The following is a 72,089-nucleotide window of genomic DNA, read 5'->3' on the forward strand; positions in this document are numbered from 1 at the left end:
TTATCGGATGGGGGCTCCACTTTGCACGCAAGTCTGTTTCAACTAGGTTGTGGTGCGTGCAAAGTACTGTCACCATCAGATATCCTTTGCATGGTCGATCACGCATTATCCACCGTTTTTCCGTTAGTGATATGCACATCCACAAAAAAACATGCCCTTAGGTATGTTATATGAGCAAGTACTTATCGGATGGGTGTGCGTCTTTGAGAATATTTCAATACCACCTAGGTTAAGGCATAGGAGAAGTATTGTGGCCATCGGATATCCTTTGCATGGTCGATCGAGCATTAAATACCATTTTTGCTTGTGTCGTGCACATCTGTGAAAAAACACGCTCCTAGGTGTGTTATCCGATCAAGTACTTACGCGATGGGAATGCCACTTTGCATGTAAGTGAATTCAACCTAGTTGAAGGTGTGTGTAAAGAATTATGCCCATGGCATATGCTTTGCATTGTCAATTAAGCATAAAAGACCGTTTTTTCCTTAGTGTCATGCACAACCATAAAAAAACACGGTCCTAGGTGTGTTATTCAAACAAGTACTTATCGAATGGGGGCTCCACTTTGCACGCAAGTACTTTTCAACTAGGTTGAGGTGTGTGCAAAGTATTGTCACCATCAGGTATGCTTTGCATGGTCAATTACGCATTATACAACATTTTTCCTATAGTGATATGCACATCCGCAAAAAAACACGCCCTTAGGTATGTTATCTGACCACTTGTACTTATCGGATGGGTGTGCCTCTTTGAGAACATTTCAATACCACCAAGGTTCAGGCGTAGGAAAATTATTGTGCCTATCCGATATGCTTTGCATGGTCAATCGAGCATTAAATACAATTTTTTCCTGTGTCATGCACATCCGTAAAAAAACACGCTGTTAGGTGTGTTATCCGATCAAGTACTTATGCGATGGGAATGCCACTTTGCATGTAAGTCAATTGAACCTAGTTGAAGGTGTGTGAAAAGTATTGTGCCCATGGGATATGCTTTACATTGTCCATCAAGCAGAAAACACCGTTTTTGCCTGAGTGTCATGAACATCCGTAAAAAAACACGCTGCTAGGTATGTTATTCCATCAGGTACTTCTCAGATGCGTGCTCCACTTTGCACGAAAGTCCATTTCAACTAGGTTGAGGTGCACTCAAAGTATTGTGACCATCAGATATGCTTTGCATGGTCGATCACGCATTATCCACTATTTTTGCCGTAGTGATACGCACATCCGCAAAAAAACACGCCCTTAGGTATGTTATATAACCAAGTACTTATCGGATGGGTGTGCCTCTTTGAGAACATTTCAATACCACCTAGGTTGAGGTGTTGGAAAAGTGTTGTGCCCATCGGATATCCTTTGCATGGTCGATCAAGCATTAAATAGTATTTTTGCTATAGTGTCATGCACATTCGTAAAACAACACGCTGCTAGGTATGTTATCCGATCAAGTACTTATGGGATGGGTGTGCCAGTTTGCATGTAAGTCAATTCCACCTAGTTGAAGTTGTGTGCAAAGTATTGTGCCCATCGGATATGCTTTGCATTGTCGATCAAGCATAAAACACTGTTTTTGCCTTAGTGTCATGCACAACCATAAAAAAACATGGTCCTAGATATGTTATTCAAACAAGTACTTATCGGATGGGGGATCCACTTTGCACGCAAGTCCGTTTCAACTAGGTTGAGGTTCATGCAAAGTATTGTCACCATCAGATATGCTTTGCATGGTCGATCACTCAATCTACAATGTTTTCTCGGTAGTGATATGCACATCCACCTAGGTAAAGGTGTAGGAAAAGTATTGTGCCCATCGGATATGCTTTGCATGGTCGATCGAGCATTAAATACCATATTTGCCTTAGTGTCATGCACATCCTTAAAAAAACACGCTACTAGGTGTATTATCCGATCAAGTACTTATGCGATGGGAATGCCACTTTGCATGTAAGTCAATTCCACCTAGTTGAAGGTATGTGCAAAGTATTGTGCCCATCGGATATGCTTTTCATTGTTGATCAAGCATAAAATACCATTTTCTGCCTTAGTGTCATGCACAACCATAAAAAAACACAGTCCTAGGTGTGTTATTCAAACAAGTACTTATCGGATGGGGGCTCCACTTCGCATGCAATTATTGAGGTGCGTGCAAAGTGTTGTCACCATCGAATATGCTTTGCGTGGTCGATTATGCATTATACAACGTTTCTCCTATAGTGATATGCACATCTGCAAAAAAACCTCGGGGGGGTCACTCATCATATGTAATCCTATCACGTGAGTTAAACAGAAGGATATTTTTTATTTCTAAAATTTACAGAAATAAATATACATAAGGGACTATTTAAATTAGTTTTGGAAAAAATTTACAGATTTGTATAGAAAAGGGGTACATTTTATTACATGAAAAATTTACAGATAAGGGATTTTAGAAATAGGCCTTGAACACACGTGATATAGAGGGTTTATACATAGTGACCCCCCCGAGAAAAAAACACGCCCTTAGTTATGTTATCTGATCAAGTACTTATGCGATGGGGATGCCATTTTGCATGTAAGTCAATTCCACCTAGTTGAAGGTGTGTGCAAAGTATTGTGCCCATCGGATATGCTTTGCATTCTCGATCAAGCATAAAACACCATTTTTGCCTTAGTGTCATGCACAACCATAAAGAAACACAGTCCTAGCAAGCACTTATCGGATGGGGGCTCCACTTTGCACGCAAGTCTGTTTCAACTAGCTTGAGGTGTGTGCAAAGTATTGTCACCATCAAATATGCTTTGTATGGTCGATCATGCATCATCCACCCTTTTTCTAGTAGTGATATGCACATCCACAAAGAAACATGCCCTTAGGTATGTTATCTGACCAAGTACTTATTGGACGGGTGTGCCTCTTTGAGAACATTTCAATACCACCTAGGTTAAGGTATAGGAAGAGTATTGTGCCCATCGAATATCCTTTACATGGTCGATCGAGCATTAAATACCATTTTTGCCTTAGTGTCATGCTCATCCGTAAAAAAACACACTACTAGGTGTGTTATCTGATCAAGTACTTATGCGATAGGAATGCCACTTTGAATGTAAGTCAATTCCACCTAGTTGAAGGTGTGTGCAAAGTATTGTGCCCATCGGATATGCTTTGCATTGTCGATCAAGCATAAAACACCATTTTTGCCTTAGTGTCATGCACAACCATAAAAAAACACAATCCTAGTTGTGTTATTCAAACAAAGTACTTATCGGATGGGAGCTCCACTTTGCACGCAAGCTTTTTTCAACTAGGTTGAGGTGCGTGCAAAGTATTGTCACCATCAGATATGGTTTGCATGGTCGATCACGGATTATACAACGTTTCTCTAGTAGTGATATGCACATCCATAAAAAAACACGCCCTTAGGTATGTTATCTGACCAAGTACTTATCGGATGGGTGTGCCTCTTTGAGAACATTTCAATACCACCTAGGTTAAGGTGTAGGAAAAGTATTGTGCCCATCGGATATGCTTTGCATGGTCGATCGAGCATTAAACACCATTTTTGCCTTAGTGTCATGCACATCCGTAAAAAAGCACACTGCTAGGTGTGTTATATGATCAAGTACTTATGCGATGGGAATGGCAATTTGAATGTAAGTCAATTCCACCTAGTTGAAGGTGTGTGCAAATTATTGTGCCCATCGGATATGCTTTGCATTGTCGATCAAGCATAAAACACCGTTTTTGCCTTAGTGTCATGGACAACCATAAAAAATAGGGTCCTAGGTGTGCTTTGCATATTGGATATGCTTTGCATGGTCGATCACGCATTATACAATGTTTTTCCTGTAGTGATATGCACATCCGCAAAAAAACACGCCCTTCAATGTGTTATCCGATCAAGTACTTATGCGATGGGAATGCCACTTTGCATGTAAGTCACTTACACCTAGTTGAAGGTGTGTTCAAAGTATTGTGCCCATCACATATGCCTTTCATTGTTGATCAAGCATAAAACTCCGTTTTTGCCTTAGTGTCATGCACAACCATAAAAGAACACGGTCCTAGGTGTGTTATTCAAACAAGTACTTATCAGATGGGGGCTCCACTTTGCACACAAGTCCTTTTCAACTAGGTTGAGTTGCATGCAAAGTATTGTCAGCATCGGATATGCTTTGCATGGTTGATCATGCATCATCCACCGTTTTTCCGGTAGTGATATGCACATCCGCAAAAAAACATGCCCTTAGGTATGTTATTTGACCAAATACTTATCGGATGGGTGTGCCTCTTTGAGAAAATTTCAATACCACCTAGGTTAATGTGTAGGAAAAGTATTATGCCCATCGGATATCCTTTCCATGGTCGATCGAGCATGAAATACCATTTTTGCCTTAGTGTCATGCACATCCATAAAAAAACATGCTGCTAGGTGTGTTATCCAATCAAGTACTTATGCGATGGGAATGCCACTTTGCATGTAAGTCAATTCCACCTATTCTTGTGCCCATCAGATATGCTTTGCATTGTCGATCAAGCATAAAACACCGTTTTTGCCTTAGTGTCATGCACAACCATAAAAAAACACGGTGCTAGGTGTGTTATTCAAACAAGTACTCATCCGATGGGGGCACCACTATGCACACAAGTCCATTTCAACTAGGTTGAGGTGCGTGCAAAGTATTGTCACCATCGGATATGGTTTGCATGGTCGATCACACATTATACAATGTTTTTCCAGTAGTGATATGCACATCCGCAAAAAAACACACCCTTAGGTATGTTATCTGACCAAGTACTTATTGGATGGGTGTGCCTCTTTGAGAACATTTCAATACCACCTAGGTTAAGGAATAGAAAAGGTATTGTGCCCATTGGATATGCTTTGCATGGTCGATCGAGAATTAAATACCAGTTTTGCCTTAGTGTCATGCACATCCATAAAAGAACATGCTGCTAGGTGTGTTATCCAATCAAGTACTTATGCGATGGGAATGCCACTTTGCATGTAAGTCAATTCCACCTAGTTGAAGGTGTGTACAAAGTATTGTGCCCATCGGATATGCTTTGCATTCTGGATCAAGCATAAAACACCGTTTTTGTCTTAGTGTCATGCACAACCATAAACAAACAGGGTCCTAGGTGTGTTATTCAAACAAGTACTTATTGGATGGGGGCTCCACTTTGCATGAAAGTTTGTTTCAACTAGGTTGAGGTGCATGAAAAGTATTGTCACCATCAAATATGCTTTGCATAGTCAATCACACATTATAAAAAATGTAGGGAGTATGGAATCTCTTCGAATCCTCTAAAATGCCAATTCTTGGTCACACGTGAAGTAAGTCTTGGGGGACACAATCTCTCGACATGGGATTGCAACTGGCATCAACAAAATAAAGATCATCATGGAACTTCCCCCCCTTGCTAAATGCCAAGGGAATTCAAGTCTTCGCGGGACATGCTAGATACTATAGAAGATTCATACTAAGTTATGCCATGATTGCAAGGCCCCTATATAATCTCCTAGTCAGCTTCACCTGGATAGAAGAATGTGAACAAGCATTCGAAACCCTCAAGTGGAGATTTTGATCACAGCCCCTATTCTAATGGCACCAAATTGGGACATAGACTTTCATGTACATACTGACGGTTCCAATTATGCAGTAGGGAGTGTGTTATGTCAACCCAGAAAACACAACAAAGACTACCCAATATACTTTGCAAGTAGAGAGCTAAATGATGCAGAGGTGAATTACACCACAACAAAAAGAGAAGCCTTTGCAATGATCTACAGCGTGAAGAAATTTTGACACTATCTATTGGCTACTGACTTTATCTTCTACAAAGACCATCAAGCCTTATTATATCTTGTGAATCGGCCATGTACCACTAGCCAGGATCACTTGATGGCATCTACTACTACAAGAATTCAATTTCAAAATCATGGTAAGAAAAGGAGCTCAACATTTCATTGCCGATCACATGTCACGATTGAGGATAGGAGAAGATGACCTACCAAATGCCCCATTAATTCAAATAGACGATGTGCCTGATTGGTGTACAGACATCATTGGGTACTTAATTGAGCAGAAAGACCATCTCTTGAAATAAAAGCAGTGGATTCTAGGAAACTAATTCTAAAAGTTGCACCCTATTTAAGGAGATGTGTGATGCCACATGAGATCATGCTAATCCTCAGTGAAGCACATCAAGGCATTGCAAGTGGACATTTCCAAGGGGAAGCAAGGACAAGAAAAGTCCTTCTCATAGGATACTAGTGGCCAACACTTTAGTCAAATGCCTATGAATATGTCAAAAGCTGTGATGTATGCCAACGAACTACTAAACCACAATACAAAGACTTCAATCCCCTAACAAAAGTCATTGCACAAAAACCCTTTGAAAAATAGGGGATTGATTTTGTGGGTCCCATCCATCCAGTAGCAAAAGGAACACAGGCACGCTACATCATTGTGATCACTGATTACTTTACCAAATGGGCCGAAGCTAAAGCCATTAGAAAGACAGATGCTAGAAGCACAGCAAGGTTCTTGTATGAGAATGTGATCACCCGATTTGGATGTCCCATTGAAATTGTGTGAGATAGAGGCACACATTTTGTCAATGAGGTCATCCACTCTTGTCTGGCTTTATGGTGATCCATAGAAAGAACACACCATACTACCTCCAAGGGAATGGACAAGCTGAATCCACCAACAAAATTTTATGTATTGTCCTCACCAAGGTAGTAGAACCAAACCATTTTGATTGGGCAGAGAAACTAAATGCAGCCTTATGGGCATACAGAACCACACTGAAGGTCAGTACAAGAAATACACCTTTTCAATTGGTGTATGGCCTTGAAGCTATGGTCCCACTAGAATTTGCAATACCTAGTCTATGCATAGCAATACAAGAACGTATGGGAGATCGTGCATCATTGAAAGAAAGACTCTACCAATTAGAGAAGCATACAAAGACCAGATTAGTTGCTTACCATGCCATGACAACAAAAAAACAAAGAAAGAAGGCATGGTTTGATAGAAACCTCAAAGACAAACACTACAAGGCATAGGCCCTTTTTCGATGAAAATACCGACGTTTTTTACACTATATATATTTTTTTGACGGGTGCAAAGGTCGTTATTTATGTCGCTATAAGCGGGAGGTAGCAAGCTAAGGGTGTCCACTTTCGGACCACTTGCGGGTGAGTGTAACACCCCCTCGAGTGAAAATACAAAGGTTTTGCTTCGGTGTGAAATACCTCAATCGAGGTATTGTCTCCAATGAAATACGCACACGAGGACAACCAAACCAAGCCAATACCTCGATCGAGGTCGTAGTCTTACTTTCATCGAACCGAGCCTATACCTCGATCGAGGTATTGTGGCAAGCCACCTATACCTCGATCGAGGTATCGTGGACAGATGACATCGCTCGTGTCACATACCACGATCAAGGTATAGGTCATCCGGCATGGCAGATGACAATGTACCTCGATCAAGGTAGCGTGGCAAGTCCAATAACCTTCGATCGTGGTGTGCTAGACCAATGACTTGGCCACATGTCAAATACCACGATCGAGGTATATGGCATCCGACATGACAGCTGACATACCTCGATCGAGGTATCGTGGCAGCTGATATACCTCGATCGAGGCATGCTGGCAGTTGACATACCTCGATCGAGGTATGTTGGACCGATGTGTATGTGGCATGTCAAATACCACGATCGAGGTATTTGGCATCCGACATCGTAGCTGAAATACCTCGATCGAGGTATCGTGGCATGTCTATACCTCGATCGAGGTATGATGGAGCGATGTGTATGTGGCATGTGAAATACCACGATCGAGGTATATGGTTTCATAGCTATTATGCTGGACTGATGGATGATGTCATGTCCAATACCTCGATCGAGGTACGTGGTATCTCGATACCTCGATCGTGGTATTGAAACCCTAAATTTTCGTACATAAAGAGAGGGACCCCCCTCATTCTCCATACCTCGATCGAGCTCCTCCTCATCGAAATTGACGGAATTGCAAGAGCGACGGACAAGGACCGATGCACAACGACGGAGCGATGGAGATGGACGGAGCGAGAGATTCCAGGTAAGTTTTTTTATGTACCTTTTTTTTTTGCAATAATTTATTTAAATTTTAGTTTATATGAATTGTATTTTAGTTATAAAATATTTCAAAATTTAAAATGCATTTTAAACATTTTTTTAATTAAATTTTTAATTACGTAAGTGTTTATTTAAAATGTCAAAATGTATATATTTTATTTTTTAAAATTATCATTTTAAAAAAAGAGATTAAAGTAGTTTTTATGTTAATTTTCAAATTAGTGCTTTTTTTATTTAAATAAAAAAATGTTAATTTTTTTTAAAAAAAATCATCTTTAAGAAAGAAAGAAAATAAGAGTTTAAGGTAGGTTTTATATTATTTAAGTTAGTGAAGTTTTTATTTAAATGTAAAAAATGCATAAATTTTGTTTTTTAAATTCATCTATTTAAAAAAAAGAGATTAAAGTAGTTTTTATGTTAGCTTTTTTTATTTAAATAAAAAAACGTTGAAATTTTATTTTTAAAAATCATCTTTAAGAAAAAAAGAAAATAAGAGTTTAAGGTAGCTTTTATATTATTTAAGTTAGTGAAGTATTTAATTAAATGTAAAAAACGCATAAATTTTATTTTTTAAATTCATCTATTAAAAAAAAAAGAGATTAAAGTAGTTTTTATGTTAGCTTTTTTTATTTAAATAAAAAATGTTTAAATTTTATTTTTAAAAGTCATCTTTAAGAAAAAAAGAAAAAAAGAGTTTAAGGTAGGTTTTATATTATTTAAGTTAATGAAGTTTTTATTTAAATGTAAAAACCGTATTTACCTTGTTTTTTAAAATCATCTATTAAAAAAAAGAGATAAAGTAGTTTTTATGTTATTCTTCAAATTAGTCCTTTTTTTATTTAAATAAAAAAACGTTTAAATTTAATTTTTAAAAATCATCTTTAAGAAAAAATGAAAATAAGACTTTAAGGTAGGTTTTATATTATTTAAGTTAGTGAAGTTTTTATTCAAATGTAAAAAACGTATTTACCTTGTTTTTTAAAATCATCTATTTAAAAAAAAAGAGATTAAAGTAGTTTTTATGTTAGCGCATTTTTTTTTTAACGTTTAAATTTTATTTTTAAAAATCATCTTTAAGAAAAAAAGAAAATAAGGGTTTAAGGTGAAGTTTTTATTTAAGTATAAAAAATGTATATATTTTGTTTTTTAAAATCATCTATTAAAAAAAAAGAGATAAAGTAGTTTTTATGTTATTTTTCAAATTAGTCTTTTTTTTGTTTAAATAAAAAACGTTTAAATTTTATTTTTAAAAATCATCTTTAAGAAAAAAAGAAAAAAGAGTTTAAGGTAGCTTTTATATTATTTAAGTTAGTGAAGTTTTTATTTAAATGTCAAAAACTTATATATTTTGTTTTTTGAAATTGAATCTATTTAAAAAAAAAGAGACTAGGGTAGTTTTTACGTTATATTTCAAATTAGTGCTTTTTATATTTAAATAAAAAAACGTTTAAATTTTATTTTTAAAAATCATCTTTAAAAAAAAAAAAAGAAGAGTTTAAGGTAGCTTTTATATTATTTAAGTTAGTGTATTTTTTATTTAAATGTAAAAAACGTATATATTTTGTTTTTAAAAATCATCTATTGAAAAAAAAAGAGATTAAAGTAGTTTTTATGTTAGCTTTTAAATTACTGAAGTTTTGAATTAAATATAAAAACGTTTAAATTTTGTTTTCAGAAATCATCTATAAAAAAAAAGAGAATAAGAGTTGAAAGTAGCTTTTATATTATTTTTCAAGGAGTACGTGACTTAGTGTAATCAATCAAACAAATAGGATGATTTGAACAACACATTCACGTACACATCATTTTCAAATCATATGGTGCGAGAGGTTGATGCAAGGAGAGGGTAGATCATGTGGCTAGCAATCCCTTTAGGTGGCACGTGAAACTATAGAAATAGGAAACTAGGGAATCCCTTGTCATGAACTTTTGCAAAAATTCAATCAAAATTGGCCAGCTAAAAGTTTTCATTACACAGATAGATTATTAAGTCCCATTGAATAGAATATTAATTTTCATTACCCAAATAGAATATTAATTTCCATGTGTTTTTTTGTGCATGCGCCAGCCGCCGCGTAGGTTTTGGCACCACTGTTCATATGCAGATAGCGATTTTGAGAGCTGAGATGAGGGCACTGCAGGATGCTAGGGCACCCCCTCACTTGGTTGCAAAATCATTGATGCTCTAGGTCGATTAGACACAGTTGAGGACGTTTTGGATACCTTTCAGGCACAGGCTAAGGCAGAGATCGGTGGTCATGGCTTGGATTGGAGAGCCATTCGAGAGTTGTTTAAGTATGAGTCACCGCACAGGCAGGCCTTAGAGGATATGTTTTGGGATGGTCACACTGAGGCGATGCGACCACGATCAGGGCAGCCCTTTTATATTTTACGTTGTAGGCACCCCATCATAGTAGCACACATTTATCTGAGATATCTCGCTGCGAATGGTGGTTGATTGCCTCACAACCGCCAGATAGCGAGGAGGGGAGGCTACCTTAGTACTCATCTAGGATCAGGAGCGGGACATGGTAGGATGGGGCATCAGGAGCATTAGACTGCAGGTGTTCGGCGTCGACGTGAGGCACCAGAGCTGCACACTATCCGTGCACTGGCATTGTGAGCTGTTGGAGGACGGATTATGGGGGATGTTCATTCAGTGGCCTCATCCTTGCACGACATGGTCTCTGCCCTATCAAGATCACTTTCGATTCCACCTCCCACATCTATGGAGCCTCCCACATGTACACCACCTCCCACATCTACACTGCCTTAGCATGAGTTGGAGACTTGACACGCACGGATTGCAGAGTTGGAGGCATTGTTGGCCGAGTCTAGGGATGAGGTTAGTTATTCTGATTATTTTAGTTTATTTTTTTGTTGCGTGTTTTGAATTGAAGTTTTTTGGTTAATTCTCACCATGTATGCGACATGTTTGCATTGAAGGCTATTGCATCAGGATATGAAGTCTCGTGTATGACTGTTGGAGGCAGATTTAGAGGAGCAGAGGATTCGGACACGCATAGCCTACCATCGAGCGGAGCACTATATTTTGCAGTTGAGACATATTAGTCGTGATCCATCTCGCCATAGGATCGACCCCAGTGTGCGACCCCAGTGTGGTCTTGTGCCCCGCTCCTCTTGTAGCTGTGCCGACTAGGACACCCATAGATGCACCAGTCATAGCTAGGCTTCCTACCGCCACTTGTGTCCTTTGCCACGAGGAATTTGACACCGTAGGGTGGTTTGGACTAGGGTGCAGCCACATCGCACATCTCCATTGCATGACCCGCCACATGGTGGCATGATCAGTGTGCCCTGTATGCTTTGTTGACATTGATGTGGCCACATACAGAGGACTAGGCATGGATGATCTATATCCTGGTCATCGCCAGGCCATTGATCCATTTGCCCACATGGTCTTGACAATGCACTACAGGGAGGAGGCACAGAGAGATTTGTTGCAGCAGGAGGGTGCTGATACGTCAGTGGTTGCAACTTGTGTTCCATGATGCTTCTCATATGGTGATTTCATGCCAGGTGATGGGGCATGAGCAGAGGAGGCACGCTGTATTGAGCGAGAGGTAGAGCTTCAGATATCATTGCAATAGTGGGTGGAGCAGCAGCTTGGGTGCGGGCCCGAGACCAGTGTCTTCTACATGTAGAGACGATTACTTGCGCTGGATTTGAGGCACGAGTATTCGCTGATGCACGACTTTGGGAGCTGAGGCGCACATACATAGAGGAGGCGAGGGAGGCAGAGATGGCAATGGTGGCTCGTGCAGCATGCCCTCCTCTTCATCAGGATGAGGCTGGCCCATCTGATGCAGGAGATGAGGCTAGCCCATCTGATCCGGCTTTGCCTGAGGGCACACAGCGGACGGTTGGGCAACGGGTCATACAGGAGCCACGTCAAAGGATGACTAGAGGATCATATGTGGAGTTATCAGATTTTGATTCAGGATTATTGTTTAGGCTTCACACATATTGTTTAGGGATGCACTTCTGCACGATGATGATGATGATGTACACATTCATTTTGGTACTTTCATGATATTGTTCTTACTTTTATGATGTATGAGCATTTTGGTACTTTCATGATGTTCTTCTTACTTTGTTTATCTCAGTTTATAGTTTGTTCAAATATAACATAAATATTTAAAATTAAGAGTATGATTTTGAATTTTAGATATCTCAATTCACACATCTAATACATAAGGTATTTTAAAAACAATGCCATGTGAAGTAATTGTAAACATTAAGCATTGAAAAGTTGTTCCAATATAAGCTCTCTCTCTCTCTCTCTCTCTCTCGTGCTATGAACTTTATCGTTTTGAATATCATTGAATTTTGTATATATCAATGCTTGCAATTATTACACTAAACCTAAGAGCCATGTGAAGTTTCATCCCCATGTGCATATTTAAAATTAGGAGTATGATTTTGAACTTCAGATATCTCAATTCACACATCTAATACATAAGGTATTTTAAAAATAATGCCATGTGAAGTAATTGTAAACATTAAGCATTGAAAAGGTGTTCAAGTACAAGATCTCTCTCTCTCTCTCTCTCTCTCTCTCTCTCTCTCTCTCTCTCTCTCTCTCTCTTGTGCTATGAACTTTATCATATGTCCACGTGCATATTAGATATCAATGCTCCACTCTTGTGTAACTATGCGAGAACCATCTAACTCTACTTGTAAGCCCCCCATATGAGGAGAAGGCATTTGAGTAGCTCGGTTATCTGGTAGGTCCTAGTTTGGACACCAAATGGGGGCCATGTGTGGCCTGATGGCTAGACAGCTTCAGATGGAGTTGGCACACTGCCAACTAGGCTACATGCAAGTGTGAGAAGGCAGACTGCACTGAGGGTAGACGGAGCATTTCCTGAGGCAGCCCACTCTCGAGTTGCAGGGCCCGTTTGGAGCCTCAGATGATCGCGGATGGCTGTGGGCCGAACGGTAACCGTAGGTGAGTTGCTCTATTTTGCGCACCAGTTCTATCGTATGGTTGGTGGTTTATTTCAGGACCGTGACCCCCAGTCAACTATTTTGGGTGGACTGGGTCGGTCATCCAATTGAGCCTAACCAACTACGACTGGTGGCTATAAAAGAGCAAGCCCATGAAGCCCATTTCATCATTGGCTACAGCAACATTGATTCCTTAGCATTCAGCCTCCGTCTTCTACTGTTTCCAACACACCATCGAAGCTTCTTTTATAGGAGTGCACGGCTGGGAGGTAGCGCCATCTATTGTATTAGTTCTACAGTAATCAAATTTTTTATTCTCCATACTATCTTGTTTTCTCTCTTGCGTACGAGATCCTGTTATCTGTTGAGCATAGACGTCGTATTATTTTCTTACATGGTATTAGAGCTTGGACTCTAGCAAGAAGATTTGGTAGTGTGTTTTTGTTTGCGAGTAGATTGTGAGAGATGGCCCAGCCCACAAGACTGTGAATCCCACCGTTCGGCAAAAGCAAAAAGTTGGACGGATCTAACTATCCTCTCTGGAAGTTCAAGATGAAGACCATCCTAAGCGCATATGAGCTTTGGGACACTGCTACTGGGTGGATGTGAGGCCGGTTCCGAGACCGGATCCAGCCAATGCAGGACAACAGATAGTACCAACTACGGATGAGATTCTCACGTGGACAAGAAGAAATGCAGATGCGCTATGTTTTATTGTCTGCAGTGTTAGTGATTCCATCATGGCGTTCATTCAACATGTCACCACAACATTCTTGAAAAATTAGTACGAGACCACGAATCAGATGGGGATTCAGAATCTGGAGACTCAAATCACGAATGAAAAATTGTCTAAGTCTGAAGCGGCAGAGAAGCTCATCACCAGGGTGAAGAATCTGCGCGATCAGATGACTGCAATTAGCATCACCATCACCAGCGAGAATCTAGCACGAAGGTGCATATAGATTCTCCCACCAAAGTACGATAGTCTTGTTATGGCGTTGAATATGCAGAATAGAAATTCACCCCTCAACTTTGAGGATTTCAGCGTGATGCTTCTGGAGGAGGAGATGCGTCAAAAGATGAGGACTAGAGAAGATTCAGCTTTCTGGACCGGATCAAAGAAAGGTAAGGGTAAGGACTCTGGTAACCCATCTTCTTCTGATGATAAAAAGAGAAAGAAGAAGATCAAGTGCTTCTATTGCAACAAGGCAGGGCACAAGTAGAATGAGTGCCGAAAGAAGATTGCAGATGAGAAGAACGAAGTAAAGAAAGAGTCCAGCAACAGCACGCAGGCAGTAACAATAGAGCTGTTCGTCACAATTGAGGAGATTTGCACAGAGGTGTTTCATGTACCTGTGGATGAACCTTGGATCATTGACAGTGGTGCATCACTCCACATGACCAGTCGGAATGATTGGTATACCTCTCTATAGCCGGTAGGGAATGACATCATGGTAGCAGTCGGCAATGATGCAAAATGTCCAGCAAAAGGAAAAGGTATGATTGCTCTCAAGTCAAATGGAGTTGTAAAACATTTGTCCGATGTTCTTTATCTGCCAGATATCAAGAGGAACTTGTCCATTTCTGCGATCATGGATCGGGACCTCAAAGTTCAATTCGATAAGAATGGTGCACAGATCCTGGATCTTCAAGGAAAGGTCATTGGTAAAGGTACACAATGCAACAACATTTACGAATTCTCAGCTTTCAGTGCTCCAGTGGATGTGAAGAACACTAAGCTGTGGCATGAGAGGTTTGGTCATCTAAACCTTAGTTGTTTGAAGGAGATGCATAAAAGTGGAATGATTGCAGACCTACCAAAACAAAATTTTAGTATTCATATTTAAAATTGAATTAAAGTTAAAGACATGTGGCTCAATGAGAGGAGAGAGTTTCATGTTGTCCCACAGTGCTACCTGCCTAATAATCAAATCAAGGAAAGTTAAAACATCTTACCATTGTAGGTATGAAAATATGTCACCAATAGTTTGCATAAATTATATTCTTAAGCTCAAAGAAAATCAAGCACTCAATACTCTTATGTGAAGCTTGCATGATGGGCAAGTAGCATCGGCAGGCATTTCCTAAAGAGGCCAGCAGGGCAAAGGCTCCTCTAGAGCTCATTCACACGGATCTTTGCGGAAAGATGGAGACGGAAGCTTTGGGTGGTTCCTTCTACTTCATGATGCTGATCGACGACTAAGTAGAAGGATATGGATATACTTCCTGAAGACGAAAGACGAGGCTTTCAGTAGGTTCAAGAAATGGCATGTAATGGTCAAGAAAGAATCGGGGAGAAAGGTGAAGAAGCTAAGATCAGACAGAGGGGGAGAGTTCACATCGACTGAATTCGAAAGTTACTGCAAAAGTCACAGAATCAAGAGGCAGAAACCCCCGCCACATACATCACAGCAAAATGGAGTAGCAGAACGCAAGATGCGCGTCATCTGTGAAATGGGCTGGAGTATGATGAAAGGGAAAGATTTGCCAAAGACTTTCTGGGCTGAAGCATGTAACACTACAGTTTACATCCTCAATCGTAGCTATACGAAGGCTGTGAATGGGATGACTCCACTGCAAGCTTTTTCTGGTAAGAAACCTTTAGTTGCACATTTCAAAGTTTTTGGATGTGACTGTTTTGTGCATGTCCCTGATGCTACCAGAACCAAATGGGAACTGAAGAGCCGAAAGTGTATATTCTTGGGCTACAGTGAAGAGGCAAAGGGTTACCATCTCTATAACCCTGTTATTAAGAAGGTAATTGTAAGTTGCGATGTGATCTTCTCAGAACGGCCGCATCAATTGGAGAAGGATGCTTCCTTCCCAGACAACCAAGACTAGGATATCCATCCAGTATCGCCACCAACAGCAAACCGAACTCCCCCAACGGTGCTTGGGAGGATTCAAGACAAAGAAGATGAAGAAGAGCCTACAGAACCACAATGACAACGGCCATTCTTGAAGTGGGTAAAGCAGCTTTTGGATGGCAGAGAACCTCTAGCCATTAAGGAGGAACCATCCGAGCACCACCGGTCCAAGAGATTAGAGGAGCAAAGAAGAGCACAGGAACACCTGGTCAACTATGCTTTGATGACAGAAGTGATCCGTGCTGATGAACCCAAGTGTCTTGAAGAGGCACAGGGTGATGATAGGTGGATGGAGGCTATGTAATCGGAGTATGGCTCCATAATGAAGAACAACACTTGGGACCTTGTGGATCGACCACCAAAACACAAGGTAATCGGAACCAAGTGGGTGTACAAGACCAAGTACAAGTTCGACGGCACGTTGGATAAGTACAAAGCTTGGCTCATGGCAAAAGAATTTGCACAGGTACATGGTTTTGATTATCAAGATACTTTTGCTCCCACAGCTCGACTAACCACGATTCACAGTGTTTTGGCCTTAGCTGCCCAGGGAAGTTGGCCATGTTTCAGATGGATGTGAAATTCGCCTTTCTAAATGGAGATCTCAAGGAGGAGGTATACGTGGAACAACCTCCAGGTTTTGAGATCCCCAGTTCAGAAGGTAAAGTCTGCAAACTAAAGAAGGCACTTTATGGGCTGAAACAGGCCCCACGAGCGTGGAACCAGTGAATTGATGCCTACTTTCTACAAAACAGGTTCAGAAGGAGCCCATCTGATGCAAATTTGTATATCTTCAGAGAAGGAGGCAGGTGTATGATCGTGGTCCTTTATGTGGATGACCTTGTCATAATAGGGAACCATGAAGAGGAGATCTCAGAGATGAAGCATTTGCTAGGAAGAGAGTTTGAAATGATAGCTGATGCATTTTTGTTTGGGGATTGAAATTTGGCAGGAGCCGAAATAGATCTTCATTTCATAGCTGAAGTATGCTGGAGAGATACTGAAGGCATTTGGCATGGCTAAGTGCAAGATAGTTGGTACCCCTATGGACATTGACACGAAGCTCTCAAACGAGGATTCATCACCACTGGTGGATGAAGCGAAGTACAGAAGGCTTGTGGGTAGCTTGATCTACTTGTGCAACACACGGTCGGACATCAGCTTTGCGGCTGGTGTACTAAGCAGGTTTTCCAATAAGTCCCGAGAGAACCATTGGAGGGCAGGGATGTGGGTGCTAAAATAGATCAAAGGCACACTTGATTATGGCATCACCTATACCAAGGGCAACATCCGGATTCTATCACTCGGATTGGGCAGGAGATGTGGACAGCAGGAGATCAGTGACAGGGCACTATTTTTCACTTGGATCTAGAGTTGTGTCATGGGTCAGCAAGAAGCAACCCACAATTGCTCTTGCTTCTATCGAGGCCGAGTATGAATCTGCATGCTTTGCTTCTTGTGAGGTAGTGTGGTTGAGGAGGATTTTGGGAGACATGGGTGCAGTGTAGAACAAGCCTACGCCGTTATCATGTGACAATTAGAGTTGCATGGCAATTGCAAAGAACCCGGTGTTCCACGCTCGCACAAAACACATTGAGATTCAATATCACTTTGTACGCGAGCTGATCATGGATGGAGAGGTTGACTTGGTGTACTGTCCGACTACAGAGCATGCTGCGAACATCTTCACGAAGGCTCTTGGAAGAGACTTGCTGGAGAGGCATATTCATCGACTTGGCATTGGGCCGAAAAAGTAAGTTCACTTGCGGGTGGACATTGAGGGGGGGTGTTAGATATCAATGCTCCACTCTTGTGTAACTACGTGGAACCAACTAAGTCTACTTGTAAGCCCCCCATATGAGGAGAAGGCATTTGAGTAGCTCGGTTATCCGGTAGGTCTGGACACTAGATGGGGGCCATGTGTGGCCTGATGGCTAGATGGCTTCAGATAGAGTTGGCACACCGCCAACTAGGCTACATGCAAGTGCGGGAAGGCATCCCTTGACTGACCGCACTGAGGGTAGACGAAGCATTTCCCAGGGCAGCCCACTCTCGAGTTGTAGGGCACGTTTGGAGCCTCAGATGATCCCGGATGGCTATGGGCCGAATGGATACCGTAGGTGAGTTGCTCTGTTTTGCACACTAGTTCTATCATATGGTCGGTGGCCTATTTTGGGACTGACCCCCAGTCGACCGTTTTGGGCGGACTGGGTCGGTCACCCAATTGAGCCTAACCGAGTATGACTGATGGCTATAAAAGAGCAAGCCCGTGAAGCCCATTTCATCACTGGCTACAGCAACCTTGATTCCTTAGCATTCAGACTCTGTCTTCTACTGTTTCCAGCATGCCATCGAAGCTTCTTTCACAGGAGCGCATGGCTGGGAGGCAGTGCCATCTATTGTATCAATTCTACAGTAATCAATTTTTTGATTCTCCATACTATCTTGCTTTCTCTCTTGCATACAAGATCCTGTTATCTATTGAGCACAGATGTTGCATTATTTTCTTACACATATGATAAGTCCACATGCAAATTTGGTTAGTACGTGCGCCATTTTTCATGCGTAGTCACTAGTAGGAATGTAAAAATGTATTCATTATACCTTCTGTGTGGCACATACCAAATCTTGCGTGGATGTACATCTAGGGTAGCTTGAGAGCCGTGCGAAGTTTCATCCCCAATAGATAAGTCCACGTGCATATTTGGTTAGTACGTGTGCGCCATTTTTCATGCATAGTCACTAGTAGGAATGTAAAAATGTATGCATTATACCTTCCACGTGGCACATGCCAAATCAGTTGGAGACCAAATCTTGCATGGATCTAGGTCTAGGGTAGCCTAAGAGCTGTGCGAAGTTTCATCCCTAACAGATAAGTCCACGTGTGTATTTGGTTAGTACGTGTGCCATTTTTCATGCGTAATCACTAGTAGGAATGTAAAAATGTATGCATTATACCTTCCACGTGGCACATACCAAATCAGTTGGAGACCAAATCTTGTGTGGATGTACCTCTAGGGTAGCGTGAGAGCCATGCAAAGTTTCATCCCCAACAGATAAGTCCACATACATATTTGATTAGTACGTGTGCACCATTTTTCATGGGTAGTCACTAGTAGGAATGTAAAAATGTATGCATTATACCTTCCATGTGGCACATACCAAATCAGTTGGAGACCAAATCTTGCATGGATCTAGGTCTAGGGTAGCCTAAGAGCTGTGCGAAGTTTCATCCCCAATAGATAAGTCCACGTGCATATTTGGTTAGTACGTGCACCATTTTTCATGCGTAGTCACTAGTAGGGACTGTAAAAATGTACGCATTATACCTTCCACGTGGCACATACCAAATTAGTTGGAGACCAAATCTTGCATGGATGTAGGTCTAGGGTAGCCTAAGAACCGTGCAGAGTTTCATCCCCAACAGATAAGTCCACATGTGTATTTGTTTAGTATGTGCGCCATTTTTCATACGTAGTCACTAGTAGGGAGTGCTTGCAAAAACCTCGCAAAAACGTACGCATTATACCTTCCATGTGGCACATACCAAATTAGTTGGAGACCAAATCTTGCATGGATGTACGTCTAGGGTAGCCTGAGAGCCATGCAAAGTTTCATCCCCAACAGATAAGTCAACGTGCGTATTTGGTTAGTACTTGTGCGCCATTTTCATGCGTAGTCAATAGTAGGAATGTAAAAATGTATGCATTATACCTTCCACGTGGCACATACCAAATCATTTGGAGACCAAATCTTGCATGGATGTACATCTAGGGTAGCCTGAGAGCCGTGCAAAGTTTCATCCCCAATAGATATGTCCACGTGTGTATTTGGTTAGTACGTGCATCATTTTTCATGCGTAGTCACTAGAAGGCATTGTAAAAATGTACACATTATGCCTTCCACGTGGCACATACCAAATCAGTTGGAGACCAAATCTTGCATGGATGTAGGTCTAGGGTAGCCTAAGAGTCATGCGAAATTTCATCCCCAAGAGATAAGTCCACATGCATATTTGGTTAGTATGTGTGTGAATTTTCATACGTAGTCACTAGTAGGGAGTGCTTGCAAAAATGTACGCATTATACCTTCCACGTGGTACATACAAAACCAGTTGAAGACCAAATCTTGCATGGATGTACGTTTAGGTTAGCCTAAGAGCCGTGCGTATTTGGTTAGTATGTATGCCATTTTTCATGCGTAGTCACTAGTAGGGATTATAAAAATGCACGCATTATACTTTCCATGTGGCACATACCAAATCAGTTGGAGACCAAATCTTGTGTGGATGTAGGTCTAGGGTAGCCTAAAAGCAGTGCAAAGTTTCATACCCAACAAATAAGTCCACGTGCATATTTGGTTAGTACGTGCACCATTTTTCATACGTAGTCACTAGTAGCAGGGATTGCAAAAATGTATGCATTATACCTTCCACATGGCACATACCAAATCCATTGGAGACCAAATCTTGCATGGATGTAGGTCTAGGGTAGCCTAAGAGTTGTGCAGAGTTTCATCCCCAATAGATAAGTCCACCTACGTATTTGGTTAGTACGTGTGCCATTTTTCATGCATAGTCACTAGTAGGGATTATAAAAATGTATGCATTATACCTTCCACGTGGCACATACCAAATTAATTGGAGACCAAATCTTGAGTGGATGTAGGTCTAGGCTAGCCTAATGGCCGTGTGAAGTTTCATCCCCAACAGATAAGTCCACGTGCATATTTGGTTAGTACGTGCGCCATTTTTCATACGTAGTCACTAGTAGGGATTGTAAAAATGTACGCATTATACCTTCCACGTGGCACATACCAAATCAGTTGGAGACCAAATCTTGCATGGATGTAGGTCTAGGGTAGCCTAAGGGCTATGCAGAGTTTCATCCCCAAGAAATAAGTCCACATGTGTATTTGGTTAGTACGTGCACCATTTTTCATATGTAGTCACTAGTAGGGAGTGCTTGCAAAAATGTACGCATTATACCTTCCACTGGCACATACCAAATCAGTTGGAGACCAAATCTTGCATGGATGTAGGTCTAGGGTAGCCTAAGAGCCTAGAAGTTTCATCCCCAATAGATAAGTCCACATGCGTATTTGGTTAGTACGTGTGCGAATTTTCTTAGTCACATTTTTAATTTAATGTCATAAAGCACAAAACACAATTACAACATTACTACTAATAAACAATTTTTTGTTTTAGAAAAACAACAAATCCCATTGAGAAGACAACAGACATCATGTATAAAATAGAATCTAATACAATGATGTGTATGAACGTGTATAAAACCATCATAGTGAAATACAAAATATGAGTCCATGAAAATTACAATGGTATGGTCACACAGTGAGCCTATACATATCGAATACAAAAATATGTAATCAACCAGTGATACCCAAAAAAATCTATCTGATCAACTGATGATCCCAAAACTATGATGTGTAATGTGCTACTCCTCAGGATCGGCTCTCATGCCAATAGTTGCAAGTATGCTCTCGTGATCCTCCACTGCAAGACACTAATCATCATGTACCTCCTCCCAAGGTTGGAAGGGAGAAAGCACTCACCGTGCCCATGGATCGGCCCATGGTACACGGCCACAGCAAGCCCTATTTTGCCCCACGTTTTTTATTTAGTAATTACAAAAAAAGGTTTTTTATTACAAAATTTTTCTTGTGGAAAGGGTGATACAAAATCGCTCAAATGAACCGATCGAGCAACAGAAGCATATATATGTCAAAGATATACAACATTGTTTGTTACAAAATTACCCTTTCAAAAAGGGTGATACAAAATCGCTCAAATGAGCCGATAAACAAAAGCATATACATGGCGAAGTATATGCAAAGTACTACTACTACTATTGCTCATCTGAATCATTGTCATCCTCCTCATCCTCACCTTGTTGGCGTGATCCTTGGCCCTCGTGAGCTGTGCCTGATCCTTGGCCCTCGTGAGCTACACCTAATCCTTGGCCCTCGTTGAAGTTGTGTAAGCCTAATCCCTCATCATCACTGCTCATCTCCACTAATGGGATGCTCGAGCTTTGATTCTAAGAGTGAAACCATATTAATTGGAAATTAGATTGGAACTTAAATAATAAAATAGTTTAAAAAGTGAGATTACAAGTAGGAGTAGACTTATACTGTGTGAGTAGCCACCTCAGCCCAATCGACTGTCGCTCCCATTGCCTCCTGCTCAATAAACCATGGCTTTGTTCCTATGCGAAATGCGTGTCTCGTCTCTGTGTTTGTAGGAAGGCAACCCATCATAGCTTGCTGTGGGGCCAATTTATGAGAGTTAGATAACGTGCATGCAATATGTAGTAAAACAAATAGAACAATACATTAAATGAGAAGAGTAGACTTACCACGGTTGCCTCGAACACCAACCGTCTGCCTGCACCAAAGTGCAAATTACCTACGGCATCCAATCGTCTCCTCGCAGCCCTCCTCTGACCCTTGAACATTTCAGGATGGTCCCTATTCTGCTTCTTGAAAAACTTCCAATTAGCTTTGTCTGCCCAGTTGGGTTTAGCCCTCCCCTTTGCAATGGAAGTACGCAAGGTTGACCTACGATGCTTCAAGACAAAACCCATGTGCTCTCACATGTAATTCTCATTGAACTCCCAATTTGGGGGGTTAGGGTATTTTGCTCTCAATTCATCGATGACCACCTACTTCTTTTGGTTATCTTGATACTGCCAGTCAGTAGCTATGCCACTCTTGAAGTGGTGGCTCATCAACTGCCTCATGGTGGCCATCACTGCTGCACCCTTTTTATCTTCTAATATCTCTCCCAGCAGCCATGATTTGATAGGATAGGTCCTTGACTGGGTAAGGAGGACTCATGGTAGTAGCAGAGTTAGAGCAAGTGGCATTTGTACGAGCGCTTCCAGAGCGAGGAGTAGCAGTGGGAGTAGGAGAGGGTAATGGACCTAACTGGTACTGGGTCTCAGGACTAAGTGGAGACCTGTAGGGTTGTGAGTGTGCTAACTCGTCTACATCTCCCGAGTCAGCACAACATAACAACCCCTCCTAGTCTTCCTTCCCTTATGATGGGCATGCCTAGGTGATGACCCCTCAATTGAAGGGGTTGGGCAGTAGGTCTAGCCATCGGTGTAGGCGAGGGAATTGTTGAGGTCCTCTGGGATAGTAGAGAGAAGAATCTTGCTTCCTCCTCATCGGTCATCTATGCCACAAACTCGTTGAGACTCCCAACAAAGCCATGGATTGCTAGCAAAGGAGTTCCCTGAGGGGTAGTCACAGTGCTACGTCCGAGAGGAGTCGGGCTAGGGGTAGTCGCACGGGTAGAGGCCCCTGCGGTGTCACCTGAGGGGAATCAAAGTCCTCGAGAATAGAGATCATGATGTCTCCTCCTACAAGGGTTTTTGTACTCATTAGATGTTCGATGTGATCCCATGTCTAACGTAGACACAAACACGAAAACAAAAAACAAAAAACAAGAGCAGGGAAGAAAGGGAAAGCATATGAGGGAAAGCGAACAAAAGCAAAAGAGAAGGAGAAGCATAATAGAAGGAGAGGGGAAAAGAAGAGAAATAAATGGGAAAAAGAGATTGAAAGAGAGGAAAATAACCAAATATGCATAAGAGAATACATTGAGAAAGCATATGCTTATGCTTATGCATAAGCATATGAGCATAGGCATAGGCATAGGCATATGAGCATAGGCATAGGCATGGGCATATGCTTATGAAAAGAAGAGAAAAAGAGAGGGAAAAAGAGGAGAATGAAAGGAGAAGGAGAAGGAGACATATGCTCATGCATAAGCATAAGCATAAGAGACGGAAGAGGGAAAAAGAGCATAAGCATAAGAAAAAAGGAAAGAAAGCATATGCTTATGCTTATGCATGAGCATATGAGCATCAAAGAAAAAGAGAGAAAGCTTAAGCATAGGCAAATACATATGCTTATGAAAAGAGATTGAAACAGGAAAAAGAGGGGGGGAAAGAGAGAGGAAAAGAGGAGAAGGAGAAGGAGAAGGAGACATATGCTCATGCATAAGCATAAGCATAAGAGAAGGAAGAGGGAAAAGAGCATAAGCATAAGAGAAAAGGAAAGAAAGGATATGCTTATGCTTATGCATGAGCATATGAGCATAAAAGAAAAAGAGAGAAAGCATAAGCTTGTTCTTATGCATTCCTCTCTCTTTCCCCCCCTCTTTCCCCTCTTTCAATCTCTTTTCATAAGCATATGTATTTGCCTTTGCCTATATGCTCATATGAAAAGAGATTGAAAGAGGGGAAAGAGGGGGGGAAAGAGAGAGGAAAAGAGATTGAAAGAGGGGAAAAGAAGAGGGGAAAAGAGCATAAACATAAAAGAAGGAAGATGGGAAAAGACATTGAAAGAGGGGAAAAGTAAGAGAAGGAAAGGTGGGAAAAAGAGATTGAAAGAGGGGGAAAAAGAAGAGGGGAAAAGAGATTGAAAGAGGTGAAAAAGAAGAGAAGGAAAGGAGGGAAAAAGAGATTGAAAGAGGGGGAAAAAGAAGAGGGAAAAAGAGATTGAAAGAGGAGAAAAAGAAGAGGAAAAAAGAAGAGAAGAAAGAGGGGAAAAGAGGGAAAGAAGAAAGAAAAAGAAGAGAAGGAAGAGGGGAAAAGAGGGAAAGAAGAGGGAATAAGGGAAGAGAGCGGAAGAGAGGGTTTCTACACCCATCACTACAACTAGCACTTAAGGCGCTAGCTACAGGCCAATGCAAATAACAAAAATAACAAAAGGAAAAAAGAGGAAGCACTTTCTTACCTAGAATAGTCCCGCTTGGTCTTTTGTGGACTGGCCTTACGAAAGAGAGGAAACATACCATTTTTCAAATAACTAGTTAGAGAAAGGAGGAGTTTAGAGAAGCAACTTCTCAAAGGGATTGGATTGAGGAGACAAGCATAAGCCTACAAACAAGGAGAAAGCATAAGCCTACAAACAAGGAGAAAGAGGAGGAAGAGAAATACCAAAAAGAGAAGAGGTGAGTCTTCTTTCTTTCACCAAATCTCGTTTTTTGTCCTTAACCTCTAAAAGTCAAGCTGAAAACTAGCACATAGCCTCAGCAATACAAGGAGAAACATGCTTCAACACTCACAAAATGAAATCTCATAAAAAATGAACCTACATTGATTAAAGAGACTCGCCTTCTTGAAAAACTTCTTTTCACACAAGCAAAGAGGGAGAAGGGTGGAGAGGGAGCATAAGTGTTAGTAGAGGGGTTGGGTAGGGGTGAGGAGTGGAGAATAGAGAGGAGGAAAGCGAGGTCATTGGCTTTTCTCGCAATAGGGATGTCAAACATAGCATCGCACAGGGTTTTGGGTTTAAGTCCCCGGCGTCGCTATATAGCGACACTTATATCCAAAAAGCATCACTATATAGCGATAGAACAGGGCAAAGCATCACTATATAGCGACGGAACAAGGCAAAGCATCACTATATAGCGACAGTTCAAGGCACTTATTGTTAAAAGAGAGAAAAGAAGCTCATGGGTGGCTATTTTTTGGATCTTAATAGACTTCCTTGCAGCTCATGTCGTGATTTTGGAAGTGTGCAGATGGAAGGGACAAGTGGAAGCTCGTTAGATGATGCACCAACACCCGAGAGCACAAAGTGGCTTATGAAGAGGTTTTATTGTCATTGCACTCATTGCAAGCGAGAAGTACGACATCAACGTCATATTATCATGTGCCTCTTGCGGATGTGTGGGGAGGAGCCCGAACCAGTACCCACCATTGGTGTTGCACATGGTGATGGATCATCCGTAAGTCAATGCTATTTGAGTGGATGGTTAATATTAGATACCATTATGACACGAAACCTTGAGACAAGATCTTATATTTACATGAAATCTTGAAACAGGATGAGGAGTGTGGTGAGGGTGTGCATATACCTTCACACTTTGAGTAAGACTATAGTCTCCCGAATGATGATGAGGGTATGGTGGACATGATGGATTCTATTTTTAGGGGCACTACATCACATGTACACGCGATGTCAGAGTATGAGGTCAAAATGCGAGAGTTGCAATCAACACAATTGTACGAGGGTGCTGAGATGTCTAAACTACAGGCTTGTCTCTCAATCTTGAATCTGCAAGCAAACTATGGGTGATCGGATACAAGTGTCTCGGCCTTAATGAGGTATGGTTCCTGCATTAATTTGACTCATTATTTGGATATTGTTTGTTTTGAGAATCATCATGTATGTTTGAGAATCATCATTATTTAAAGCCTATGTATGTTTGAATTGTGACTCTCTTTTATCATTCTCTCTTTTATCCTCTCTTTTTCTCTCTTATCTCCTCTTTTCGTCTCTTTTCCTCTCTTTTCTCCTCTCTTTCCTTCTCTTCTTTTCTCTTTTATCCCCACTTTTTCTCTTTTCACTTTCTCTCTTTTTCTCTTTTATCTCCTCTCTTTTCTCCTTTTTCTCCTCTCTTTTCCTCTCTCTTTCCTTCTCTTTTTTCCCATGTGAAGCTTAAATAGCCTACCATTGAGCAAACAAATGCATACTTCTATCACTCTAATTCAAAGAATGCAGGAATCTGTAAATGTTTGCTCAATGTCAAGCTATAGGATTCTAAGCTTGCTCAATGTCTTACAGGTATTCTAAGTTGTAGGATTAGTGGCATGACTTCTTTGTTGCTTTGACGATCATAATTATTTGAAGCCTATGTATGTATGAATTATGATAGGCTGCTCTAGAAGATGTTGCCTGCACCAAATACCATGCCTGCATCAAGAGATGAAGCGAAGAAGATGCTAACAACGGTGGGTATGGATTATGATACCATCCATGCTTGTCGTAATGAGTGTATTCTCTTTCGTTGTGAGCATGGAGATTCGGCTAGTTGTCTGAAGTGTGGGGAACAACGATATAGAGATGACTTGCAAGGTGAGCAGATACCAGTAAAGGTCTTGAGACACTTTCCCATCATTGCAAGAATACAGCACATGTTCCGATGCAAATCCATAGCGGAGTTGATGACATGGCATGCATCTCATCAGTCCACTGATGACACATTGAGGATTCCTGTAGATTGTGTAGCTTGGAAGCACATAGACAATCAGTGGCTGGACTTTGTGAGGGAGCCACGCAACTTACATCTTGGGCTCGCCATGGATGGCATGAATCCTTTCGGGTTACGCTCGACATCTTGGTCGACTGGCCCATAGCCTTGGTGAATTACAATATCCCACCATGGCTAACAATAAAGAAGGGATACCTCATGCTTGCACTACTTGTGCCAGGGAAGTACAAGGCCAAAAATATGGACGTGTGCATGGCACCTTTGATAGATGAGTTACAGATCTTATGGACAGGAGTGGGGATCTTTGCTATTTCCAGAGCTCCTAGACATACCAATGATATTTTGGTTAGGGGCATCTTGATATGGACCATGCATGACTACCCAGGATATGGAGAGTGCGCAGGTACGTGGTTGTATTTACATGTATAATATAGGATTATGCTTTTAGTCTTATAATAACACATTCATGCACACGTGCAGGACGTGTTACAAGTCGGTACCATGCTTCTCCTATTTGTGGACCTGGTTTGAAATCACTTGCACGATACTCCAAACATATGAGGGAAAATGTTTATGAAGATCATGCTCGATACCTTCTGCTGGACCATCTCGCACGTGGAGGTCAGCTTGATCCACCACGACCATATTTGAAGGCAAGTGACTGGATTTAGGCTTGGAGGGCGAATGGAGAGGAACCTCCTCATGGTATGAAGAGGCTATCGATCTTTCATGAGCTTCCTTATTGGGGTCAGTTACAAATCATTCATCTCTTGGATCCCATGCATATCTTCAAGAATGTGGGGGCTACTATTTGGGCACACTTGGTTGGTTCCGAAGACTCGAGAGGAGTGTGATAAGACTTGCGTGCTATGAATAGGATGTCTTGTTTGTGGCCCCAAGTGCATGCTTCAAGAAAAGTTATCCTCCCGAAAGCAACATGGATCCTCTCTACGAGGAGGCAGCAGTCAAGGCGAACATTGCCTCTTTTCAAACACCAAGAGGATACATGCGTTTCTTAAAAGGAGCATTTTCAAAGGATAATAAGCTTAGTGGGCTCAAGTCCCATCATTGGCACAAGGTCTTACAGGTATTCGTTTTTGTAGGATTAGTGTATCGATAATCGTGATGCGTTAGTGTAATTATGATTATGTTATGTTGTTAACATGACTTTTTGTTGCTTTGATAGTTCATCCTCCCAATTACAATAAAAGGGTGCTTACAAGAAGATGTTAGAAATGCTATATTCAAGATCGGTGGTATTGTGAGGTATGCTTACTATCAAACCGCATTGATTGCATTTTCTGCAATTTAAGCTGAATAATCTCTAGACTGATTATGAATATATCTTACATGGGCATGTGAAATAGGTGGATATCTCAAAAAGAGACCTCCATATTGAGCATCGAGAAGGCTAGGGTGGAATCCATCGAAGCTGTATGCTTGCTTGAGAAGCACATTCTATCGAGCATTATGACAACTCAAGTGCACTTGCTTGTGCACATAGTTGATGAGGTGGCCATTGCAGGTACCATTCATAGTCGGTGGATGTTTTTTCTTGAGCGGTTTATGAAAACTTTGAAGGGATTTGTAAGACAAAGAGCAAGACCAGAAGCAAGCATGGTGGAGGGATGGCTTGTGCAAGAGTCATTAGTATATATCACAGAGTTTCTTGCATCCACGGATCCCGATATGCCGCAAGCTTGGCATAACAAGGATGATGATCACATCGTTGGTGAGGTTCCCCAAGGAAAAGGGACTGAAAGAAAGATGAGCGAAGAGCAAATGGAGAAATTCAATAAGTTTTGTATCCTCAATAGCAAGAAGATGCAGAAGTGGATTGAGAGATATGAAGCGGCCAAAGAAGAAAGAATAAATGCAAGGATGAGAATCAGAGTAATGTACAGGTGATCGCAACCATATCCACGGGATCTCGCCCTTCTCCCCACTCACATGTCACTTGATTGGCTACAACTGACTCTATGTGAAGCCGAACGTTATGGAGAGACGATAAACGAGCGCGAGCGAGATTTATCATCTGGATGTATGATGCATGTAAGTTTCCTATCTCTTGGCATAATTAAGTAATTATTTGTGACAAAAGATGCTATAAAATAGATGCATATTTATTGTTTTAATGATTCTTTTTTACAGTACAAAAAGTACAGTGCATTATGGTCATATGGACGGCATTTTCATGTGCAACACATCGATTCAAAGAGACTCACGTATGATTGTGGAGTCATGGCTAACTTCACACAAGATAGCCGAGCAAGTGCTTTGGATACCAATCTTCTCTCCTCATAGTTGGATTATTGTGGAACCATACACAAAATCTATGAAATTGATTTCAGATGATTTAGTATTTTCATTCTTGATGTAAAATGGTTTAGAACTATTTACAATGTCCCCATGCGACAGTGAGAAAAGACAGTAGCAGTTTCTTTGCAATAGACTCCACCAAATTTTGGACCAATGAAAGTGATACTTTTGTTCTTCTCGAGCATTGTGAGTAGGTTCATACTAATGATTTAATTAATCGAAGATTTTGTTTTTAAAGATCCATTAATACATGTACTTAAGCATAATTTCATATATATAATTGATGGCATTTGGCACCCATCTTCAATATAGGTGGTTTTTTTTCTGGATCATTCTAATACAAGATGGTGGTACGTGATCGAAGTTGCACCACGAAGGAAGCAAATTTTGGAAGATAGAGATGTGGATATGGAGATGCCACTACCAATGCCGAATCTAATTGATCCAGATGGATCTAGCGAAGAAGATGAAGATCACAATATGAGCCAAGAGTAAGATGCGCATAATGACATCATACGGGAGGAAGATGGAGATCATGATATTGAGAAAGAAGATGACGATCATCAAGAATCACCACAATTTATTGAAGAAGGTGATCAAGTTCTCTTAGATGAACATACGATGCTAGAGTATGATGATGATATAGGAGATCAACTCGATATAGAGTTAGAGATAGACTTGTTTGGCATGTTGGACTTGGCTCAGGATGAAGCCATTGATGTAAATGCTCTTCATTGATTTTTTTCATCTCAAACTTGGACATGAATATATGAGCTTCAAAGGCTTGATGTACATGCTCTTGTATTTTTATTTTCTCAAAGGATCAAAATGTATGAAAATGAAAAAAAAATTATCATTGGGAAAAACTATCTTTTAAGGACAGTATGGGAAAAAAACTCTCTGTAAAACGTCGCTATAGGAAATTGTCTCAGTGTCGCTATATAACGACCATTACCAATCTGATAAGCGTCGCTATATAGCGACTTTAGGAAAGCGTCACTATATAGCGATGTTTGCCTAAAGTCACTATATAGCGACCCTTAACGAAGCTTGCTTCCAATACTGATGATTAGCATACCATGCATGCTAAACATCGGTACTTAAGTGTTGCAATAAGATCTGTGTGTAGTAGTGCCAGTCACAACAACAATAAACAGGAGCTGACTGAAGCACTACTACATCAACATGCAAGCCATCCCCGATAATAATGTAGACTTGGGGGCCCCAAGTCTTCCATAGTTAGGACTTGTTTCACGAGTACTCACTAGCATATGTATGCCTTCACACATATAGGTAGTTTCAATCAATTTCAACCTAGGGCTCAGAGGTGATGTTCTAGCTGCCCTATGATTCCCTTAGCAAATTAAGCATATAGGAGGAATGCCTACCTCACTAGTCATGCATAGCGCACCCACACATTTCGAGCGCCACGATTAAATTGCACAAATAAAAGCCCCAAGAGATACTTATTTTGATCCACACACATGGCACCCTCATCACAAAAAGAGTAAAATGCACACTCACAAAAGAAATAGGCACTCTTAGCACATGGCACTATATTGGCAACTGTCAAATTGGAACCTAATTCATGTGTGCAATGCCAGGGTGAAGATAGTCCAATAAGATGGGAAAAAGGCCTACAACACCATCAACAAAGAGACACCATGCCAAACAACCCAAGTCTCAACCTCAACAGCCATCCTCAAATCGCCAACCTAAAGAAGGACATGCTCAAGAATCACCGACCTAGAGGTCAGCACCAAAACGACCTAGGCTAGTGGTCTTGGATAGTGATATTGATAAGCAAATAAATGCAACATGCCAAGAAGAAATGCCACAGAACCAAAGGATCCTAGAGGTAGGAGAAATTGAGGCAGAGCAATTGACTATGCAAGATGCAGGTGCAGAACACCTTGATGACTAGACCAACAGAGAGCTAGCAACAGATGGAACAATACAGCTTGTATGGCCACAAGTCTCAACGTTCGGCATGTCACCCTATGCTTACAACTTCTTGCAGTGAAAGGGACTAGGTAGTCTTTTTGAGAAGGTAAAATCCTTCTTACCAACACCTCCTATGATAGAAGACATTTGTCAATTCATAACATCATACAAAAGCAAAGAGTTGGAGAAAGATAAGTATGGCACAGTAACATATAATGAAAAGCCCTTACAGATCTACCTCGGTAGATCCACTATGCAGGAGGCTTTCTCATTTCCAAAGGCACAAGAAGAATATCTAAAGAAACATTTGGATGCATGATTCTCTGAAATTCAGGATTTATTCCCACCTAACATAAAGTCACAAAGCGGGGGAATACGCCATGATATGATTCTGGATCCCACATGCAAAGAGGTAGCTAAGTTTTTGGTTGACATTTCCAATCATACAGGAGAGAAAAAACTATATGTTAATAAAAACTCTCACTCCTTGGTAGAGAAAAACTACAAGACTAGGCTCAACACATATCCTTGCTATTGCTAACCAATTATGTATTCACTACACATAATGTCAAAGCTACATTTCCCATCTATTGGCCATAATAATTGGGTTTGCAATAGAGCAAGAGGATGATTCTACACCCATCTCAACACAAGATATAGAGGACTTTGAAACATTGATATTATTTCTAGAATGGGAATTAAACCCTCCACCTACACTCAATGCAGATAGCATGGAAGGGCAACACTCTGAACAGATTCCAGAGAATGACAATATAGAACTCTGCCAAAGAATACTACAACTCAGTTCAGTCTTGCTCCCGCAAAAGAAGGACTCGAGCATGGAAATCCAAGAGGATACCATGCCACACAATGACTTTGCAAGAGAGCCAAATAGCATGCCTCTCCAGGAATCACAAGTCACTAATGTTAACGACTTCACGACTCTAGAGTCACAACCCCCAAATGTCTCTAGTGACACCATACAACAGACTGTTGTTCAAGAAATAGATCAAAATTCCACATGGGCACATGGGTGTCAAATGTATGTCCAATACAAGCAAGGCCATAACACATTCTAGATCATACATCACAACCAATAGTTACAACAATAGTCTCAGTTATTTGCTACCATGGCATCAGATGAGTGGGAAAGAGAAATGGAAAGATAGATGCTCCCATCACTCCAATCCAAGTTGCAAAGTGCCGAGACTAAAATTATGAAGCTCAAGGAAAGCATGGCAGAACAAATGCAGCAACAGCTCCTTGCACAAAATGCTCTAACAGAAAGTAGAAAGGATGCCCTACAAGCCACAGTTTCTCTCCAAGAAAAACACCTACAGCTCTTTGATACCTTGAACCAAAAGGAAAAGCTCTAGTTATCCCTCTCCCATATGCAAGCCACTTGTGATGATGTCAAGAAGGAATTGGTGCACTTAAATGAAAGATTACTAATTAAAGAGGATCAGATCCATGCCACATTAGACACAAACAATGAGTTGTAGAACAGCCTCAAAGAGGGTAAACGTCTAATTCAAGCACTAGAGAAGGAATGCATGGCATCAAGAGAGATACTTGTGCACACCAAAGCAAAATTGGATGCTCAAGAGCAAGAGATACTCTAACTCCACGTGCTTAATGATCAATTTCTAGGGCATACAAAAGCATCTCAACAATTCAACAATCTAAAGCTTGCATACACCTCGGCATTGGGTAACTATAAAGCCAAGTGCATGGAGTGGCCAAATCAAAAGGCAATAATTTCCAAGTTGGAAATTCAACTACTAGGTCAAGCTGATGATGATGCGGAGGGGTCACCACAAGAGCTTCTACTACAAGGCATCACTACATTATACCAAGAACTTGTTGCAATCCTCTAGCAAGAGGATCACCTTGAAGGAAGAAAACACATACTCTTGAAACACTTGCAAATCAAAATGTTACATGCAATATCTGGTCTTGATTGGACTAGACTAGTAAACACCAAGACTCTCTGAGATCTATGCCAGCATATGGATGAAGACGAGAAGAATGTGTTCTATCTCTCAATACATGCAAATCTCATACGGTTAAAAGCTGATGTAATACTACTATATGAATGCTTGATGGGAAGCCCCCCTCTTTGGGTAGTCGCCGGACTCCTACCTTTACTACAACAATCACCAGCAACTTCCATGGGATATAACTCCCAGAAAAGTCCAAAATTAAAGGTGTCAATGCCTACCAAAAGTGACAGGGATCTACCAGAGGAATATGTGGTCTACCTTCAACCTAATCTCCCCTATCTTGCCACTCTCTATTCTAATCTACTCACATCCCTACCTAACTCCAGTACTATTCTCCATACCTTTCCAGAAATCCATGCTAATCCATATTCCTTCCCATGCCTCTTTGCCCATGCCTCTCAACACTATCGCCTAATCCAAGAATCTAACTCCTATCATCGAGTTACACCTAACTTTTTTCCAACACTTGACAATCAACACTATATTAGAGAATTTGGGAAAATCCCAATTCCCACGAAATAAAATAGTCACTTCAAAAGTAAAATTTGACGTTTTTTATTGAAACATTAGCTCCATTCAGGACCCAAGTTTCAATTATGTTGGGGGAGACTAGACCATGCACAATACTTTCCCAATTCCTAGAACCCAAGCAACAAGCTTCCGTATGTTGCTATGGCAAAAGGCCTTAATAGATGTGAACATGGCTCCATGGCCAAAACATTTGTTGATTTGCTAGTGAAAGAAAGATGTTTGTTGTTTCATATGCATCGAAACCACAAACAAAAGCCAATTTATAGATGTTGCATTAGGAAGATTCGTTGGAATAAATTAAATTGCAGTATTGATATATGCAATAGGATTGTTATAGATCTTTGAGATCCATCATATAAATGTGGTGTTCAAAAACAAAATTAAACTTGCAAGAGTTGTCAATTTTTATTTGGTATATTAGATGTATCAAATTAATGCCAAATGCTTACGTTTCTATGTTGATAAATTGCAATATTGACATATGCAATAGGATTATGGTAGAGCTTTGACATCCATCATATAAATGTGGTGTTCAAAAACATCGTTCCATCACAATAGAGCTCATGAAACTCTCCATCACAATAGAGCTCATGAAACTCATAGATGTGGTCTTGATAAAAACGTTTTTTTAAATTGCTTTCTTGTGCTAAATATAATCAAAACCATTGACACATAGCCAATTTTGCACCACATCGTTTAACATAATCATTAACAATTCCATACTAGTATTCATACTCACAAAGTAACTCATCTCCAAAGGAGATATCCTTTATGGTTTGCACAGTAATGTAGCCACGGGCACTCAAATATCCTTGTGACTTTTGAGCCCAAGGTGGTAGTTTAGGGATGTATACAAATATAACATTTGTTCTTTCTTTATAATACATTGACCTATTTATATATCTAGCAATGTTTCCATACAATACATCTCCCACAATACATTTCACATCTGTCAATGGCTCAATGAATGGATCTTCAAACATTCCATAAGTCTTCATCCTTGGGAAAAACTGGAGGAGAGATCTCCAAGTATTATAATCATACTTTGGACCATTATATACCATCAAATCTTGTTTCTTCTTGATGCTCGTATGTACAAAAAGACCATATCCTGCCCCAGGTATTGTTGATTTCTTTACTTCATAATGGATGCCATTCATTTTGAACACGTGCTCAATGGGTATGGGCAATTCATGTTTCCATAGACCATTGGATGCAGGATCAAATTTTGTAATAAGATAGCTCTTCAACTTTTCAGGACAATCTGCAACACCTATCATATGTTTAAAATCAAAGAATCATTCTTTTAGTGGAGGAATACAAACTCACATCACAAAGCACAAAGCATTTTTTGGACAAGGTACTAACTCAATGTTTATTAATTCTTTCACAAAACAAATTGAAACATAATGTTTTGCAAATCGAATCTAACCAAATAGTGTCCAAATATAATTCAAAATGTAGGTACAAATGTTTTAGATGAGCATTTGTGTCTGCAACTCTAATTAACAAGATCACTTAGATTCACTAAGGGTTGTCTATGCAATAAAATTGAATCAAGTTGGCTAAGAATGCCCTTGCAGCATCGGCAGTGATTCCCCTTTCCTTGCATCCAAGAACCATAGCAAAGCATTTTGCCTCACTATCTTTCAATGGCCCCATTTTGGCAATTTTTCCTAGCATGCATTCTTCCTCTTCATTCAATGTAACATGTTGAGCATGCACCATACTTCTTGTAGTAGGACAAGTCCCTCTCACTCTAGTTTTCGTTATAGGTGAAGTAATACCTTTCTCTGTGTCTTTTTTTGAACTACGAGTAGACATATGAGATTCGACATTCATCCTTTCGAGCTTTTTTTTTTGAATTCAAGGATCACTGGTTGAAAATAATAGAACATATCATGCCCTTTGACAATCGGAGCTTGACCAAATCTATTAGAAGAGATGGCACTGCGCACATCTACTGCATCATCTAGCATCTGTAGGTACGGTAATAACTCATGAAGCAAACTAGAATCACCACAATCTATATCAAATTTTGTAGGGAAATTGCAATTTTTTGCTGGATTAACACAACCTGTGTAAGGTGAAACATCAATGAACACTGTTCTTGCTAGTTTGCATTCCTCTTTAAAACAACACCACACTCTCATTAATGGTTTAAACTCTGCTTCCACATTCATCGTATCTGGTCGAATGATTCTCCTCTTTGTATGCTTGCGTCATGCCATCGTACCCCAAACCATGAATAAATGTAACTTTCTATTAACATGATGCTCCAAAGTGTCCAACATGTGTTGCATCATGCCCTTTTCTCCTCTAGTGGACCAAATGCCAATAGTGGCAGTGATTGAGCAACCATTGTAGAAACTCTAAACACCTAGGATGGAGACCAAGCCGATGCTTCCCATTGTGCAAGCTCATATGTTTGTTTGACTTCGAAAAACAATGCTCAAGCAATAATCCTTTCAAATCTATTATCACTGCTAATCTTTTTTTGTTATCACCTCTTTTGAGATTATTTTTTAGGGTGACATTATGTCTTCTCCTTTACCTTCTAAGATTTCTTCCTGCACCTTGGCTTCATACAATGACATTGCATCTTCTCCTTTACCTTCTAAGCTTGCATCCACATTTGTCAATGGAACATTAACTCCAGACATTGCATCCTCAACATTTTCAATCAACCATGTTGAGCTTGGAACTTGCATGCTAATGTTCAAATTAGGCATGTAACAAATCGTTGGATCAGGTGTCACATGTACAGGCAATGCTTCTAGTGATGTGAAATTGAGATGGCCAACATCTGTTGATAAACAAGGAAATGAAATTCATAAGTAGAAACAAATTGAAGATTGAGATGGAAAACGAAATTGTAAAACTTTAGGTTGTGTGCTCTCAATGCAATTTGTTTGTGTGAAAGCATTCATGTTTTTTGTTTTCAAAACAAAATTGGATTACTAAAAAAAAGAAAGCATTCATGTTCATATGCTTAGTATACCCCCTAAAGTTGTTAAATCTATACCCTTTCAAGTTATTTTAATCCCCAAAACTATATATCCTCACAATGCCAAAAACCTTTGCATAATAGATAGAGTGGAGTCCAACATTATCTAGCATTGCCCGAGTGTTCCCACTAAGAAAAGATTTGGCCAAGCTGCCAAAACATATTTGAGCATTCATATGAAGTGAATAAGGATAGAAACAACAATTTACACTAATTCCTTCATCACAATCAAGACTCAACACACTTTTTAACATTTATGAACTCATAAATAAATTTGGATGTGTATCACACTCCGAAGGTATTACAACATGCAAACACATCTTTTCATGAAATATAGAAAATTAAACATATTCAAGAATACATATGAATGTTTGAATTATGGCAATGAGATAGAAGAAATTTCCAAGTAATATTAAAAGATCTTTGGAACGAAATTAATACATCATATGGAGAATATAGCAAGATAACATATGGAAAACACGAACACCATATAAAAGGACAATTTCAAGGACCTGTTGCTTCCTCTTTGTTTCCCAAAACTTTGAAGCGTGTTTTTGTAAATGTTCATGCTGGTCTTCATTGAAGGGTTGAAGCTCTTTTTGTCTTGGTGTGGTATCAATTTCTTTATCCCCTCCACCTTCAATTGTATCATCTTCTTTTGGTACCCCCTCTATTGCCAATATTGGTTCTTGCAAGCCAGCCCATTGTCGAATTTCATGATTACTGTAAGCATACGTGCAACATATACTTTCAACCTTTGCCAACTCCTCATAAGTCTCAACAACTAAAACAACACACCTCTTACAAGAAAGAGACTCTATTGCAGCAAGCCGCTCAGGGAACAAGTCCAATACATAGCTTCTCGATAGAAACCCATGATCATGTCTTTCATGATACTTGAACGTTTTCTTTTCAAGGACAATTCAGTGTCAAATTCATCATCATCATCCTCGTCATCATCATCCTCATCACCTGATTCTTCTGCACCACTTGATTTTTCATATTTTTTATTTGCAACATATATTGATGGCTTACATTGTGCATTGGTATAGTGCTCAATATCGTTGAAATGCTTTTCCTTGCTTACTAGTACACAGGCAATTAAGCCATCCATAGACCCAGTGACAAATATATTTGCAGTTTCAAAATTAAGGAAACCAAAGTGTATTTTATATTGTCCACATGTCTTATTTAATGCATTCTTCAAACATGATACATGATCCATGGTCAAGAACACAACAAGAAGGAATTGCACTGGGGGAGAAGGGATTGTCATCAAGCTTTTCAACAAACACTCAAAGTGATCCTCATTCCAATTTCTACTTCTGCTTGGTCCATACATTACATCCAAAAAAGCAACCCCTATTGCCATTGGCTCTTGGTACACATTATGTATAAATTCCATTCCCTCCATGTTTGAACCGACTATGTAGAACCTTCAAGGCCGGGTGGAATTTGGTCCATGACTTGCACCTTCACTTTGTCCCATAATCCACCTCAGATACCCCTTTGCAGCATCAAGCAATGGTGGAGTTTCCTTGCCCTTTGAAGCTTCACTTTTAACCATGAGTCAGAGCAACCACGAATCCAATGATACAATTCTGGAGTAATTTTAAATGTAATCTGCACTCATCCCAATTTTTTAACATTAAAGAAGGTCGTTCTGCCGATATAAACATATAAAGTTCTTCTTGTAGTGCAGCATCTCTCTTGATCTGCATAGCTCATCCTTTAATATCAAGAATCATGGCATTAGTCTTTGTTTTAGCTATGACTACTCTACCTTCCTTAATGTCATTTTGAATTTGACCAATTTGATCATCACTCAATCCACGCAAGCATCTAAACATTGAGACTGTGGGTTGCCTACGGCATTTTCCATCTTGTGAATATTTTCCTGCAATGTAATCCTCAAGGATGGAGATCCAACCATCATAAATGGCATTGCTTGTGATTATCATATGTACATCCTTCATGGCAAAGCTATTGCCCAATGTTACCTTGCCAGTGTCAATGAAAGCCTGCAAAATATATGAATCCATTAGAATGCAATAATTAAGAAAACAGACTTGTAAAAAATGATTCATAATTAAAATCTATACTTACATCCCAATTCTCATGATTTGGATGAGACTCCAGGTTTGCCATCTTTGATATCTCCACACAAAAGCGTGCGGGACAATTGACTACAATCCTCGCGGCGGGTGCAGTAGTAGTTCTTTCTTTGGGCCATGCTGTTATCATCATTAGATGTGAATATTTTAGCAGCATATATTGAATGTTGTCCAGATAGTATCCAGTAGTGGCACTTGGTTAAATCCTTTTTATCTACCCTTTCTAGGGGCTGCTTTGTTTCAGGATTGAAAGGCATTAGATCCGCTACAGTAGCAGGAGGCCTAGAGTTATAACCGAAGTCTACAGCAAGCTTCTCCACATGCTCTTTGTTCAATCCTCTATTTACATAGCTTGGAGGAGCTTTTTGACATCTTGCAACTGGAATTGGAAATGTTGTATGCAACCCAAATGGGTAGTATTTTTCATATTCCACCAAGCCTGATGGTTTCTTTTGCCCTTTTTTTCCTATGACCTTTTCACTTGGCTCCAATTCACTACCACTGCTTCTTTCCACAACTGCTAGCATACCCTCTGGAGGTGTTACTTCTTGTAGTACATCTGTGGGGGTTAAAGGTCACTATGTCTTTACCCCGGTTATGTACAATACTCAAACACATATATAAATGAATGAAAAAGAAGATTAGGGTGGTTCTGCACCCACCAAAACTTGTGTGGCTATGTGTTTCTCTCTCTTCCTCTTCTGTTCTTGCTTCCACTGAGAGCACTCTCAACTGGTATCAGAGCCCAGGTTGATCTAGCTGAGCATGTGTGAATGCCTGGAAGTCCAGCAGCTCTATGGAAGGAAGGAGAAGCTCTGTGGGAAGATTTGTGGGTGACCTTACTTGCATCCGAGTGTGTAGAGACCTTGGAGGAAGCTTTGGAAAAGTCACTTTGGCTTTGCGAGGTGGTTTTGAGAGCGTGTTAAGTGTTTTCAAAGAAAAAGTCGTTTTTTAAGCTTTTCCCTGTTCCGTTTGATGACAGAGACTTCGTATTGACTTGTAGAGGCAACTATTTCTTGCTTTTGGTATCCACTTCACTTCAGGAGCTTGGAAACACCTTCATTCTTGAATTTGGGATCATTTAATTGGATTTCTGACTCACTATGTCAGTTTCTGCGTTTTTCTACCCGGGTGTTGGAACTCAAGTTTGGAGCAACCATTTACAAATCTATCAGTTCTGGTGGACTCAGGAGGTCCTAAAACTTCTATGTTGCTCATCATTTGCACTCTGGTGGAGTTTACAAACAGCTCTATTTCGAAAAACGTTTTTCAGTCCGTGTGTTGGACCCAGTGATTGAGACCACGGTTTCCAAAACCGTCTGTCCCATTGCATTTCGGACGCCCAAAGACCCCTACCTGTCAGTTCTTGCATGATTCGGTGGAGTATTTTGAGAGTTATAGATCTCTGTGTATTTGATTTTGTCTCTCTGTTATGCATTTTTCATTCTAAGGTTTTGAAACCTTAGATTTATGCCACATGGCAGTGGATAAGTGTTGACTCCCATTTCTCACTCATCGGTTGGGATTTTCGAGTTCTAGCAGAAGAGAGATATTTGCAGATTTTCTTGCTGAGTCCGATTATGCAATGGCACCCATGTTTTAAGGCATCTCAAGTTCTATTTTCAGCAGCGGTCTTTTCCATGGGACCATGATTTTTTAGCATACCTTATGCAAATCACTGTGGTTGTAGTTTGAGCCATGTGCGCTCATTTGTGGTGTGCATTGGGTTGTAGTGGATGATTTATAGGCCATTTGGATGCATTGCGATCCTTATTGGAAGCGCTGATAGGCCCAAATTGCCTTGTGGGATGCTATTTTTATGGATGCTTTGCACATGGATGCTATTTTATGCTGAGGGACAGCTTTGACACATTGCAGGCAATGCATTGATAGTGCTATGCTCTCTTGGATGAGATATTATTAATGCATATGCCAGTGGACGGTGTTTATGCTTGAGTCATTTGGCACTTATTGGCATTTTGGATTGCCATTGCAGTTGGTATTTTCTTTTGGGCCAAATTTGCTCATATGGATGCATAGTATATGCACATGAGTCAGATGGTTTGAGACATGAGTTTTGGGATATTTCACTCTATTGTGGCATACACATTTGGGTGCACCTGGTATTTGCTGTGATTCTCTCTTATAGGCACTAACATTTGGGATTTCTGCTTCATTTGCATCATGGCATCCTCCTCCATGTCTGAAAAGGAGTTTTTAAGCATTAAAAAGTTTGATGGAACAAACTTTTCTTTGTGGAAAGAACAAATAAGGGATGTGCTTATTAAAATAAGTAGATTAAACCCTTGGCAGGGATTGAAGCTAAGCCTACAAATGAGTTGGATGCATTAGCAAAATCTACTATTAGACTTCATCTTGCAGAGTCAGTTTATTTCATAGTAGTAAATGAGCAGACTACGAAAGATTTGTGGAAGAAAATGTGTGCCACTTATGGAAAGGAAACTGCCTCTAATAAAGTTTACCTCATGAAGAGGTTGTTTGAGCTGCAGATGAAGGAAGGGGTCTCCATTGCTTCTCACTTGAATGAATTCAATATTATTTTCAGCCAGCTTCAGGCTCAGAAGATGAATTTTGATGTGGAGACTAAGGCAATATTTCTCTTATGTTCATTGCCATCCTCATGAGATACCTTCTGTACAGCTGTCAGTAGCTCTACACCTGGTGGAGTATTGAAATTTGATGATGTTGTGGGTAGCTTGTTGGCTGAGGAGATTAGACAGAAGTCTATGGACGGTAACAAGCAGGATGCAGCCTTAAATGTGCAAAGGGACAGATCACAATTCAGAGGGAAGTCCCAAGAAAGAGGGAAGTCTCATAGCAAATCCAGGGCACATAACATTAAGTGTTACCACTATGGCAAGAAGGGCCATATGAAAAAGGATTGCTACAAGCTGAAAAGAGAGCAAAAGGAAGAAAAAAGAATGCAAATTGGGGTGCAAATAAAAAGAAAGAGAGTCCAAGGGAGGACAAAGGACAAGTGAAGATCGAGGAGATCAATGCAGTCACACATGATAGTGACAATGACGTTCTCTTCATGTCTAGTTTATCTGCAGAGTTGCTTACCAGTTCAGATGATGCATATTCCCAGGATTGGATTTTGGATTCTGGTGCTTCATTCCATGTTACTCCCCATAGGGAATGGTTCTCCACTTATGACAATGGAAAGTTAGGTTGTGTGCATCTTGGAAATGACTATGCATGTGACATAGTGGGAGTAGGTGACATAAAGTTTTCTTTTGCAAATGGGTCTGCATTTATTTTGAAACATGTGACATGTGCCTAAGTTGACCAAGAGTCTTATTTTAGTGGGTCAGCTAGACAATGCTGGTTTTTACACCACTTTTGGCTTTCAGAGTTGGAAATTTTAGAAGGGCTCTATGCTTTTGGCTAGGGGTGCCAAGTGTGGGACTTTGTATCCCTTACATGTATCAGGGGTATTTGATCATGTTGTTGCAATAACCGAGGAGCCAAGCACTTCTTTGTGGCATTGCAGGTTGCGGCACATGAGCTAGAATGGAATGAAACTCTTATGGCATTTGGGTTATGTACTGCATTTGAGTTTCTCTGATTTTGAATTTTGTGAGCACTGTCTCTATGGGAAGCAGACTAAATCAGCACATAAAAGAAGGGGAAAGAAAGAGTTTGAAAAGCTTGATTTGGTGCATTCAGACGTATGTGGTCCCATGCCTACACGGTCATTAGGCGGGGCTGAATTCTATGTGACATTCATTGATGATGCAACTAGGAAAGTGTGGGCTTATGCTATAGCTCGGCAGAAGAGTGATGTGTTCCAGGTATTTCAGAAATGGCTGGCCTTGGTTGAGAATCAGTCAGGTAGAATGCTTAAATGCCTACGGACTGACAATGGTGGAGAGTATCTCTCTCATGACTTTCAGCATTTCTGTGATACAGGTGGGATTAAGAGGGAGCTCACATCCCCTCGTACTCTAGAGCAAGATCCAGTTGCAGAAAAGATGAACCGTACCATTCAAGAAAGGTTGCAATGCATGCTTTCCAATGCAAGTCTTTCTGGTGGTTTTTGGGCTGAGGCAATGAAGACTGCAGTGCATGTGATCAATAGATCACCTAGTAAGAGTTTGGATGGTGGTATTCCTGAAGAGGCATGGAGTGGCAAGTCGCCCTCTTACTCTCACTTGCGTATATTTGGGTGTGAGGCATATGCACATGTGCCAAAAGAGCTTCAAAAGAAGCTAGATCCTAAGTCTATGAAATGCATATTTCTGGGTTATGGTGAAAGTGGAGAGATGGGCTATCGTCTCTGGGATCCAGAAGCAAAGAAGATCATACGCAACCATGATGTAGTCTTCAATGAGAAGAAGATGCATAAGGCACCCATGAGGGATGTGGAAATGAGGAGAATCACTTTCCAGAATGTGAATCCACCTACATATGTTGATAGACAGCAAGCTGTCCATGCACCAAATGTGCAAGAAATGGTACCACCAGTACTCCCACAGGTATACAATCAAGGGTAGATGATGGATCATCTATTGGCAGAAATGATGAGCCAAATGTGGCTGATATGCAGGTGGGACAGCAAGCTGAAATGCCCTTGAGAAGATCATCTAGAGTGTCTAGACCGCCTAATAGGTTTGTTCTAGGGGTAGACTATGTGATGCTTACTGATTGCGGGGAGCCTTCTTGCTACAGAGAGGCTATGATGCACGAGGATCAACCCAAGTGGGAGTATGCTATGCAATCAGAGATGAGTTCACTTATGAAGAATAAGACTTGGGACTTGGTTTCTTTGCCACATGGAAAGAAAGCATTGCCATGTAAATGGGTCTACAAAATGGTCGTCACAGGTGATGATGTGCCTAGGTACAAGGCCCATTTGGTCGCTAAAGGGTTCAAGCAAGAGAAGGGTGTGGACTTTGATGAGATATTCTCTTTGGTTGTGAAGATGACCACACTTAGATGCATGCTTGGACTAGTGGCATCAGAGGATATGGAGCTTATGTAGATGGATGTCAAGACAACTTTCCTGCATGGGGATTTGCATGAGGAAATTTACATGATGCAGCCGGAAGGCTTTGAAGAAAAGGGCAAAGAGCATTTAGTTTTTTTGCAAGCTGAAGAAGAGTCTCTATGGTCTTAAGCAAGCGCCTAGAGAATGGTATCAGAAGTTTGATGCTTTCATTCGGTCCCAAGGAGTGAAATTGATCACTACCTCTACACTAAAAGGGCTAAGGATAATAGCCTGATAATCTTGGCACTATATGTGGATGATATGCTATTGGCTAGCAAGAATACTTATGAGCTAGATCCATTAAAGGCAAAGTTGCATGAGGCCTTTGATATGAAGGATTTGGGACTTGCAGGTCATATTCTTGGTATGCGCATCACGGGTGACTGGAGTAGGAAACTCCTTTGGCTTTCACAAAAAGAGTATGTTACAAAAGTATTGCAGCATTTCAATATGGAGGGGGGGAAGGCAGTGAGTACTTCATTGCCTCCATATGTGAAATTGAGTCATACAGATAGTCCCAAATCAGATGAGGAAAGGGCCATGATGGCCAAGGTTCCTTATGCATCAGCAGTTGGGAGACTTATGTATGCTATGATAGCTACTAGACCAGACATTGCATTTGCAGTGGGAGTTGTTAGCTGATATATGGCTGATCCAGGAAAGAGGCATTGGGAGGCAGTTAAGTGCATCATGAGGTACATGAAGGGTACCAAGAAGATGTGCATCTGCTTTGGTAAAGGAGACATGTGTGTTCTTGGGTACACAGATTCAGACTATGCAGGGCATGTGGATAGTAGGAGATCCACACTTCTAGTTATGTGTTCACCTTTGCAGGTGGTGCAGTGTCGTGGACGTCTCGCGCACAGAAGTGTGTTGCTTTGTCTACCATAGAGGCTGAGTATGTTGCAGCCACAGAGGGTTGCAAGGAGGCTATATGGCTTGATCAGCTAGTGAGATATTTGGGGATTCATACAGATGTATCGACATTGCATAGTGATTCCATGAGTGCTATTCAGCTAGCACGAAACCCAGTCTTTCATGCAAAGACCAAACACATTGAGGTCAGGTACCATTTCATCAGGGAGGTACTTGAGGACAAGCGCATAGAGCTTGTCAAGGTTCATACAGATGATAACCCTGCAAATATGCTGACGAAGAGTCTACCTAGTTAGTGGTTTGAGTATTGTCATGTATTGATGGGCATTGGATAGTATGCTCACTGGTTGTTCTCCCTTAAGGCACATTGTCCTTTAAGTGGGAGGTTGTGGGGGTTAAAGATCACTATGCCTTTACCCCGGTTATATACAATACTCAAACACATATATAAATGAATGAAAAAGAAGATTAGGGTGGTTCTGCACCCACCAAAACTTGTGTGGCTCTCTGTTTCTCTCTCTCCCTCTTCCGTTCTTGCTTCTGATGAGAGCACTCTCAACATCAATTATAGTTAGCTTTCCTTCCTTTGCCCCTTCGCTGCTACCACCTAGTGCTTGAACCATAGTGGACTTACCTTTCTTTGTTCCTTCCCCACTATCTTCCCCACTCTTATGCTTCTTTAATGTTGCTGAAACTTTGCGATATGATTCAATGATTGTTGTCATTATGTCAATTTCATTTCCATCAATTGATTCAAGACTTATCCAGCCTCTTGAGTGCATGTTTTCATCTACATTAGACTTCATACGAGATGCTTCATAATCGCTGGGATTCAAAAGAAATTTCTTATTTTGATTTATAATGATCGACAATCCAATATCTCCCTCTTTTCCAACCACATCTTCTGTGATTTGATGTACCGATCCAACACAAGTGTATGCACTTTTATTAGGTAACAAAACAAATAAGTGAACTCGTGTCAACTGTGCTCCCTCAATACTATATATGTCAAAGTATTAAGGTATGCTTTTTTCTCCAAATCCACTTACAACTTTCTCAACCTTCTTTACATTTGTGTCTTTCCTGTAAAAAACCCAAGAAATATACAAAGTATCATCTTTATAATCTTTAATGTTAGACAAAACACATTATCAATAAACATATTTGAAATAGAATCTAGAATTGATAGTAGACATAGTAGTAGATTTGAGAAAGCACTAGATTCTAGGGAGATTTAGCTACACTAGGGAGATTTGGCCGTGCGGCCAAATCTTATGGGCTTCTTTTAAAGCACTGGAAGGGGAGGTTTGGATGTGTGGCCAAATCATATGGGCTTCTTTCAAAGCACCAAAGTTTGGGGAAATTTGGCCTTGTGCGGAGATTTGGCCGTGCGGCCAAATCTTTTCAAAGCACTAGGGTTTGGGGAGATTTGCATGCGGTCAAATCTTGCTAGCTTCTTTCTAATCACGAGGGTCTATGGAGATTTGGCCATGCAGCCAAATTTTTTTCAAAGTACCATGGTTTGGGGAGATTTGGCCGTGCAGCCAGATCTTTTCAAAGCACTAAGGTTTGGGGAGATTTGGCTACAATGCAAAATCTTTCTAGCTTTTTATAAGTCACAAGGGTTTAGGGAGATTTGGCTATGCGGCCAAATCTTGCTAGCTTCTTTCTAATCACAAGGGTATAGGGAGATTTGGCCATGCAGCCGAATCTTTTCAAAGCAATAGTATTTGGGAGATTTGGTTGTGATGTCAAATCATTCTAGCTTCTTTTAAATCACTTGGGTCTAAGGAGATTTGGCCGTGCGGCCAAATCTTGCTAGCTTCTTTCTAATCATGAGGGTCTAGGGAGAATTGGCCATGCGGCCAAATCTTACTATCTTCTTTCTAATCACGAGTGTGGGAAGATTTGGCTATGTCGACAAATCTTTTCAAAGCAGCAAGGTTTAGGAAGATTTAGTTGTGATGCCAAATCTTTATAGCTTCTTTCAAATCACCAAGGTCTAAAAAGATTTGGCCGTATGGCCAAATCTTTTATGTTTTGAAAGAAGCCAAGAAGATTTGGCTGCATGGCCAAATCTCCCCATTTAAAATTCAAAATTGAAATCTTAAGATTCAAATTTCAAAATCTTAGATTCAAAATTCAAAATTCAAAATTGAAAATGTGAATCTTAGATACAAAATTCAAAATTCAAATTTCAAGATCTGAAAGTCAAATCATATAATAAAGACCCTACTTTCAAATCACACTTCGAGATTCCTACTTTTACAAGACTCTTTCTTTCAAATCGTGGTGTTTCGAAATGGAAAAAATGGAGAACATGCAAGCATTAGGTACACTTTTGATTTCTTTCGTTTTCTTACTTGGATGATTGAGTAGCCATTGTTGTTCGTGAGCTTGTGCTCTTTAGATTTCAAGCAATTGTAGGAGCTATAGAAAGAGTAGCTATTGCAATTGTAGGAGTTGTCTTTCTTGCTGGCCAATAGAAGAGGAGCCGAAGGGGAGAAGCATGTAGAGAAGAGCGCCAGAAGTTTCGGTTGCTGGCGGATGCATATCCATGGGAGGAGAGCGGGAGGCTAGTAACGATGTATGACTACGAGAGCGAGTCGGTGGGGTGGATGGAGCAGAGGGTGAGGGAGAGGGGAGCGAGGGCGAGCAAGGCAAGGTTCAGGTGGCCGATGCTGAGGGTATGTTCGAGGGAGCTGAGGAAGGAGCTGGTGGAGGCAAGGAAGAGAAGGGGGATGAGGAGGAAGAAGGAGGTGGTGATGGCGAAGGGATTGTTCGGGTTCCCTATGCAAACCCCTTCTCCAACTAGTGGCTCCTCAGTGGATGGCTTTGAACACCTATTTCATTAATTTTGGACTCTTGCACTGTCCAAATTCATTTTGTGAGATAATTTTGGATAAAACATTTCAAAAAAAGAGGCTCTTATAACAAAACATTGAGTCAAAAAGGAAGATTTTAAAAAATCAAATTAGAAAAAATGACGTGAGATGTTACTAAAACTAGAGTACATCACATTGTTAAAAGAGACAAAAAGTAAGATTTTTAAAAATCAAATTAGAAAAAATGGCGTGACATGTTATGAAAACTAGAGTACATTTCAAAAAGAGCACATCACATTTGTAAAGAAGTAGATCATATTACTCAAGTAGTATGGTGTTAAAAAACACCTTAATACAGTCTCTCTTACATCATCTTAACATCACATTTGTACAAGAAGTAGATCATATTACTCAAAGCCATATGGTGTCAAAAAACACCTTAATACAAAGCCATATGGTGTCAAAAAACACCTTAATACAGTCTCTCTTATCTAAGTCTAGAAGATCTCATCATTGGTCTCTCTTATCTTCTCAACAACCCAATCTTTCACTACCTCCACGGCTGTATCCTCAACATAATTACATGTGAAGAAGAAGTTTAAGCAATCACAAATTGTTTCTTTATAATTTCTCTGAGAGGCTCTTATTGTTCTCTCAGCATCCGCATCAAATCGCCCATGACGAGAGTTGCGATAACGCAGGTTACTTAAGAAGTCTAATAGATCTTGTCGTGCTTTTATCATACGTCTTAAAAGTCTTTCACTGTCTGCTATCTTGAGAGTCTCCTCCCTCTCTGCGTGCCTTTGTGCAACAAATTCCTCTCTCTCCATGTGTATCAAAGGAGAACCTTGTCGAATTCTGGCCTCTCTCTGTGCTCCTTGGTCAGCAATCCATTCTTTGAGATTGTTAATTCCGAACTCCACGTCTTCGACAATGCCAAGGACATCCATGGGTGGGGAGATGATAAAGAAAGGGAGATGGACTACGATGCAAGAAAGAAGAGAGTGTCTGCGGAAGGACTACGATGGAAGAATACAAGTTAATGAGAAGCACTAGGATGGATGAAAGAAGAGAGTGTTTGTGGAAGAACTAGGATAGAAGAATACTTGGTTATCAAGATGGATGAAAGAAGACTCTGAGAGTGTATGTGGAAGGACTAGGATAGAAGAATACAAGTTACTCAAAAGGACTAGGATGTAAGAAATAAGAGAGTGTTTGTGGAAGGACTAGGATGGAAGAATACAAGTGCACTAAGGCACGATGTGTTCACTATGATAAGGATAAGGGTTGGAATAAAGTGAGAGGCACGATGTGTTCACTATGATAAGGATAAGGGTTGGAATAAAGCGAGTGGAGATTGAATGCTCTACTTTAAGTGAGTGGAGATGATAAGGATAAGGGTTGGAATAAAGTGAGAGAAGCATTGCGAATGCTCTACTTTAAGTGAGTGGAGACTGTCCAACTGAATAAAATTCTCATCACACAAGGATTTATTTCCAAGGAGGGAATCCAACATATACACACGATTTTGTACAACTCTACCAAATCGTGAGATAACTATACTGCACCAACAAATAAATGAATATTAGCTTATTAGATTTAATCAAAATATTGAATTATCAAGTAGAGAAAAAGTTTGTATCAAACCTGAGAATGGCCATCATAACATTGTTATTGACCTCATTTGAAGCTCTAGAGAGAATTGAAATCTCCTCTCCCCCAAATTCAAGATACTGAGCTCTATGTTGAATCATAACCCTAACATTGAAAGAGCTTCCCAATTCTTCTAATGAAGCCATGTTTGTAGAGTTGAGGTCTTCTATCCTCTTTGACTCTTTGATGGCATTCCTTTCGCAATCAATGATTCTTGAATGGTACATGTTATAAATGCATAGAGATGCAAATCTGTATATGTTGACAGTGTGGTGTCATTTTGTATCTCAAAAATTTGACCAAGTACCAAAAAGCAATTGTAGCCCACCCTCCATCCACAATTATAGATGTGGCTATTCTCTTGATGTGATACCTGACATGTTATATACTCTATTTGTTGTGCCAAGTCACATTGCCGCATTACTATGTCGATAGCACCTACTAACTTTTGAGCTGATCTGCACATCAAAACATATAACAACAGTGAATATGTGCATTGCATATCAATCTACATGTCAAGAAGTGACAACAAGTGTAGTCTATACTTACTCTAACACATTGCCATGGACGGATGTCATTGAGTTGGCAAAGAAGCACTTCTTCGCAAGGATGTCCACGACTACCAGACTCCAATGTGAGCTGCATTATCAATAAAGAATAATTACTATGTTTGAGACAATTCTAGCAATGCAATAGAAAAAACAAGTAGGGTTTGATGCTTACTTCTCATATTATGCTGTAAAAATAACTCGTGCATCATTCATAGGAACGTGCTTCAACCACTTGCAAACATTCTCTATGGTTTCTTCTTTGTTGCTAAGCACTTCTGAAATACGAGGATCGAGCATATATGAAACGCTTTGTACCACTAGGTCCAATGGCAGATTTGCTCACAGGGCGGGAGGATCTAGGAGAAGAAAAGAAATGTAAGGAGAACATTAAAGATGAAAGGGATACACCACCAACAGCTTTTGTTTTGTATTTTGATGGGGCTTTTAGTCCTTCATGCCAACAAGGAGCCGGGGGGATAGTCTTGATGAATCCTGAAGGTCAAGAGGTATGGGCAAGAGGACAAGAGCTTCCAGGTATCACAACTAACAATGCAGTTGAGTATAATGCTTTGATTCTTGGTTTGGAGGGTTGTCTTCAAAGTCAAGTTAAAGAATTGGAAGTAAGAGGAGATTCTCAGCTTATTATAAAGCAAATGCAAGGGCATTACAAGACAAGAAGTCCTCATTTGAAGGAGCTTAATCAAAAGGCTATGGCACAATGTAGTCGCTTTGATTTTTGCAAGTTTGTTCATATAAACAAAAAAGAAAATCAAAGGACAGATGAGTTAGCTAAAGCCATTATAGTGCTAGACCGGGGGGTGGTTTCTTGGGTAGACACTGGATGGCCAAAACTACAAGATGTTCAGCAATATGTGGAAGAAGGCATGTTTCCTCGAGGGTTAACACCACAACGGAAGCAGAGATTGGTTACTTTTGGCCACGCGTCCATAAGGATGTATATGAATGTCACGAATGGAACCTATCAGCTTGAGGATGTTGATGGCATGGTGATACCCGAATGCACCAATGAGTATCGCCTTAAATTCTTCTATGCTCGACCACCTTGAGGGCCAGTAGACCCTCTCTGTACTAGAGAGGATCTGCTAGGGGGGAAAGATGTGACGCCAAAAATTGATATTTTTAACTTGGCATTGATATTGTTTTTCTCTATGTTTGATAAGGGTTTGAGTATCAAGTGATAGCCTAGTGACTCTCACTTATTTCTATTTTCTATGATATTGTATGGGATTGAGAGGATGAGTGGAATGGCTCATTGTAAATACCATAGGTATGAATTATAAATACCTTGGTATGGGGTGAGAGTTATTTGTGTATGGGATATTATGAGTTTTTTAGAAAATAGGAAGAGTGAGTCATATAAAGAGGTGGGCTCATGTCCATGTGTTCCAATAATATAAGAGAGGCCACATGCCAAGCGTGTGGAAGGCATGTGGAGGAGTGTGAAGTCAAGAGGAATCCCTCTAGAACTCCTATGTGGAATAAGGAGGATGTGGACATGTGGAAAAGAGAGGGTCCCTATGGGCTCCATGTGAGGGGACTCTTGACTTTCTCAATATTTTAACAGTCTTGAGCATCTTTTGATGGGACACATGGCAAGAGTAGCCAAAAAGGACATGGATGGTGACATACGTGCTTATGTGATTGATGGGGAAAGGAATCTACAGGCAGCAATTGTAAATGGGTGAAGGAGGGTAACAAAATCTCTATAAAAGGAGCCCTCCTCTCCCTTGTTCATTAGAATCTCTTCCACCATTGGGCCTTATGTTGCTGTAGTTCTAGTCTCCCCAAGCCTCTTCCATGAGCCTTCTCTTCCTCTTGTAGATATTCTCTTATGTAGACTCTTGAGTCCTTCTCTCTCTAGTTTGTTCTCTCTCTATGAGTAGTCTTGGAGCTTCCCTCCCTCTTGTATGTATGAAACCTCTTCTTCTCCCTTGTGTTTGTAGTGTTGAGGTGGATTCTCACTCTATTTGTAATGAAGGTCACTTCAGGTTCTCTCTCTCTCTTGAGTGTCTCTTCCCTTTTCTTTCTTTCAAAGCCTTAAAAGTTCTTTCTATTCAGCTGCTCACTGTGCACACATGGTTCATTTGTTTCCCGAGCCACTATGCAAACTTCTATGCTTGACTACAACATCACTTGGGATGTTACCATCTTCATTCTCATCTAAAGGAGGAAAGTATGGTGTGGTATCTTGGCATAAAAGCTTCTTTCTAATGTCTCATTCTCAATGATAAGTATCTTTGGTAGCTAGTTCGAATGCTGCAGGAAGTGAAGAGGTGTGTGAAGTTTATTACCCCCAACTTCATGTCACATCTTTTGGTGGAGACGCGGGGTACGTTTGGTATTGGATTCATCCCACCTTACTAAACGGTCTCGGGTGTACTTGATTGCATGTTATGCGTAGAAGAGGCATGTGTTTGTATGAGATAAAGAAGATGCCTGGAAGATCTCCGTTAGAAGAGATTGCAACCCGTTTAAGAGCACTTGAAGATTGTAAAGGTGATGCTCAAGCTATTCGCACAGTCACCATGATCATATCCTTTATGTTTGCATTGTTGAATATGTTGGTGAATCGACAACGCTGGCAGTAGGCACAATGATAAATTGGGGATTGATCCATGCACTGGCAGCTTGGTGTGAAGAAGAGTTGAGTCTTTGGGTAGTTTTCGACTATAACAGTGGAGTGGTGATTCTTAATGCTTTCAACTTCTTTTGCTATGCAAATGATGAAGATTACAATATCTTGAAGTTTTTATGTGCACTTCCTATTGTGAGAAGGGTGATTCTAGAATGCATGTATACATAATGTTTTCATGGTGCTGGTTGGTCACTTATTTTTGAAGATTTTGTTGAGGATCACATTGTGGAGGGTTTTCAACAAGTGGTTATGCATAATAAGTTGGTCTTGGTATACTAAGGCTCTGTGGGATCTTGTTCGGATCTTGTTTGGGATATTATTTGGATCTTGGTGTTTCCTTTTTGTGTTTCATCATGGTGAAGATTCCAGTGTTTCGAGGGACCCAAGGGGAGAACCCGGAGTCTTATCTTCGGGATTTTGTTCGAGGATGCCGACTTTCTGGATGGTCCATGAAGGATCGGGTGGAGATTTTACCTGATTTTCTTGAAGGTGTAGCCTTGAGTTGGCATGAGACCTTGCCAGACTCTACCAAGGAGGACTGGGACCAAGTGGTGGCAGCAATGAAGCAGAGATTTGGGGCAGTGGAGTTGCCAAATGCTTTGATGTTGTAGTTGGACCGGTTCTGTCAAGGAGGGTGAGTTGGTCTCTGCATTGGCAATCCGATATGAAATTTTATGGACAAAGTATGAAAGGGTAGCTTTGCGAGATGTGGCATCTGCATCATCGGCCCCTCAAAGTCTCTCAGGGATGGAGCACTTAAAGATGAGCAAATTTGTTATGGCTTTGGAGCCTCGTCTTTGCTCAAAGGTAATGAGTAAAGATCCAACAACATACGTGGAGGCACTTCGCATTGCGACCAAGAAAGTAGCTTCTCTAAAGATCGAATCCTCTTTTGTGTCTTCAACAGCTTCAACTTCTAAGGTGGAGGTAATGGGCACTCCTCAGGTACCAAAATCCTCTGAGTTAGATCATAATATCTCCCAATTGATGGCAGAGTTTGCTGATTTGAAATTGCATTTGGTTAATGCACGATAACCTAGAGCACCAAAGAGTGAACATAGGCCTCAAGATAGAAGTGGGGTCACTTGCTATGAATGTAATGAAAAAGGTCACTATTGCCCCGAGTGTCCTAGATTGAGAAAGAAAGAAGAAAAACAAGTATCCTTGGTAGAAGCTGCTTCAGGGGATGAGGAAAGAGAGGTAATGATGGCTAAACGGGGGCGTGGTAAAGCAAAAGAAGAAGAAGAAAGCAAGAAAGAAGTAGATGAGGAACATCAGGAAGAGGAACACTGTAGTAAGAAAAAGAAGGCATCTAGAAGGAGAGTTAGCCAGTCAGACTTTCCTTTAGGACAAGGAATTGGAAGCTATGACTTGTTGTCCGACCTTAAAGAAAAGGCAGCTCATATCACCTTTGGTCAATTACTTGCTTTGTCTCCAAAACTATGGAAAGAATGGGGAAAACTAGCAAGCACAAGGGTGTCAAAGAAGAAAAAGAAGAAAAGTGCCAATCCTGTTGTTCAAAAGGTAGATATAGATGTTGGTGATGATGTACCTGTGGTTGATGTGATCATTGATGGTGAAGTGATTTCTAATGTGTACATTGATGGAGGTGCATCGATTAATGTCATGAGTGAGAAGACCATGATTGATGCTGATTTAAAATACTCTAGTACTACCTCTCCTTATCGCATCAAATTGGCTGACAACACTAGGGTTAAGACCTTGGGAGTTGTGAAGAATCTAGAAGTGGATGTATGTGGAATTTCTGTGCCGACTACTTTTCAGGTGATCGCTACCAAGCCAGATGCACGTGCCTATCCATTGATTTTGGGAAGGCCTTGGCTACGCAAGGTGAAGGCCGTTCAAAAGTGGGATACTGGAGAATTGATTTTGCAGGGAAATGATAAGAAGGTGCACTACAACATCAGAAGCCACAAAAAGGAAGTTGTCAAGGAGGAGTCTTCAACATCATAGAGTTCAAGCTCTCACTTAACCGATGAAGAAGAAGAGACAGGGTGTAGCTCCGAGGAGTCCAACTCAGAGGGTGAGGTGGAAGGAGTGGCCTTTGGTCTTTGTCTTGGTGCTGATCGAGATGAGTCAGGAAGGAACAAGGTGGTGGTGCAAGAAGATCCTGTAGAGACACTTCATGTGGAGGATGTGGAGCACATTAAACGACGCCAATGCAATGAAGAGATTCTTGGTGATTCTCTATCAGGTAGTGAGAAGCTCTAGTACTTAGAAATGCTAGATGATTTTCCATGTCTCTTTGCAACAAGCTATTCACAGGTTCGGCCAGTCTCTCTTGTGGAGCACAAGATTGAGTTGAAGCCATAAAGCAAGCCAGTTGTGCAATGCTTAAGGCGATTGGGGGTGATCCAAGCTGAGGCACTAAAGAAAGAGGTAACACAACTACTTGAGGTGGGATTCATCTTTCCTGTTGATGATTCAGAATGGATATCTCCTATAGTTGTCACACCAAAGAAAGGAAATAAGTGGCGAGTTTGTGTGGACTTTCGTCCTTTGAATGCATGCACTAAGAGGGATCATTTTCCTTTGCCATTTCAAGATGAAATACTAGACCAAGTAGCAGGGCATGAGATGTATTCTGTATGTGATGGGTATTCTGGGTACTTTCAAATTCGTATTCGGGAGGAAGATCAAAAGAAAACATCATTTGTCACACCTTGGGGAGTTTTTGCTTACAGAGTGATGCCTTTTGGGTTGACCAATGCACCAGCTACATTTCAAAGGTTCATGAGTCAAGTCCTGGAGCCTTACTTGGGAAAGTTCATATGGGTGTTTTTAGATGGATTTTGCATTTATTCTCGGTGCATAGATCACATGGAGAAGTTAAAGATGGCCTTAGCTAGGATTGATGAAGCAAAAGGGTGTCTAAATCCTAGCAAGTGTCATTTGGCTCAAACAAAAGTAGTCTTGTTGGGGCATATTGTGTCTCAAGAAGGCCTGCAAATGGATCCTGACAAGGTTCAAGCAATCATGGCATTACCAAGTCCTGAGAATGTCACTGGTGTTCGCAGAATTCTAGGAAAGAGCAATATTATCAACGCTTTTGTGATGATTTCACAGAGATAGTGCATCCCATGAACTTGTTGACAAGAAAAGGAGTTTCTTTCCAATGGGGTATGGAGCAACAAGAGTCTTTCTAGCAACTTAAGGAGGCCATGAATAAGGGCCAAATATTGAAGCCCCCTGATTGGTCTCAAGACTTTTATGTAAATTCAAGTGTATCTTTGAATTCAATTGGTGCTGTATTGCTACAAAAAGGAGAGGCAGGTAGAATGCAACCCATCTATTATGCCAACCGACAGCTTACAGATGTGGAAACAAGGTATGAAGAAATGGAGCAGCAAGCTCTCTCTTTGGTGTTTTCCGTCAAAAAGTTTCGCTCCTATTTATTACCTTGACCATTTTTCTTCCTTACCTCTCAGTCTGTATTAGCATATCTAGTTCGCAAGCCTAATCCTGGGGGGAGATTTGCAAAATGGTTGTCAGAGCTTCAAGAGTTCTCTTTCTCTTTTGTCACTGAAAATACCACTAGGTCCACTATGGCAGATTTGCTCACAGGGCGGGAGGATCTAGGAGAAGAAAAGAAATGTAAGGAGAACATTAAAGATGAAAGGGATACACCACCAACAGCTTTTGTTTTGTATTTTGATGGGGCTTTTAGTCCTTCATGCCAATAAGGAGCCGGGGGGATAGTCTTGATGAATCCTGAAGGTCAAGAGGTATGGGCAAGAGGACAAGAGCTTCCAGGTATCACAACTAACAATGCAGTTGAGTATAATGCTTTGATTCTTGGTTTGGAGGGTTGTCTTCAAAGTCAAGTTAAAGAATTGGAAGTAAGAGGAGATTCTCAGCTTATTATAAAGCAAATGCAAGGGCATTACAAGACAAGAAGTCCTCATTTGAAGGAGCTTAATCAAAAGGCTATGGCACAATAACACCTATTTCATTAATTTTGGACTCTTGCACTGTCCAAATTTATTTTGTGAGATAATTCTAGATAAAACATTTCAAAAAAAGAGGCTCTTATAAAACAAAACATTGAGTCAAAAATGAAGATTTAAAAAAATCAAATTAGAAAAAATGACGTGAGATGTTAAAAATAGAGTACATCACATTGTTAAAAGAGACAAAAAAGTAAGATTTTAAAAAATCAAATTAGAAAAAATGGCATGACATGTTATGAAAACTAGAGTACATTTCAAAAAAGAGCACATCACATTTGTAAAGAAGTAGATCATATTACTCAAAGCCATATGGTGTCAAAAAACACCTTAATACAGTCTCTCTTAACATCATCTTAACATCACATTTGTACAAGAAGTAGATCATATTACTCAAAGCCATATGGTGTCAAAAAACACCTTAATACAAAGCCATATGGTGTCAAAAAACACCTTAATACACCTTAATACAAAGCCATATGGTGTCAAAAAACACCTTAATACAGTCTCTCTTATCTAAGTCTAGAAGATCTCATCATTGGTCTCTCTTATCTACTCAACAACCCAATCCTTCACTGCCTCCACAGCTGTATCCTCAACATAATTACATGTGAAGAAGAAGTTTAAGCAATCACAAATTGTTTCTTTATAATTTCTCTGAGAGGCTCTTATTGTTCTCTCAGCATCCGCATCAAATCGCCCATGACGAGAGTTGCGATAACGCAGGTTACTTAAGAAGTCTAATAGATCTTGTCGTGCTTTTATCATACGTCTTAAAAGTCTTTCACTGTCTGCTATCTTGAGAGTCTCCTCCCTCTCTGCGTGCCTTTGTGCAACAAATTCCTCTCTCTCCATGTGTATCAAAGGAGAACCTTGTCGAATTCTGGCCTCTCTCTGTGCTCCTTGGTCAGCAATCCATTCTTTGAGATTGTTAATTCCGAACTCCACGTCTTCGACAATGCCAAGGACATCCATGGGTGGGGAGATGATAAAGAAAGGGAGATGGACTACAGTGCAAGAAAGAAGAGAGTGTCTGCGGAAGAACTAGGATAGAAGAATACTTGGTTATCAAGATGGATGAAAGAAGACTCTGAGAGTGTTTGCGGAAGGACTAGGATAGAAGAATACAAGTTAATGAGAAGCACTAGGATGCAAGAAAGAAGAGAGTGTCTGCAGAAGAACTAGGATAGAAGAATACTTGGTTATCAGGATGGATGAAAGAAGACTCTGAGAGTGTTTGCGGAAGGACTAGGATAGAAGAATACAAGAAGAATACAAGTTAATGAGAAGCACTAGGATGGATGAAAGAAGAGAGTGTTTGTGGAAGAACTAGGATAGAAGAATACTTGGTTATCAGGATGGATGAAAGAAGACTCTGAGAGTGTTTGCGGAAGGACTAGGATAGAAGAATACAAGTTACTCAGAAGGACTAGGATGTAAGAAATAAGAGAGTGTTTGTGGAAGACTAGGATGGAAGAATACAAGTGCACTAAGGCACGATGTGTTCACTACGATAAGGATAAGGGTTGGAATAAAGTGAGTGGCACGATGTGTTCACTATGATAAGGGTTGGAATAAAGCGAGTGGAGATTGAATGCTCTACTTTAAGTGAGTGGAGATGATAAGGATAAGGGTTGGAATAAAGTGAGAGAAGCATTGCGAATGCTCTACTTTAAGTGAGTGGAGACTGTCCAACTGAATAAAATTCTCATTACACAAGGATTTATTTCCAAATAATCACATCATCACACATTCATATCATAAAATTGTGTGCATGAAGAAATATATTACAAATATTACATCATCACATATTCATATCAAAATTCTCATCACACAAGGATTTATTTTCAAATAATCACATCATCACACATTCATATCATAAAATTGTGTGCATGAAATAAATATATTACAAATATTACATCATCACATATTCATATCAGAATTCTCATCACACAAGGATTTATTTCCAAATAATCACATCATCACACATTCATATCATAAAATTGTGTGCATAAAGAAATTATATAAATATCATGATTATGCCACTTAAGTAATAAGTCACAAATTGGTGTATAATCAACAAAAACTACAAACACAACATCATCCATGCATCACAACTCTTGTGATGCTTCTAGTGGAGACTCTGGCAACTCTTCGGATGCTTCCAATGGAGGCTGTGGTGCTGTAGATGTACACTCGGTCTCTACTTCTTTTGTAGTATGTAGTGCTTTTGGAGTAGACTCAGTATCCTCTTCCTTAAATGCAAGCGGAGGCGGTGGCAACTCTTCTGATGCTTCCAGTGGAGGCTGTGGTGCTGTAGGTGTACATTGGGTCTCTACTTCTTCTGTAGTATGCAGTGCTTTCATAGTAGACTCAGTCTCCTCTTCCTTAAAGGGAAGCTCTGGTATTGCTTCAGTTGCACGTTGTATTCTAATGGCAGCAATTAGGTCTCGAATGATTTCAGCCCTAAACAATTGTATATCCTCCTCTGAATATTTGAGCTCCAAAGAGTCTTCCGATGAGATCTGTGGCATAAGTGAGAAAATTTCTTTGAAAATCAACATGCAGTTGTAGGCAACTCTCCACCCACAACTATGCCCATCTTCCTGCTCTACTACTAAACGCTTTTGGAAGTCTACCGAGTCTTTGTACTGTCCTGTTTCTCTGATAGCAGATACCAACTTCTCAATCGACCTGCTCATCGTGACATATTAAAAAAACTTAGTGTATCTATCACATAAGGTACATAATATAGAAGTAACAACAGATTAATAGAATACTTACGTTTGCACTGAGCCATGAAAGCCTGCAATGGAGTTAACAAACCAACAATAGTTGTCTTCAAGGTTCCAAACCACCAGACTCCAATGTTCCCTACACGAATAATTAAGAACCATTATTATTTAACACAATGTTGCCAGTACAAGATGAAAATAAAGGTTGCCATGATACTTACATCTCATGATATGCCATAAATAGGACTCGCACGCCATGTAAATGTAAAGGCTGTAATAATTTACAAACATCGGCTATTGTCTTTCTGCTATCGCTAAGTATAGGAGAAAGGAGGGAATCCAACATATACGCACGATTTTGTACGACTCTACCAAATCGTGAGATAACTATACTGCACCAACAAATAAATGAATATTAGCTTATTAGATTTAATCAAAATAAATGAATATTAGCTTATTAGCTTATTAGATTAAATCAAAATATTGAATTATCAAGTAGAGAAAAAGTTTGTATCAAACCTGAGAATGGCCATCATAACGTTGTTATTGACCTCATTTGAAGCTCTAGAGAGAATTGAAATCTCTTCTCCCCCAAATTCAAGATACTGAGGTCTATGTTGAATCATAACCCTAACATTAAAAGAGCTTCCCAATTCTTTTAATGAGGCCATGTTTGTAGAGTTGAGGTCATCTATCCTCTTTGACTCTTTGATGGCATTCATTTCGCAATCAATGATTGCTCGAATGGTACATGTTATAAATGCATAGAGATGCAAATCCGTATATGTTGATAGTGTGGTGTCATTTTGCATCTCAAAAATTTGACCAAGTACCAAAAAGCAATTATAGCCCACCCTCCATCCACAATTATAGATGTGGCTATTATCTTGATGTGATACCTGACATGTTATATACTCTATTTGTTGTGCCAAGTCACATTGCTGCATTACTATGTCGATAGCATCTACTAATTTTCGAGCTGATCTGCATATCAAAACATATAACAACAGTGAATATGTGCATTGCATATCAATCTACATGTCAAGAAGTGACAACAAGTGTAGTCTATACTTACTCTAACACATTGCCATGGACGGATGTCATTGAGTTTGCAAAGAAGCACTTCTTCGCAAGGATGTCCACGACTACCAGACTCCAATATGAGCTGCATTATCAATAAAGAATAATTACTGTGTTTGAGACAATTCTAGCAATGCAATAGAAAAAACAAGTAGGGTTTGATGCTTACTTCTCATAATATGCTGTAAAAATAACTCGTGCGTCATTCATAGGAATGTGCTTCAACCACTTGCAAACATTCTCTATGGTTTCTTCTTTGTTGCTAAGCACTTCCGAAATACGAGGATCGAGCATATATGAAACGCTTTGTATATTTTGCGGAAAAATTGCTATAACATTGCTATATTAAAAAAAAAAGTATTAGCTTCTTGGGTTTAATCAAAATAAGCAAAGTATAAAGCCAAGGAAAAGGCTGCATCAAACCTGAGGATGGTTGTAATGACTTTGACATTAACCTCATTCTTAGGATTCAAGAGGATTGAAATCTCTTCTTCACCAAATTCAAAAAAATGAGGTTGTTGTCGAATTAACAACATAGCAGTGAATGAACTTCCAATCTGCTCCAATAGATTCATATTTTTATGACTCATCTTATTGAGGGAGTAGTCTACATCGTATTCTTCTTCACTTGCTATGTCCTCCACATCATCCTTCTGCCATAAAAATATTAAAAAGTTATGCGATGTACACATCCCAAATAAAGGCTTAAACAAGTAGATAAGGTTCCATACATGCTTTCATTAGTGTAAGTCTCTCCTCTGCTTGGAGCAAAAATTTAAAAAGGTTTCATACACGCTTTCATTAGAGTGAGTCTCTCCTTCTCTTGGATGAAAAATTTAAAAAGTTATGAGATTTACACATCCCAAATAAAAATAATGGTTTAAATAATCATAGAAGTATAAAGATAGCATGCTTTCATTAGACAAGTTATGAGATTTATACATCCCAAATAAAATTAATGGTTTAAATAATTATAAAAGTATAAAGATAGCATGCTTTCATTAAACTCATTCTCTTCTCCTTTTGGAAGAAAATATAAAAAAGTTATGAGATTTATACATCCCAATTAAAGGCTGGAACAAGTATACAAGTATAAAGATAAGGTTTTATACATGCTGCAATGTAGTCATATTTTCATGTTGTTTCCCAATGGTAGTAATTAGATGCTGAATACTCTCAGCCCGAAATGCTAGCAGATCAGCTTCTGTATATGATTCCATTTTGACTGGTAACTCCAGATCAAAAATCTCTCTAAGAAACAACATGCAGTTGTAGGCGACTCTCCACCCACAGCTGTGTCCATCTTTTTGCTCCACTGGTAGACGTCTTTTGAATTCTACTTGATCTTGTTGCTCCGTGGTTGTTCTGACAGCAGATACTAGCCGATATGCAGCACTGTCTAGCATGACATATGAAATATATTAATATGTAATGATCATAAGATACAAAATAAGAAAGTATCAAAAATATTAAGAGAATAATTACCTTGGGGAGTTGGCATGATAGCCTTCTATTGAATTCACAAACCATAAATGGTTGAGTTCAAGGTCCCAGAAGATCAGACTCCAATGTGAGCTACACGACCAGAATAAAAATGATTATTGTTTTACACAAACTTGCCAAAGAAATAGTAAAAATAAGGTTAGAGTTGATACTTACGCCTCATGATAAGGCATTAAGATGACTCGCACCCCATCTAAATTCAAAGGGCTTAACCAGGTACAAACATCTTCTATAGTCTTTTGAGGAGAGCTAAGAATAGAAGAAAGGAGAGCATCGAGCATGTAGACACGATGCTGCACTGTACTAGGAAGTTGAGAAATAACTACACTGCACCAAGAAATAAACAAACATTAGCTCATAGAATTGATTTGCATTCTGCACTAGGAAACTGATATATAACTGAACTGTGAATAAATAAACAAATGTTAGCTTATTGAAGTAGCAATAAATAAATAAACATTACCTCAGAATGGCCAAGATAACATTGTCATTAACCTCTTTTAAAGGATTGGAGAGGATTGAAACCTCCTCTCTACCAAAGCTTAAATACTGAGGTTCTCGTTTCAAAACGATCTTAACTTGAAATGAGCTCTCCATTTTATCTAATGCAGCTAAATTTGATTTTTCAATCAAATTTAGAGGTGGTTGCATTGTTGAAGTAGAAGGGAGTGCCTCCGTATTGACTTCATCCATTTCTTCTCCCTCTATTGCCTGTAAACAAATATGAGAGATTAGATTCATTATCTTTAAATTTAAATCTTATTTAAAAAATTGTATTTAGTTGAGAAATAGAGAGTTCATACCGCTAAGTATTGTCGTAGTGGCCTTTTTTCATAACCCTGCGAGCCATAATTATCAAAGAGGGCATCATCATATTTGTCTTCATCCACCAACCTCTCTGTGAATGGGTCATGTAAGTCCATCTTTTCATCATCAACAACTGGGACATTATGATCTTCAAGGTAATCATCCATGTCATCGGTGTCCTTGTGGTCTATCTCTTTTTCATAGCCTGTGGTTAGATCTGCTTGAAGCTGGAAATAGGCCATGAAATGCTTATTTTCAATAATATTGGTGGAGTTGCCTTTTCTTAGGAGATCCTCAAATAAATATCCCATCTTGCACAAGGTGACCTCCCAACCTGCCGGCAGCAAATTCTCCATCATGGTAAGCAAGAGACTCCCACTTTTTGCAGGACTTCCATAGTTGTTTTTTTGATGATGTATGGACCTGGGAATATCTTGCTCTTCTAGCATCAATCTCAAATTATTTGAATTCCCTCTTATGTTCTTTTGTAAAGAGTGATCAGGGTTGGGACTCCGCATACACAGAAAGAATGATTCAAGAGTTTGAATCGCTATGCCACATTCTCTCTTGCCTCTCTTTGCTGCATAAACACCACTATAGATCTTCAAATCTGATGAATATGCTCGCTCTAGAGTAACCTGCATGGCTTCTTTGTCTTTTTTATCAACAAATATGACAATGTTACAAATCGCCACTTTGCTAATGGTGGTATATACTATTCTATCAATGAAGTTATGGATATCATCGCTAGAAACTTCATTGATAAAGAATAGTTGTGGCTTATCCCATGCTGACTCATTCTTAAAGAAGTCATCTTCTGAGACTCCCCTGAAGTTGACAAGCTTTCCAGACTCTGCCGTAACCTCTACATTGAATTGAAAGCTTTGGTGCATATCTGTCGGCATTCTTATCTTGCTGATTAATCTTTCCACATATGCAACCACCTGTTGTGGGATCTCTTTTCTCATATAAGAGGTTACTATTTCCGACCCATCTTCATCCTTTTTAATCCACCTGTTTGCGCATAGCTTTACCTTGGGTGTTGACAAAGAAGCTATATGCTTCACCACATTATAGTCAATGTTGCAATGAGTAAGTGGAATTTGTTTCTCTAACAGCAAATACTTGATGGCACTATGCACTGCATCACGCCTCACCTGTACATTGATGCATTCTTCCATGCAGTGGTCTTTGTCTTTTTTTCCAAAAAACCATTCTTTCTTTAAAATTCTTTGTGCTGCCATGGATGCATACTTATCAGGTAAGTACTTTACAGGCCTCCACATCCTTGCCGTCAACTCCTTCTTATCCATTACCTTTGACTTGCCGGAGATAAACAAAGGAGCTTCATAGGTCAGCTGTCCACGCTCACAAGCAATGCACGTTTCAAGCATCTCATTGAACACTTCAACAGGACGAAATATGATAGAAGTATAGTCGGCATATCTGTCCCTCACCACCTTGAGGCTTGTCATACTTTCTTCCCGCTCTTGGGTTCCCCTAGGCACAACTGCACTCAAAGAAGTATAAAAGTTTGTGAGTGTGTCGGCGTCTGCTTTTGTGACCTTTCGCTTCAAATCAGGATTTGGGGAACCAAATGTTGTCCATATCACCCTTGCCTTCTGTAAGACCTCTGATGTTGAGGATATCTTACGCTTTCCATGGACATAATGATTAAGTCTTTCGGACTCAATCAAATATTTAATCTCATGCTTGAATATACAGATCGTTGCAGGATAATAATGGAATGAGCTTATCTTTACAAATTGTTCTGGAGTGAGTCTTTTGCCCTCCTTTGCTTCCCTTGCGATCTGATTACAAGCATAAGCCCAATGTTGACCATCAATGGGCTGGAATCTGCAATGAAGGAGAAATTCCTTCTTGACTTCCTTTAGCATATTCTCTCCTTGTGCCTCTTCGCCTTGTTCATGTGGAATATTTTTTAGAGTGTTTTTAAAGAATTGACTGAAGATCTCCTCGAAATGTGTAGGCCCTGTAAATGTTATTTGATCCAGAAAACTATTTTTGGTTGGACAAAACATTATTGGGCGCAAGACCACATTACTTGCCACAGGTTTCTTACCATCTCTCAAAGCCTCGTATATTTGCATTGCATAGGATATATCAAGGCTTCGGCTATTAGTAAACAGAGCTGCAGCTTCCACATCTTTGGCATTCACAAACCACGTCCTTTGACCCCAGATATATCCCACATCATCATCTGTAACCGCTTCATTAAGACGCAGATTAAGATTTTTAATTGATGTGAGTTCATCTTGATCATCTTCAGCCTCGGATTCTGAGTCTTCTTCATCTTTCTCTTTTTTTGACCGTTTTTCATCCACATTATCTTTCTCTACAGTGGGACGATGTCTTTTCTTACTGCTTGGAACCGTGGCTCTTGCAGTACTAGCCTTTTGCATTTCACGTCGTGGTTTGCTAGCAAGAGCTTCTAGCATAACTGCAGTGGATCGACCTTGATCTTCTTCAATTTTTGCTAATTCCCGTGCACTCAAGGCTTGTTTTTCATCATCCTTAGTTACATTCACCATTTCTGGCTCTAGAAGTTTGCGCTCATGTTCTACAGGTTTGTGACATTGTGCTTGTTCTTCTTGTCCCTGCATTGAAGTCTGAGCTTTTTGATCTCCTTCATGTGATGATTCTTGCATATGGAGAGCATATTCTGCATCCTGAAAGTATTCAAACATTATCTTTGCATGCATCCTTTTTGCCACCACACTAGGAAATTGCTCCCAAGTATATGAAAGAGTCTCCAATGCCCTTTGCAACTCTGGAAACTTTGATGGTTGAGGAGGAGGCATCACAAAGGTCTTTGCATCTCTCCTTGACACAATAAAATGCATACTGCCAACTTCAGGATCTGAACTCTTTGTTAAAATATCCACAAAGGTGTCTTTTCGCCGAATTATTATGCCTACTACAAGGCTTGAAGTCATATCTTTTTTGAAGAAAGTAGCATCCCATGGATCTTCAACACCATTGAACTCCCTTTTTGACATAAGTAGAAAGAGTCTCTTTTCCTTTTGATGAAGAAACCAGGCTCTTCTACCCATGTGATATCGAGTCCACCTACCAAAGCCATTGGGGCTATATTCCTTTCCTTTGAAATTCAAAGTGACATCAGAAACCCATTCTCTGATCTCAGAGTCATCTAGCATAGCCATCACATTAGCTGATTGCTCCATAATCCTACAAGAAAAGATAATGAAGAATTTAGATACATACAAGTAAAGTACAATATACAACCCTTGATACAATAAATGTGGAAAATAGCCCAAAAGGCTTTACAAGGCTTCATATGGCAATAAATGTGGGAAATAGCCTAAAAGGCTTTACAAGGCTTAAATATTTGTACAAATGTAAAAGAATTAGCCAATAAAGCTTTACAAGTAATATAAAATGTCGTCTAGTGATAAAGCTTCAATCTTAGTGAAGATTCATGTAATCTGTCCATCCATTGATATCTGAGCACTGATACCCAACTGGTGCAATCTATCCACTAAAAACTGTTCCACTGATATCCACTTATGCAGCCCACATGATATCCACTTATGCATCCCACTGATACTCGTTAATTAGTGAATGGTCGGGATGGTCGGGTTTATTACAAGGCGCTTCATATGACAATAAATGTAAAAAATAGCATAAAAGGCTTTACAAGGATTTTTATGACAATAAATGAGCTTAAATATTTATACAAATGCAATAAAAATAACCAATAATCATCAAGCTCCAATATGTCCCATGGCATGTAATCTGTCCACTGATATATGCAATCTGTCCACTGATATCTGCTCATGCAATCTGCCCACTGATAAACTTCTTGGTAAATGGTAAAAGGTCTTATTTAATAGCATGTTATGAGTGTTAAACCGCATGTGAGCGAAGGGACTGACAACGATTAGGAACTAGTTAGAAAAATTTGAGCATGGCTTCGATTGGCAACTTGGAGAATTGTCTCTCCTCTAAGGCAATCTAATCTATGCTAAACTATGCTAAACCAACTGTCGAAGCGAAGAAAAGCAATAAATAATTTCTTTTTCTGTGTTCATTTTAATGTGCTGGGGTTTAAGAGGCTTAAATATGCAAAAGAAGGGGTTGTGATGTAGAGGCTAAACCTGCATGTGATATAAATAAAGAACAAGTATCTAAAGAAAAGTTAACATTTTTCAATTTAAAAGATGAATATATATAAAAACATTATCTCACCTTCAAAACAAACCATAAATTCACTCTTTTATAATTTTTTAAAAGTATAATATAAAATATGTAAATATATAAAACTCTCTTTACTTTCTCTCTCTCTCTCTCTCTCTACTCCTAAATCTCTTTGTAGCCATAGTCAAGACACCTCATTCGCTCTCTTAATCTCTCTCTCTCTCTCTATAACTCTTAAGTATTTTTCATTCCTCTCTCTCTCTCCCTCTCTCTCCCTCTCTCTCTTTCTCTCTCCCTCTCTCTCTTTCTCTCTCTCTCCCTCTCTCTCCCTACTCTCTCCCTCCCTCAAGGAGCCACGGTCCCCAAGAGAAGCCACGGTCCCCAAGAGACCCGCTTCTCTCTCTTAATCTCTCTCCCTCTCTCTCATCTCTCTTTCTTTCCCTCCCTACTCTTCTCTCTCATTTAAAAATATAATATAAAAGATGTAAATATATAAAACTCTCTTTACTTTCTCTCTCTCTCTCTCTCTCCTCCTAAATCTCCTTGTAGCCATAGTCAAGACACCTCATTCTCTCTCTTAATCTCTCTCTCTCTCTCTTTGACAACTCTTAAGTATTTTTCTCTCTATCCTCATCCCACTTATTCTCTCTCTCCCTCTCCCTCCCTCTAGCACATAAGTTTCATTCCTCTCTCTCTCTCTCTCTCTCTCTCTCCCTCTCTCTCTCTCTCTCTCTCTCTCCCTCTCTCTCCCTAAGTCTCCCTCTTCTCTTCTCTCTCTCTCTCTCTCTTTTCCTCTCTCCTCTCGCCACGTTTCATTCCCATAAACATCTCTCTCTCTCTCCCTCTCTCTCTTTCTCTCTCTCCCTCTCTCTCTTTCTCTCTCCCTCTCTCTCCCTACTCTCTCCCTCCCTCAAGTAGCCACGGCCCCCAAGAGACCCGCTTCTCTCTGTTAATCTCTCTCCCCCTCTCTCCTCTCTCTTTACCAGCTTCTCTCTCTTAATCTCTCTCCGCCTCTCTCCTCTCTCTTTCTTTCCCTCCCTACTCTTCTCTCTCATTTAAGGAGCCCCTCTTCTCTGTGTGAATCTCTCTCTCTCTCTCCCTCTCTTAAGGAGCCCCTCTTCTCTCTCTTAATTTCTCTCTTTCCCTCCCTCCCTATTCTCCCATTTCTCAAATTTACAAACTCAAATATAAATAAAAAACTAATTAAAATAGAACTCAAAAACTCAAATAAGAAACTAATTTAAAAAGAATTGTAATGCCTTCTAAAAGACCACCCTCCTCAAAAACTTTAAGAATAAACTAATTGAAAAAGAATTATAAGTAAAGAAAAAGAATTACAATACGAATTTTAAGAAATAGAACTCAAAAACCTTAACAAGAAACTAATTGAAAAGAATTGTAAGTAAAGAAATAGAATTACAAGACGAATAAAAAAGAATGCAAGTACCTGGAAAAAGTGAAAAAAGTAAGGCTCGGCTTATCCTTTCTCTTCCGCTCTTGGTTGCTTCAATGAAATGAGGAGAGAGTTAAAACTAGTCCACTCCTACACATAAATTTGAATTTTCAAAAAAGAGAGGGAAATTTGAATTCATTATAAATTTGAATTCAAATTTGTGTTCAACATTCTTCTTATACTTTCTTCTTATACGTTCCTTTTGAATTTAAATTTATGTTCAACATTCTTCTTGATACTTTCTTCAACATTCTTCTCGATTCTCGTAAGTCCTTTTCATTCTCGTAAGTCCTTTTCATGTAAGTCCTTTTCATTCTCGTAAGTCCTTTTCATTCTTCTCGTAAGTCAAATCTTATTTTTCGTTCTTGCTCGTGATAGTAAGTCAAATCCTCCTCTCCCATCTCTCTCCTACTCCCTCCTCTCCTCTCCCTCTCTCTCTCTCCTCTCTCTCCTCTCCTTCCCTCCATCCATCCCTCGACCCAATCCTCTCCTCCAACCTCCTTCCCTCCCCTCCCTCCGCCGCCAAAACTCCTCCCTTCCCCTCACCCCCCCTCCTTCCCCAAAATCCCCCTCCCCCTCCCCCCTCCCCTCCCGTTACCCTTCCCCTCTCCCGTCGCATAACCTCTTCCTCCCCTACCCCTTTTTCCCCCTACCCCCTTTTAACCTTCCTCCCTTTTCCCCACCCCCCTTGGCAACCCCCCCAACCCTTCCACCCTCTTCCCCACTCTCCCTTTGGCCCCCCCTCCCTCCCTCCTTGGCGACACCCCCCTCCGCAACCCCTCCCTGGGGCTGGCAGCCGCGGCCGCCAGCCCCCCCTCCTCTCACCCAGCCCCCCCCTCTTCACCCTCCCCCCCCTTCGCAATCCACCCATCCCCCCCCTTCACCCTCCCTCTCTCCCTGGGCTGGCGGCCGCGGCCGCCAGCCCCCCCCCTCCCCAGCCCCCCCCTCTTCACCCTCCCCCCCCTTCGCAATCCACCCATCCCCCCCCCTTCACCCTCCCTCTCTCCCTGGGCTGGCGGCCGCGGCCGCCACCCCCCCCCTCCTCTCACCCATCCCCCCCCCTTCACCCTCCCTGGGCTGGCGGCCGCGGCCGCCAGCCCCCCCCCCCTCCTCTCACCACCCAACCCCCCCCTCTTCACCCTCCCCCCCCCTTCGCAACCCATCCCCCCCTTTCACCCTCCCTGGCTAGCGGCCGCCAGCCCCCCCCTCTCCTCTCACCCAGCCCCCCCCCTCTCCTCTCACCCAGCCCCTTCGCAACCCCCTCTCCTCTCTCCCTGGGCTGGCGGCCGCGGCCGCCAGCCCCCCCCTCCTCTCACGCCCCCCCTTCGCAACCCACCCATCCCCCCCCCCTTCACCCTCCCTGGCTGGCGACCGCGGCCGCCAGCCCCCCCCTCCTCTCTCCCCCCTCGTCTCACCCAGCGCCCCCCCTCTCCTCTCTCCCTGGGTTGGCGGCCGCGGCCGCCAGACCCCCCCCTCCTCTCACCCAGCCCCCCCCTCTTCACCCTCCCCCCCCCCTTCACAACCCACCCATCCCCCCCCTTCACGCTCCCTGGCTGGCGGCCGCGGCCGCCAGCCCCCCCCTCCTCTCACCCAGCCCCCCCCCTCCTTCCTCTCTCCCTGGGCTTGCGGCCGCGGCCGCCAGCCCCCCCCCTCCTCTCACCCAGCCCCCCCTCTTCACACTCCCGCCCCCCCCTCTTCACCCTCCCCCCCCCTTCGCAACCCACCCATCCCCCCCCTTCACGCTCCCTGGCTGTCGGCCGCGGCCGCCAGCCCCCCCCCTCCTCTCACCCAGCCCCCACCTCTCCTTCCTCTCTCCCCCCCTTCGCGACCCACCCATCCCCCCCCTTCACCCAGGGGGTGTCTTCACCCTCCCCCCCCCCCTTCGCGACCCACCCATCCCCCCCCTTCACCCTCCCTGGCTGGCGGCCGCGGCCGCCAGCCCCCCCCCTCCTCTCACCCAGCCCCCCCCCTCTCCTCTCACCTAGCCCCTTCGCAACCCCCTCTCCTCTCTCCCTGGGCTGGCGGCCGCGGCCGCCAGCCCCCCCCTCCTCTCACCCAGCCCCCCTCTCTTCACTCTCCCCCCCCCCTTCGCAACCCACCCTCCCCCCCCCCCTTTCACCCTCCCTGGCTGGCGGCCGCGGCCGCCAGCCCCCCCCCCTCCTCTCACCCAGCCCCCCCCTCTTCACCCTCCCCCCCCCCCCCTTCGCAACCCCTCCCCCACCCCCCCTTCCCCCCCTCAGCCGCTCCCCCACCCTCCTGGGCTGGCGGCCGCGGCCGCTAGCCCCCCCTCTTCACCCTCCCCTCCCTCCCCCCCTCAGCCGCGCCCCCCCCCTCCCCCTCTCATCCGCGCCCCCCCTCCCTCCTTCCCCCCCCCAGCCGCTCCCCCACCCTCCCGGGCTGGCAGCCGCGGCCGCCAGCCCCCCCTCTTCACCCTCCCCCCCCTCCCCCCCTCAGCCGCGCCCCCCCCCCTCCCCCTCTCAGCCGCGCCCCCCCTCCTCCCCCTCTCAGCCGCTCCCCCCTCCTCTCAGCCGCGCCCCCCCCTCCCCCTCTCAGCCGCTCCCCCCCTCCTCCTCTCAGCCCCCCTCCCCACCCACCCGCTTCCCTCCCACCCGCCGCGCCAGCCTCCCCTCCCACCCCCTTCCCTCCCACCCACCTCCCTCTTCGCCCCTTCTTCCCCTCCCTTCCTCCTCCCTCCCCTCCCACCCTCTTCCTCCCCTCCCTTCCTCCTCCCTCCCCTCCCTTCCCTCCCCTGAACCTTTCTCTCTCTAGTTTCTCTCTCTTCAAATTTTAAAAAAGAAACTAGAAAAAAAAGTTTGCAAGTACCTGGAAACAGTTTGTAAGTTTGCTCTTTCTTGCTTTCTTGCTCTTCCTTCCTTGCTCTCTTGATCGTCCTTGCTTTCTTGCTTGAATGAAATGAGGGGAGAATGAATGAATGAAGGAAGACTATATATAAGAAAAATTAGGTTTTCCTCCTCCTCTCCTATTGGCTTTCCATTCCTCCCCTCTCTCCTATTGGCTTTTCATTTATCTCCTCTCCCATTGGCTCCCATTACTCCCCCTCTCCTATTGAACCCCCATCCCTCATCCATTAGCCCTCCTCCCATCCATCCATTTCTTCTTCCTCCCCATTGCCACCACTCCCATCCCACATTTCCACCACGTCCCATACTCCTCCCATTTTCCAAAATCCCATATTTCCCCATCTCACCCTCCTCTTTTTCATCCCCTATTAACTTCCTCACTCATTTCACTCCCTTATTAGCCTACTCCCCTATTACCTTCCCCTCTCCCATTCCATTCTTCCCTCCCCACTCTCACTTCCACTTCCCATTACTCACTTGCCATTTAAAACTATTAATATATTATTATACTATTTTTTATACTTATTATCATACACCCTTATTACTTCCCTATCCTATTCCACTCCTCCCTCCTCATTCCCACTTCCACTTCCCATTACTCACTTGCTATACCACATTTGCAAAACTATTAATATATTATTACATGATTTTTATACTATTTGTAAACTTACATATGGGCAAAATCACAGGTGTCAAAGCGATCCTATTGTGGTCATACAACAACTGTGCTTTTATTCAAGGGCATATTTATCCTCATCAACAAGCTTATTTACTCAAGGTATGAAGTGCATAATTTGTGCACTAGGTGTTTACTTTGTGCCAAAATTGTTTGCCACACACACACACACATATACATATACCGAGAATTTTCTAATATTATCGCATCTACATTTCTCCAATGGGCACAAAACTTTGTACACTCCTCAACCTAGGTCTTATTGACTTGCATACAAAGTGGTGCACCCATCTCATAAGTACTTGTTCGGATAACACACCTCCTATGTATTTTATGACGATTGTGCATAACACTATCATGTGAG

The sequence above is a fragment of the Dipteris shenzhenensis genome, chromosome 28 (assembly GCF_047967505.1).
Source record: "Dipteris shenzhenensis isolate YYH24624 ecotype China chromosome 28, Dip_SZ_1.0, whole genome shotgun sequence".
In the NCBI taxonomy this organism is placed as follows: Eukaryota; Viridiplantae; Streptophyta; class Polypodiopsida; order Gleicheniales; family Dipteridaceae; genus Dipteris; species Dipteris shenzhenensis.